This window comes from Lacerta agilis, chromosome 8 (assembly GCF_009819535.1).
Source record: "Lacerta agilis isolate rLacAgi1 chromosome 8, rLacAgi1.pri, whole genome shotgun sequence".
Lineage (NCBI taxonomy): Eukaryota > Metazoa > Chordata > Lepidosauria > Squamata > Lacertidae > Lacerta > Lacerta agilis.
The window spans coordinates 51,855,972-51,928,060 of record NC_046319.1 but is presented as its reverse complement, the minus strand read 5'-3'; the positions used below and the strand labels follow the sequence as shown (position 1 = coordinate 51,928,060).

Here is a 72,089-nt window from a genome sequence, read left to right as displayed (position 1 = left end):
TTCTTCTAGACTGACTTCTCCACAAACCTGTTTCTGACCATCATTATGCTCTTCCTCAGCCACATTGCCTGTCGTTTCAAAATATTTAACTTCCCGGTTTCTTTCAGACAAGCTGAGTCTCTTTACATTTCCCAGCATCCCTTTCCCTAAGGGGGTCTCTGACCCTTCTCAGAGTTCATCCCTAATGTCACTTAATGTGGGTGGTGAGCTTCCTGCACCTCCATTAATTCTCTGTTGTCCATATGAAGTCCTCCTCCAAATCACCACATTCCCATGCTTCTAGTTCCTTTTCCAAGTATCCCTGGTATGAGGCAATCCAGATTGAGGGAGGGGAAAGTGTGGGAAGGCAGTGATTTGGAGGAGAACACCATATTGTTTTGCACCACCCCAATTTCCATGCGATGAGAGACTCCTGGGGTTCCAGGCACTTCAGGTTCCTTGGAATGAAGGTCAGCCGAGACTGTGCTGTCTTTAGGATAGATGTTTTTATTCAGACATATATACAACCTGAACATAAGATAGTGGGGCTCACAGCATTGACACCCCAGCGGATCTTGCTTCCCCATCAGTCACAGCTTTGGATCCAGCACAGATCAAGCATGGCTCTGTGCCTCCAGCTTCCAGCCTGCTTCCAGCTCACACACCACACTGGCTATTGTTCTCCTACCTAGCAGTTAGGTGATGGGGTTGAGGAAAAGCACACCAACTAGCCTAGAGGACACCATAACTTAGCTATAGCTCTTGCACCCTAATTTGTTCTTTTGCAGTTGCTTCTTGTGAGGAAATGCAACCTTTCCCCACCCCTGTAGAGCAAGCCCATCAGATTCATTCAGGGCAGCAGCAAAATAACGTAGGCTACCTCACTGCCGCAGACTCTACACCTTTTTGAACGTTTTCTTTTGCCTTCTGGTGCAAAATCAACCGTCACCCTCACTTCCTTGCTATCCTTCCCTCATAATTCCTACAGACTGTAGTGTGTGTGTGTGTGTGTGTGTGTGTGTGTGTGTAATGGGGTTGTCCCTGGCAGCCCCCTCCCTCCCACAGGCCAGCCTGTGCCCCTCCCTTCCTAGTCAAGGTGCATTGCCCCCAAGGCCAGTCAAGTTATTTTGGCCAGAATAACCTTTCCCTCCCATGGTTTCTTTGGGCAGGATATAAATTCAGTTATTAGCCTTGCACTCAAAGGCCCATTCCCAGTTTTCATTTTAGCAGCCTAATATAGCTGGAAAAAAGGCATTTCACTGTGGCTATGAAACAACTGGGAGTCAGAAACCCTTGCTGATCTACTGCAAATTGGTCCAGGGCCTACCAATAGATCCTGACCCACTTACTGCTCACCCCTCATGCTTAAGGCTGTCTGCAAACCCTCCATCCATTTACTTGGGATGTAAAAGCTGCATTGGACAAAGTGAGACTTGCTTCCCAGTCCATATATGTAAGACTAGGCTGTAGGATTGGCAGCCCCACCCTTGGCCGTGTAGGTTAGCAAACAGCAGATCTGCAAGGCAAAATGAGGAAGACAAGTTCAGATGCGGTGCTGGTGTAAACAGAACCATCAAAGTCAGATGGGTCTGCACGCTACACCATGCTTTGTTTTGGCCCACAGAGATTTCAAGGCTGAATAGGGGAGCTTTTCTCAGCTGGAAGGCTGGACAGCAACCTCATGCCAGCTCATGGTTGCTAGGGACCAGAGACAAAGGAAGGGCACACAAGGCATCTTTGTTGGTTCCCCTATTCTTGAGGCATCCGGGTAGACCCACAGAGCTTGCTCAGAACTGAATGCAGAGCAGCAACACGTCAGACAGAGATTTCCAGAAAAACCTCAGAGCCTAATGCAAAAACACACAAATACCGCTGACAGGCAAAAAAAGGGAAAATGTCTATTTTTGATGCAAAACAGGCTTGCGCTTTTAAAAACAGGTTTTGCTTATGGAGTTTTCAGATATAACAACATACAAGCAGAAGAAACAGTAAAGAAACAAAGAACAGCAACTATTTGGGGCACAATATTGCAGTCGGGATAAAACAGAGGAAAAGGTTTGGTCCACTTTTGCAGACATTGTAATGAAATGAAGTGCATGAAGGGATGTTTCACTTCCCAAATGTCCCTTGATGGACTTTGTTTCATTACGATGTCTGCAGAAGTGTACCAATATCAACATATCAATAAGGCAGCCCCACAATACATAGAGACCTGTGTCATTGGGGGCTTCTGCCGCACTCTGTTTTTATTGATAAGGCATATAATCAGAAACCACACAATATCTGGATCTAGGTTTGATTCTGCTGTCCTTGCATGGATTTTCCCTAATTTCCCCAGGTGGCGTAATTTATTTTTAGATGTCCAGATGGTCAGCTTCCCCCCTGCTTTGTGCCTGTGGTCTGCCAGGGAGCAGTTGTTGATGCCAGGAGACAGGCAGAGAACATGCCACCTGCTAGCATTTGCTGCATGAGTAACATTGCATCTAAGGAGCCCAATGCACTTGTGGCTGTGGTGTTGCTGCTGACACAAGGTGCTGGATGGATGCATCATAACATGCATGACTAACATATACAAGCATACTTAAGGTTAGGTTTCTCTTGAGATATCACTTCCTACCTCGCATTTGCCAAGACTCCAGTTATGAGCAGGTGGGAGGAGACATCAGCTGGGATGGAGTCACAGGGAGGAATCCCTTCACCTGCCTGTGGATTCTATCCTGCACAATAGTGGCTGGTGCCTGCTGGGGCTGGCAGAACAGAAGACAGGGTGTCAGGGTGAGCTACTTGCTGACCACAGGGTTGGCCCAGGATGCTTTGCTACATGAGGGAAACCCCTGCTGTTACCTCGCCTCCTCTGCCGAAGCCCTAGCTTGCTGAAGACAGTGAAGGGGAGAAAAGGAGGCAGGAGAGGTGCAGGCAGCTGTCTTTGTTTGCAGTATCCAATGCTGAATAATTGTTGAAGCTAAGCCAGAGATGAGAGTCTAACTGGGCCATGGTTCAAATTCTTTCATTTATAGCTGTTTGAGTTATGGTTCTCAGGGTCTTTTCAGTGATGACCCCAAAATTATGAAATGCTTGGGGAAACTACAGGTGTCTTGTTTTAAAATATTTTTGTTTGTTTTTTTGTTTTAAAAAAGTTGCTGCTGAATCCTAACCATGTCTGCTCAGAAGTACGTCCTATTAAACTCAATGGTTATTTCTGCTGAATATACTCATCAGACCTGGGTTCTATTTCTGCCTTTCAATTTGGTGTCTCACATGACCTAATGGTGCTAGCCATGATCCTTGTGACATCAATGTGGTTCTGAGGTTGGTAGAGCTATGGTTTCTGTTCCGCTGCTATGGTTTTGGCAATGTCTATTCAGGGAGATGCTTTGTAGCTGTGCTTGAATGTTGGTCTCCATGCTCTGTCTACTATGACAAGAACATGAAAGTATAAGAATAGCTGGCAGGATCAGGCCAATGGCCCATCTAGTCCAGCATTCTGGTCTCACGGTGCCTGTGGGGAACCAGCAAGCAGGACCTGAGCATAACAGCAATCTCGTCTCCTGCAGCTTCCAGCAACTGGTATTCAGAAGCATTGCTGCCTCCAACTGTGAAGGCAGAGCACAGCTGTCATGGTTAGGTAATAGGTTGATGAGTTGACAATGAATGCACATATCCAAGTTGGTTTCCACAAACAACAGGTGTGTCTGAACCAGACTGGATTAGACTCCAGGTAGGGACAAATAAGGCTGAATGTTATTCCATGAAATGAAAAAAAAATCTGGCCTAGCCTTCCCCCACCAACCTAGCTTTGTGCGCATGTGAAGCATTAAATCAGGCACCCCCAAACTCAGCCCACCAGCTGTTTTGGGACTACAACTCCCATCATCCCTAGCTAACAGGACCAGTGGTCAGGGATGATGGGAATTGTAGTCCCAAAACAGCTGGAGGGCCGAGTTTGGGGGGGTGCCTGCATTAAATCATGCAAGGCCCCACCTGCACTCTGAAGTACCCAGATAGAGGACTGGATCCAACTAGCCCCACTGAAATTAATAAACCTAACCAAGGCCACATGCACACCACACATATAAAACACTACAATACTACTTTAAACAGTCATGCTTCCCAAAGAATTCTTGGAGGTAGTTTGTGAAGGGTGCTGAGACCTCTATTGCCCTTGCTGAGCTACCATTCTCAGAGTGGTTCAACAATCAAGCCCTCTTCTTCCCAGGGAACTCTTGGAATTGTGTCTCTGTGAGGGGAATAGGGACAACTCATAGCACCCTTAACAAACTATACTTCCCAAGATTCTCTGGGGGAAACCATGACTGTTCAAAGTGGTCTCATAGCTCTTTAAAGGTATGGTGTGAATGGGGCCTTGGTCATGCTCATTAATTTCAATGGGGCTACTCTAAGTAGGACTAGCATTGGATACAACCCATAGCTTTTGACCTTCAGGGGGAATTAAGCCTGCAAGTCAAGCCAGACATGGCAGTTTCCAGGGTAAGGTCCGAAGGACCATGAAGCCACTGCCTAGCTGATGGGTCTGGTCAACATCTGGAAGTGCATCTGCTTATGCCATTGATAGCCTTCTGCTCCAGGAGTAAGCTGAACTAAATCCCTTTTAAAGCTATCCAAGTTGGTAGCCATCACTACAGCCTGTGGTAGCGAATTACAGGGTTTAATAAGCATAGATAGAAAAGCCACTGTGGGGTCAACATACTGCTCAGTACATTTCCAGTACAGTAACAGCAGAGTTTTGACAAATGTGCAAATTCATGCAAGCAGTTTTCATGCGCGACTTACATCAGTGTATGTACTTGAACCTAACATATACTTTCTCTTTTTGCACACATCATTTGGTTGGAGAACAACATTGCAAAATTCAGGGAAGTGCAGATTTCCAAGGAGAGCTGCATTTAGTTCAACAAGTGCAAATCAGGTAGTTTCACATCCACCATCCGTGCATAGCACCCACAGACATAAGTTACTCAACTGACAACTCTTTTGTCTTCAAACCAGATCTTCCCATTATTTCCTCATTAAGAGTGACAGATGCTCGTTGGAGAAAGTCCGTACTTCAATGGTGCAATGATTTGGTATCTCGTTCTCTTTCTCTTTCTCTCCTCCTTCCTCCTCTCTCATCCTTTCCCATGGAAAAAGAAGAAGCAAATACAGAAGTTTGCACTCATTCAAGCACAGGTCCTTGTGGGGGAAGTGTGATACATTTGGCAGCACGCTTTAAAACAGTTTTTGGAAAGAATGCTTCCTGCACTGGGAAGGGAAAAATAAGCTGCCCCATATTAAACAAGCTGTACCTGCATTGTATGCAGACAGTGAGGGGAGAGCAAAACCTGAGGCTGAGAATGGTGGACAGCAACCCTGTAATGTAGGCCAGGCTTATGTCCGCCACACTGTAGTGGGGCTGAAGACGTGAGATAATGGCTTATGACAACCTTGCAGTGCAGTTCACTGTTATTATCCCATATATTGTGGTGGTGACAGGGGGAGGAGGGAGGGCTGAGAGATGAGGGAGAGTGACTCATAATGACAACCACATAATGTGCTGTAGTATAGACTTCCATTAACAACCCCCATATTGCAGGTTGCAGGTTTGAAGTGTGGGAATGTTTAGGAGTGTGGATGAGTATATATTATTTATATATCTCTATCCCAGCTTGTGTGAGCAAGCTCCAAACTTAGCAGAGTTACATTCCCTTTCAAAACACAGCAGAAAACGGTTGCATAGGCTTGTTAAAGCCTCTATAAGAAATATATATTCCTGGTATATTCCCCTTCTTCCCTCTTAAAAGCAAAGACACAATACAGTACTGATTATTAGATATAAAAGAGTTTACTTACAGACATCCAAGAGTCACAGTACAGGCTCAAAGAGGCAGATAAACTTAGATAAACATATTTACATGTGGTGAAGCTGATTCCATAAGGAAAGAGGCTTCACTTCTGCTTCTCTCAGCTGCAGGCTGAGAGAGAGCATCCTGCTTGTTCAAAAGACGAGGCAAAATGGGGAGTCTTCTTTGGGATCTTGCTCCCAGGTAAGACCACACCTACTTCTGGTTCCTGTAACTCAGTCCAGGTAAACAGGAAGTTAAGCCTGGAGGACTGAGTTACCTTCATGTCCTCTCTAGGAGTGTTGTGTTTGGCTGCTCTGTGTTTACATCCCACATGAAGGATCCTATACAGTACTGAGTTAGACAATGGATCCATCTAGCTCAGGTTTGTCTACACTGACTGTCAGCAGCTCTCTGGGGTTTCAAGCCAGGGTCTCCCCAAGGCTTACCTGGAGATGCCATAGGGGATTAAACCTGGGACCATCAGCATGTATAGCAGCTGCTTGGTGGGATGTGGCAGACAATGAGAGAAAGCGGCTTGTGGTGGTGGCTAGGGTTGGTGGCAAAATTCTTTTTTTTTTTATAAGATTTTATTATTTTCCAATAAAAGAGAAAGAAAACAAAATACAACATCAACACATAACATAAACATCAATAAAAACACAGTCAACATTAAACATAATCAACAATAAACATAATCAACATTCAAAACAATAACAACAATAAAAACATAAAAATAACATATACAAACCTTAACCAATATCTTTCTTTGAATATTTCTTGTTTCTAACTTCTCTGTTTGGGGACTTCCCCCGTTCCCTCCACTGTCTTCAAAAAACATATACTTCTTCAAGGTAGCTTTATATATTGTTCAATTCACTTTTACCCAAATTTTAATATACTTAGCTTTTACTTAGTCAAATATCTCAATAACTATGTATCTTATCTTAACAACCTATCTTAACATATTTTGACACATACATCTTTCACATAACAACAATTCCTCTTACCATTCATATCTAACACATATCTAACAAAGCCGATGTTCTGTTTAATTCTGCTCAAATATTCAGTTTAACTGATTTAACTAAATAGTCTTTAAATTTTTTCCACTCCTGCGACGCCTTCCCCTCCCTCTGGTCCCGGACTCTGACGGTCAGTTCTGCGAGTTCCATGTATTCCATCATCTTCATCTGCCATTCCTCCACCGTTGGTATCTCTTCACCTTTCCATGTTCTCGCCAATAAAATTCTAGCTGCTGTTGTGGCATACATGAAAAACACTCTATCCTGACTGGGTATCTCTTCATTGGTTATGCTCAGGAGAAATGCCTCTGGTTTCTTACAAAAGGTAACTTTCATTACCTTCTTAAGCTCATTGTAAATCTTATCCCAGAAAGCGCTTACCGCTGGGCACAACCACCACATATGAAAAAAGGTACCTTTCGCATGTTTACATTTCCAACATACATCTGACATTTTGGTATTCATCTTAGCAATCTTAACTGGTGTCAAGTACCATCTATAAACCATTTTCATTATGTTTTCTCTTAAACCATGACAAGCAGTAAATTTGATACCTTTTTGCCACAATCTCTCCCAGTCATCCATCATAATATTATGTCCTACATCTTTTGCCCAATCTATCATTGAGGATTTAACCAGTTCATCTTTTGTATGCCACTCTAGCAGAAGGTTATACATTTTGGAAAGGTTTTTGAAGTTCGATTCTATCAGTTCTGTTTCCAGTTTTGATTTTTCTACTTGAAAACCAACTTTTTTGTCCATTTTAAATGTTTCATAAACCTGATAATAGTGCAGCCAGTCGGGGACCTGACTTTTTACTTGATCATAGCTTTTTAGCTTAAAGGAGTCCCCTTCCTGCTGCAATATGTCCATATATCTTAACCAGTTTGCAGACATATTCGGTCTCTTATATGCCTTGGCCTCCACTGGAGAGATCCATCTAGGAGTCTTTCTCTCTAACAAGTCTTTGTATCTAATCCAAACCTGATATAGGGATTTTCTCACAATATGAGACTTAAAAGTTCTGTGGATTTTAACCTTGTCATACCAAAGGTATGCATGCCAACCAAACATATTATCATGTCCCTCCAAGTCCAACACATCAACGTTCTCTAGTTTAAACCAATCCTTTAACCAGCAAAAGGCCGCAGCTTCAAAATAAAGCCTTAAGTCCGGCAGGGCAAAGCCTCCTCTGTCTTTAGAGTCTGTTAAAATCTTGAATTTTATTCTTGGCTTTTTGCCCTGCCATATAAATTTCGATAGGTCCTTTTGCCATTTTTTAAAACAGTCTAGTTTGTCCAAAATTGGTATGGCTTGGAATAAGAACAGCATCCTTGGTAGGACATTCATTTTAACCACTGCTATTCTTCCCATTAACGACAGTTTAAGTCTTGTCCAGATCTCCATATCTTTTTTTATCTCCATCCACAATTTTTCATAATTATCCTTATACAGGTTCAAGTTCTTGTTTGTGAGATTGATACCTAGGTATTTTACAGATTTAACAAAATTGAGGCCTGTGGCTTCTTGAATTCTTTGGATCTGTTCTGCACTCAGATTTTTACCTAAAACTTTGGTTTTCTGCTTATTTAATTTAAAGCCAGCTACAAGTCCGAATTGTTCAATTAATTCCAAGGCTCTGGGGACACTGCCTTCTGGTTCTTGCAGGGATAGCATCAAATCGTCCGCGAAGGCACGTAATTTGTATTCCTTCTCTCCCACTTTAATTCCTTTTGTCTGTTTATCTTTCCGAATCATATTCAGAAGGACTTCCAGGACCGTAATAAAAAGTAAAGGGGAGATAGGGCACCCTTGTCTTGTTCCTTTCTCTACTTCAATCTCCTCCGATATCACACTGTTTACAATAACTTTTGCTCTTTGTTCTGTGTAGATGGCCTTAATGCCATTTAAGAATTTTTCTCCAACTCCCATCTTTTCCAAATTCTTTTTCATAAATGTCCAGGATACTTTGTCAAAAGCTTTCTCTGCATCAACAAACAATAGTGCTGCATCTGTGTTTATGTCTCTCTCCAATTTTTCTAAAATGTCCACAATGATTCTCGTATTATTACTTATTTGCCTTCCTGGCAAGAAACCTGCTTGGTCTCTATGTATATGATCTTTCAACACTCTTTTCAACCTTGTAGCCAAAACATTTGCAAAAATTTTATAATCCACATTCAAAAGGGATATTGGACGATAGTTTTTCATTAGAGTCTTATCAGTATCTGGTTTTAAAATCAGTGTGATAAAGGCTTCTTTCCACGTCTCTGGTGCCCTATCTCCTTCTAGTATTCTATTGCAAATTTCTCTTAACGGCTGTGATAGCCAGTCTTTCAATATCTTGTAATATTTTGCTGTTAATCCATCCGGTCCTGGAGCCTTCCCCAGTTGCATGTTGTTTATTGCATCTTCTATTTCTTGTGTCGTTATTGGGTGGTTGAGAATTGTTAGTTTTTCCTCTGGGACCTTTTGCAATCCGTTCTTCTCCAGAAATCGGTCTATCTCTACTTCATCTATCTTCTCCTCCTTGTACAGTTGTTTATAGAATCTCTGAAAGCACCATCTGATTTCCTCCGGTTTCTCTACATTTTTTCCATTTACTACCAATTTACTGATGACATTTGCCTTTTGTCTTTTCTTTAATTGCCAAGCTAGTAGTTTTCCACATTTATTTGCAGATTCAAATGTTCTTTGTTTCATCATTTTCACTTTCCATTCGATGTCTTGATTCATGATATTCGCATATTGGGATTGCAAGTATTTGATTTCTTTTTGGATTTTAACACATCTGGGATGTCCTCTTAGTTCTTTTTCCTTTTCTTTGATTAATTTCAACAGTCTCTCCATCTCTGCACTTTGTTGTTTCTTCTTTTTTGCCTTTTCACTAATGAGGAATCCTCTCATTACCGCCTTACTTGCATCCCAGGCAATCCTTTTCTCCACATCTGAATTCCAATTAATTTGAAAATATTCTTTCATCTTTTTCGCCGCTCTTTCTACTAGCTTGGTATCTCTCATCAATGCATCATCCATTCTCCACCTGAAAGAATCCTTGGAAATCATTTTTAGGTTTACCTGCACCGGATTATGGTCTGAAAGCGTTTTAGGACCGATTTCTGCTTTTTGTAATTTTGGAGCCAATTCATTCGAGATCCAGATATAATCTATCCTCGACCATGACTGCTGAGATTCACTGAAGTACGTTGCCTCTGTTTCTGTGGGATTTTTTAATCTCCAAGAATCTACCAAATTCAAATTGTCCACCATTTCAAAAAAAGTCTTTGGGAGTTTCCCATCATTTGTTAATTTTGTTCTTTGAGATCTGTCCATTAATGTGGAAACTGCCCCATTAAAGTCTCCAAGGCAAACTACCTTATAGTCCAAATAATCCAACAGCAAATCATGAATTTTTTTGTAAAAAATCGACTTTCCATCATTTGGTGCATAAAGTCCCAGAATCAAAAATTTTTCGCCTTGTACATTAATTTCAATTGCGATGTATCTCCCTTCTTCATCTTTAAATAGCTGTCTTGGGCTATATTTCTCCTTTGCATAAATCACTACTCCTCTCTTCTTGACCTTATCCGATGATATGAACTCTTGGCCTAATTTTTTGTTCTGTAGCAATCTTCTGTGACGCCGAACTATGTGGGTTTCCTGTAGACATATTATATCCAAATTCTTCTTTTCTATGCTGTAAAACACTCTGCGTCTCTTTGGTCTCTGATTTAATCCCCGAACATTCCAAGTCATTAACTTGAGCGCCATTTCTTTGTTTATTCCTCTCCTCCAGTTGCCTGTCCTTTCTTATCTTGTTCTGGATCTTGGCTTGGTCCTGGTGGTCCCGGCGGTGGTGGGAATACTTCTGGAAACTTGTAAAGCTGTGCTGGATCCAATGGAGTTCCTTTGAAATGTTCCAGATGCTTGTCCAAAAACTTTTGCTTATCCGCCAAGGACCTTATTCTTATCTTTTTCCCTTCAAACGTGAATGCCAGGCCTTCTGGAAATTCCCAACTGAAGGAGATTTTTCTTCTTCTTAGCTCCGTCACCAGGTCGTTATAAGGAGCTCTTTTATCTAAAAAGAATCTGGGGATATCCTTGTAAAAAATTACTTTATTCTGCTGTACCACCAGGTTGTTTCTGTAGTGTAAATCCAGAAAGTAGTCTCTGTCGTGTCTATCGTGTAGCACAATCAAACAGTCACTGACTGTTTTAGTGCTTTTCTTTCCTCTGGAACCTCTTGGTCCAAATCTGAAGGCCTTCACTATGCGTGCTGAGACGTTTACCTCTTCTAACTCCCAAAAAGTCGAGAATAGTTCCACAATATAGGCTTTCAGGTCTTCCCCCTCCAATTCTGGAAGACCCCTTATTCTTAGGTTTCCTTCTCTCTGATGTAGTTGCAGAAAAGCAAGAGACTCTTCCACAGTCCTCTGTCGTGTTCCAATATTTTCGATCTGCTCCAAATCCAAATTGTCCAATTTTTCCTCCACCTTTTTTATTTTTTCTCTGACCACTTTAATTTCCTCCGAGTCCTTTTTTAACGTGGTCACCTCCTGCCCAATTTTATTAATTTCGTCTCTGTTCTTTCTTACGTTTTCCTCAATTTGGCCAATCGATTTTTCTAACGTTTGGGTGGAGGCTTTAATATCGGCCTTAATATCCACTTGGAGCTTTTCTATTGCAGAGTTAACTGTTGTATTCACTGATGCACCAATAGCATTCACCGATTCTTGTGTTTGCTTCAACCCTTCGGTGACACTTTTCAAGCCTTCTGCAATTTCTGCCACACTTGCAGCCAATTTCTCCATTTGTTCCTGAAGAGTTAAGGAAACAGAGCCTTTCCTTTTTTCAGAGCCAGTTCCTTTAGATCTAAGTTCCATTCCCTGTGGGCTCTGTAACTGTAATCTCAAGGTCACTCCAGTTGCTATAGTAACAATCTCAGACATTCACAGCAGAAGACCAACAGTCCCAAAAGTAAACACCCGGTGGCCTGCAGCTAGCTTTCTGAGAACAAAGAGGCTGCTGAGCCAGGAGTCCACAATAGTCCATTAATCCAACTTTTAGGCAAAGAGTTCAGATTTTTCAGAATTGTAAATTCCTTAAAGCCAAGAAGAGTCTATTTTAAATAGCCCAAGCCAGTAACTGTTTTCTCACTTGCAGTGTAACCACCAAGTCTTTAAAGTAGCTTGTATCTGGCTGTAAAAGAGTCAAAGTATCTCCACTGGTAAACAGTCACTGTAACACTAGGGTCCCAACAAAGAAAAAATGGCAACAATATATTGCAGCCCGCTACTGACCCGGAATCCTAGTCCAGAGGGGGAGCGGTGTCTTCTTTTGCCATATCAACTGTTTTTAAGTCTTTAAACAGCCTTTAAACAACTTTTAAGTAGCTTTTAAAAAGTTTAGCAGAGTTCGCAAAACTTTCCCGTTAGCCGCGGCTTTGATCCTTTAGCGCTACCAAGCTCGCGCAAACAGTTCAAAGGGAACAGGCTTCCTTTTGGAGTTTCCTCTGCAAGCAGTGCTCTTTAAACTTGTAAAATAGTCCAAATTTTTAACTTACAGAGTTTCTTTGGAAGTTTCTATGTAGGAAGTGCCGGGTGCTCAGGTCTGGCGGGATCGCTGCTTTGATCCTCCGCAGGCAGCCGCTTCTTCAGTCCCGTGCTGGGGCTCCGCTCGCCCGATTCTCCCCCTTACGAGGGTAAATCAGGAGCGGAGACAGCACGTCTGGGACCCACGAAGCCGTCGGTCCACGGGACGCTCTTCCCGTGGCTTTAAGGGACCCGTGGCGCAGGCACGGAGCTCCCTATCGCCTAACGGAGGACGGAGCCGTCGGACTCCCGTCCGCCATTGACTCGGCACCTAACCGGAAGTCGGGTTGGTGGCAAAATTCAAATCAGTTTGCTTTTAAAGGCAAACACGTTGTTGTTTGTTGTTTAGTCGTTTAGTCGTGTCCGACTCTTCATGACCCCATGGAGCAGAGCACACCAGGCACTCCTGTCTTCCACTGCTTCCTGCAGTTTGGTAGCTTGAAGGCAAATATACTGAAACACAACCACAGCAACAGCCTTCCTCCAAACAGCACCTCAGCCCAATAGTGTGTTCAACAGCCTCAGCTTTTGTAGCTGGAGTCGGTCAGGGTCCCACCCTCCCAAGCCAGGTGGGAAAAGACCTGCAAGGCAGGGAACAGATCTTCCAAGACTCACAGTCAAGATTCTCTTGCAGGTCAAGGTTGCCCACTGAGTGTGCCTCATTTGAGCAATGTCAGAGACAGCAGTAGCAATGATGCAGCTATTGGCCCCTCCTTCCTCTGGTCCCTGGCACAGTTGCTCCCCTTGATCTCTCTCCATGTGGACTTGACCCTCAAGCATCGTAATCAGAGGCACAAAGGTCCAATTGTACCCAGAGTGGACATGAAAAGCCATCATGTTGCACTCGTCAGTCTGTTTCCACATTAGGCCATCTGTTCAAAGGAAGATGCATTATCCACGGTCAAGCTCCATTTCTGGGTGGGGGTGTGTGTTCCTTCGGTCATGTTCCTTCAGCCGCCGTGTTCTCCAAATCTGGCCTCAAGAAATCTCAGCAGGGACTGGTTCTTTTTTCCCGTGGGAACAGAAGCATTAAGTTGGCACTAAGCAAGCAGCACTGCCAGACCTCAGCTCGAGAACTCCCCCCCCCCAGACATAGAAGAAATATGGTTTATATACCAGGAATTGGGAACCCAGGATGCCTCAGGTACTGTAGGGCTCCAGATCCCTTCAGCTCTAGCCCCATGAGCCCATTGTCCCTGTCCATAGAGAGGAAGGTCCCTCCCAGCTGCCACTCTGAATGACTCCACCCCCTCAACTCTAGGACTCTAGAACCCTATCAGAGTCTCACGCCTCTTTCCCAAAGCCTAGCGCCTGTGTTATTGGGCTTTGAGACTGTGCCCCCTTGGTTCAGCACCCAGTGCACACAGCCCTAAATCCACCACTGAGGGCAGTATATACAGGATTATATAAGTTTTTTGTGGGGTGACAAGACTCCCCTAAAATATCTGAATTCAATAAAGGGTTAGAATTTAAGCAAACTTCTAAATTCCTGGGTCTAGCAGGGGCTGGAGTTTAAACCAGTTTTTCCATGTCGGGGAATTGACTTGTCAAAGGAGAACTAGCAGGAGGAAATCACCAAAATGGCCAAGTCGTTGACATGACAGTCATGACCCATCACGATTGTCCATGAGCAAAGCAAAGGCTGTAGGCAGCTGCAAATAAGGGATAGTTAGTAAGACGGAATACAGGGGGGGGGCGGGGGCGGGTTGTTGTTTAGGATTACACTTTGCCTGATGAAAGCAAACAGGGGGAAAGTGTCAGTCTGGCAAGCAGTTTGCAAGCCAGAACATGACGTGGGCTGGTTGGGTCAGGCTGTAACAAAAGCACAGAGAGCATGGCTGATTTCCTCTGTTTGCTGACCCTAGTCTGCTGCACCTATGAGAGAAGCAAAGGACCCTCTTGGGGAGTGATGCTGGGATTCTCCCCCATCTAGGCTCAGGTTGTATATATATGTGGGAACAAACCATGTATCATTAAGACACCACAGTCTCTTTTGGACATCATTGTCCAAAAGGAAACACAAGCGCACCAGCAACTGCTGGAATCTTGCACGGCTCATGGAGATTGTGGTGTGTAGTAACATGTACCCCCCCCCAACTGTAAAAAGGGCTTTAAAGATAAGGACCAGCATTGCGAATGTGGCCCAGAAGCAAATGTGTAACCCAGGCAGATCATGCAAAATTAGTGTTACAGCTTTGCTGTGGTAATGCCAGAATTTTTACTAGCTGCTGCTGCATTCTGAACTTTGCAGCTTCTGAACAACTATCAAGGGCAGTCCCACGGAAGGCACATTATAGGAATAAAGATGGGAGGTTATTGAGGCATGCATTGACTGCGAGGGAGGTGTTGTGTATTTCGTGTTTTTATACTGTAAACAACCCTGTGATCTTCAGATGAAGGAGTCTTGCACGGCTCCTTAGTGCTAGAACCCCACATTTTTACTTGCGTTGCTCTGTAAAACGGCTTGTGTATTGATATGGCTATTTCAAAATGCTTTGCAGCTTTCTGGAGTGTTTTTGCCCCATTGAAATGTATCTTTTTAATGCTGATAACGCCTCTGGTTTGCTTTAAAGGAGGGCCAGAGAAGTCTCTCTCTCTCTCTGTTTGTGTGTGTGTTGTAGAAGCTAGCCTGCTGCAAAAAGGTAAAAAGGCACATTTATTGCTTCACCCATTTTTGCCTCTGGCACTGCCACTCACTGGCATGTGGCCCTGGGAGGTTGCTCTTGAGGGAATCTGGCCTTCAGGCTGAAAAAGGTCCCCAGGCCCTGCTATAGAGATGAAAAGGTGAGGTTTGTGGTGTAGAGTTGACATTTGGTGCTTGGCTCCTTGGAGAACCACCTGCTCTGCTGCTGGTGGGAAAACTCACAACAACCTCCAAAGACTGTTGAGGCAAACTGTGTGGCTTCAGGCAACAGGCACTTGCAGGTGTGATATCAAGGGCTGTTCAGTAGACCCATGTGAGCAACTCAAACAACAGGCACCCTGCAAAACAGCTGCACAGGGCAGTGAAGGCCCCAGGCCTCCAACTGTAAAATGATGAAATCCTACACATGTATTTTGGGAAGCGCGTCCCATTGAGTTGAGTGGGTCTTATTCACAGATGGCTTGGCATAGGATTGTAACCTCAGCATATGTCGCTGCATTTGCCTGCTTTCATCTTTGGCGGCAAGAGCTGAAATTTGTAGTGCCAACCTGGTGCCCTCCAGATGTTTTTGACTGTCCCATCAGCATCTGTAGGGCTTCACCAGGTTAGCGAAGGCTGATCTTGCAGAGTCACTATGAGAAGTCCCTCTGTATTAGCTACTGTAAGAATATGGTGTGAAATTGAAAGCAGGATATATGTGGGTCTATTGCCTTTAACTTCCCCATTTTATGTATGGGCCTATGGCCGTAAATAAAATTCTATTCTATTCTATTCCCCATTTTATAATGAATTTCTAAATCTGGAATCAACAATAATGGCAAATTTCCAGTAATGGCAAAATACTGGTTTAGAAAGCATAAAAATGATGCCACTGGGTCAAGTCATGGAAAGGAGGAAACCTCCACTCTTCCAATATTTTCAAAATAGAGGTACAACCTCCTCTGACACAAAAATATGGGGATTGTCAGGAAAGTGAACAAATAGTTAAACTTGGATACATATCTGAGAAAATGGGTTTGTGAGATTTGGATCAAAGAACAACCAGGAAACAATGGAATTGGATTTGGGACAAGTTCCATTCTAATATAATCTCAGCCGACCTAAATGATAACTACTTTATAACCATTTATCAATGGTATTTAATGCCTTATAAACTGAATTGGATAAATGTTGGAGATGTGGTTTAAATAAAGCAGAGCGCATACGTATCTTTGGGAATTGTTCTCCAATAGAGGTATTCTATAAACCCATTCAGGCTTGGATATGTTAGGATGTCATATACCCTTGGAACCTAAAATATTTCTGCTTGGTTATCTAAAAGTCGTTATTCTGGAAAATGATAAATAAATAGTGTTCAACCTTATAACTACTGCTAATATTATAATAGCTAAAAATGGGTGGAGCATATCTCCTACTACATCTCAATGGGCTGAGAAAATTCAGTTCATAATAACTATGATTAAACTAATTTATTATAAAATATACATACATTTACATAATATATATATATATATGCTAGCCTAACAGGTTTATGGGAAAACGGGTATTTTTGTAGTATTTTGGAACAAGAAGATCAGTGATAATGTCCAAAGTTCTGCTGCTTTCAACCAGCTGTAACAGTATTTCTTTATGTTCTTTATGTTTCATTTATTTTGTTTATTAATACAATAAAATTTATTAAAAAGAAAAATGGGGGCAGGGAGAACATGGGAAGCATCCTGCTGAAACAGGCCAATGGCCCATCTAGTCCAGCATCCTGTTCTCATAGTGGCCAGCCAGATTCCTGTGGGAAGCCTGCAAGCAGGATACATGGACCACAGAGAGAGAAATATCCCACTCACGATCCTTCAACAGCTGGTATTCAAAGGCATACCGCCTCCAATATTCTCCTTCCATTAATTTGTCTAATCACCTTTTAAAGTGGTCCAGTTTGGTGGTTACCGCTACATCTGGGTAACTGTTTGAAGAACTACTTAATTCTGTCAGTCTTGATTCTCTCACCATTCAGCTTCTTTGGGGTTTATCCAATGTGCATTGTGCAATTATATCCCTCTGCTTCACCCTTGACTGATCTAAAAAAAACAAAAAAAACCCTCAAACATTGCCACCTTATATTGGTAATTACAGTGGTACCTCCGGTTAAGAACTTAATTCATTCTGGAGGTCCGTTAACCTGAGCTAATGGGGCCTCCCGCTGCCACCGCACGATTTCTGTTCTCATCCTGAAGCAAAGTTCTTAATCCGAGGTACTATTTCTGGGTTAGCGGAGTCTGTAACCTGAAGTGTCTGTAACCCAAGGTACCATTGTATTGAGTCCTCACAACCACAGGACAAAACCAAAACATTCTCACCTTAATCTATTTAGAACAGTTACAGGTAGGTAGCCGTGTTGGTCTGCCATAGTCAAAACAAAATAAAAAACTCTCTAAGGTGCTACTGGAAGGAATTTTTTTGTTTTTTATTTTGTTTTGACTATTCAGAACAGTTTCATCAATTAAGAAGGAGTCTCCAGTCATACAGGCAGCAGGTTGGGTTTTTTTTATATATATACTCAATGTATTGATGTTTCTAATACGAGTACTTGTCAAATCATTTTAGAGGAGGAATCTTCTCTCAGATAATTTTTATGTTGCTAGAGATGGTTGGACAGTATTCTCGAAGCTACTAACATGAGTTTGGCCAAACTGCGGGAGGCAGTGAATGATAGGCGTGCCTGGCGTGCTCTGGTCCATGGGGTCACGAAGAGTCGGACACGACTGAACGACTGAACAACAACAACAACAGTTGTGATGCCCACATGTACTTGAGAAATCATGCTTCCCTCCCCTATCAGAACTGTAGGGGTTTTTTCTATATACAGTTTTATTCATATTAAACCAAGTCATTAGGTTTTTTTAAAAAAAATCCCCCACACAATTCATTAAATACGTGTGTTCTGTGAAAGTGGGTCATTCCCCCGCTTTGCTTAACCTCTTCTCCCTCTGTCTTGTCTTTCTTCACTGTAGAAATTGAAATTGTAAACTCTTTGGGGCAGGGACCTGCCTGTTTGGGGTGAGGTTGTTTATGAAACTTTGCAAAGTGTTTTGTTCACTGATTGCGCAAGCAATGCATTAAACATGCCATCCAACCAAGGATGTTCTCTTGCGCAGATCCAAATGATTTCTGCTTTATGACTCCCTTGCAGAAAGTTCCCCTTGATTGAACCTCATCCCTGTTGTGCGACGGGGAGGGAAATGCACTCTGTTCATGCTTTGGGAGCATGGATCTATTCTCATTAAATGCATAGGGCCGTTGTCAGTCTGCACTGAACATGCCTCGCGTTGGCTGGGCATCGACAATGAATTTATTCCCACTAGATGCGTCAGAGGGAGGACCCGGCGCACCCTGCATTGTTTCAAGAGCAATTCACATCGATTCTTACATTTAAGGAGTCGAAGGGCTGACAGAGCCAGAACCCGGGGGTCATTTTAGATCCTGTAATCTTACGGGGAAAGGGAGTGGGGCTCTTCCCTTCCTCCGGCACTTGAGGGCCTCCTCTTTCAATCTACTTTCGCGAAGCTCTGGCCGTCTTCCGCCCCCAAACCCTGCTGGCCCCACTGCACTCTGCACATGCTCGGCATTCGGCGCTCTCCTTTCGCAAGTCTGAAAAAGCCCGATCAGTGACGAGCCGCGAACAGGCGCGGGGATCGAGTGCCCCCGGAGGGGGAAACACACCCACTCAGACGCCGACGCCGACGACTCATCCTTTCCCCGGCAGCGAGGGACCTTGTTCCACTCCCTGCAGACGAGAAGAAGCGCGTAAAAGGAAAGTCCAGCCCGGGGACGCGCGGAGAAGCAGCAGCAGCAGCTTGAGCGCAAGGAGACTCGCCAGCCAGAGCAGGTGGGCCGCGGCTGCTGGAGACGCCCCTCTCTCTCTCCTCCCCCCCCCCAAGGGGCGGACAGGCGGGCGGCTTCCAACGCCGAAGAACACCGCGCCCAGCGTCTCCTCCTCCTCCTCCGCGCACCCTTTGCGAGGCGCGTCGCCGGCGGGCAGCAGGTGAGCCGGGGAAAAGGGGCGCGCGCTTGCTGTCGGGGACGGGCTGTGTGTGCGCTTACTCGCTGGGGTTCCGCGCTCGCCTTCTGCCAGGCTTAGGATCGGGCTGCCCGGTGCGTCTGTTTCAATGGGGTAAGTGCGCGCGAGCCCCTGTTTACAGGACGCGAATTGAGTGCATTGAAGTTAATTATTCTCAACCCCCCCCCCTCTTTAAATGGAAATGGCAATCACGGAGCAATCCGAGCAGGGGAGGGGGGTTGGCGTGCTTGGTTCGCCCCCACCCCACGCCACGCCACCGCTGCACTTTGTAGCCGAAGAGAAGCCTTCAAATCGCGGTGGAAACGGTCGGAGAAAGGGGTGGGTGGGTGGCGTGTTTAATTTCTCTCCAGGTCACACCCGCCTTGCCCTTGCCAGTGTTTGCATAAGTAAATCTTAATTGCACGCAGCCGTGTAATGATTAAGCTGTGCCCAGACTGTTTTGATCCCAGAGCGCCTTTCGCCACGCGAAACCTGGGGAATTGTTCTCTAGGAGACTGCGCTATGCTTGTTGCCTTGGGTTCCGTCGGATTTGTTCCCCAGGTCAGCGTGGATTAGGATGGCAGCCTCACCACGGCGACCGTAAGTCTGTGGTATTTGGATTGATTTTAATTTACGGTTTACCTCCGGTTAAGGGTGGCAGGCATCTTGGAATGTCGTGGGCAGGATCCAGCCAAAGTAGGGCTTTGAAAGCCCCGTTTGGGGAGTTGAAGAGGTGTGAGTGTTTTAAACGTTGAAGTCCTAGGCATGCTTTAGTTCATAGAATTATAGAGTTGCAAGGGGACACCCCAAAGGACATCTAGTCCAACCTGCTGCAATGCAGGAATCGCAGCTCAAGAAGCCCTGACAGATGGCCAACCAACATTGGAAAACGTCCAGTGAAGGAGAGTCCACTTTCTGACGGAGTCTGTTTCACTGTCAAACAGCTCTTACCACCAGACAGTTCTTCCCAATGTTGGGAGTCAGCCACACTGAATACTCTGGGGGTTATTGTAGAGTGAAAATGCATAGGATTATGGTGCATTTCTTGTCTGTCAAAAAGAAATCATGTTTCAAAATGTTTAAATACTTGGGGTGGACCATGTCCTTATCATTATTCACCAGCCAGACAACTAATGCAAAACGGTTTCCATAGCTACACTAGGGAAGGACCAATCACCTTGTGATGTGGTGGTCAGAATAGGAACTCATTCATGCCTCAGTCTAAAGACTGTTAAGTAGCCTCATGGCCAATTTCATTGTGAAATCTGTAATCTATTTTTATATTTTAGTGGGTATGTTAGGGACTTTTCTTTTCTTCGTTTTATACAGTTGTGGCATCTCCTGTTTTGTACCTTTCTAATCCTTTGTAAACTGCTTTGGGTCTTTTTAACAGCAGCAGCAGCAAATTAATCAGGATTCAAACAAATAGTAATAACTTAAGACAGCCCTCAAGGTGGAGCAGGGTGAGAATCTAAATAGATAAGTAAAATAAATGGGGGCGGGAACCTGAATAGGATTATTCAGTCCTATGGAGGTAGTTACTTCAATTTCAGCTCAGAACTGCTCTTTGTTTGGGTGTGTGAGAAGCCAGCCATGGCATTATGAAGCAGGGAGAAGGAACCCCCCCCCCCCCGAATCCCCTCATTGTACACACTTGCTCTCCTCAGTTTATTAATGCAAAATTCGTGTGTGTGTGTGTGTGTGTGTGTGTCCCCTCCACTCCAATTCTCAGTTCTTAATCACAAGCACGGCATACAATCCCCACTGGGCTCATAACCTGCATTGTGCAGCTGAGGTTCGGGCGTTCTCCACCAAAGCGCCGGCAATTGTTCATACGGTGCCGGGAAATGAGCTAAAGAGAGATATTTGACTGTTTCACTTTAGCACTGGGGAAAGTGACTGATGATATGCGTAATAAAGGGGAGACTAAATGGGGTGTGGCGGGGGGGGGGAGGTAGGAAGAACCCTGAAGCCAGATTGGAGACCCTGGCTAACAAATTGCTACAGTATATGCCTCCCAAAGGACCCCCCCCCCCCAAAAAAATCTGGTGGTCTATCCAACATGTAATATTTGTCATGTTGGGCTATAATAATAATAATAATAATAATAATAAACTTTATTACGGTCATAGACCAGCAAAAGAGAAAATAAAACGATAGTACATAATATAAATATTTCTTAAATATCGTCTTTTAACAATACTATTTCAGATCCCATGTTAGATTAAAATTAAGCTAAAATTTATTGGGAGATAATTCCATTTAAGTATTATCTGCTATGGCTTGGTGGATGGCTTTATCGCTGTTGTCAGTAGATGTCATGACGCGTCTCAGTCTTGCTGCATGATAGCAAAATTTAGCTACAGTCATAGTTCGCTCTGGGTTGGTGTCCTCGATTAAGTATCTAGTCAGCATTTCAATTGAACGGCCTGGTAGATTTTTTAGCAGGGGTTCGATTAACTCCTTCCTCAAATCTCGATACAGTGTGCAGTATAGTAGAACGTGGCTAATAGATTCGATTTCATGTCATGTTGGGCTGTGTTTACTCCTTGTACTCGAAGTATGTATCTTGGGAACTGTAGTTTACCCTTCACACAGTTGCAGTACCCAGTGCCCTTAGCTCCCAAGATTCTTTGGGAGAAAGCATGTGCTTTAAATGTGTGTTGTGCATGCAGCCTTAGATATATAGTACAGTAATTTGCAAAATCAGAATTGCAGAGTTGGGAGGGACCCCAAAGTTCATCTAGTCCAACCCTCTGCAGTGCTAGAATCATAGGTAAGGAATCCCTGGCAGATGGCCATCCAGCGTCTGTTTAAAAGCCTCCAATTCCAACCAGATGTCTTGGCAAGAGGGCCACATCTCAAGTCCAGAGTCTGAGACCATGCTATTCTGGTTAGCTGGTGCAGTGTAGTGTATTGGTTAAAGTCTTTGACTATTGCATCCACACACTTAGGGCTGCATACACACCATACACGTAAAGCCAATTACTTCTCACAAGCAATCCCGTAGTTCACCTCTCACAGAGCTACACTTCCTAGCACCCATAGCAAACTACATTTCCCAGGATTGTTTGGGGGAAATTGAATGTGCTTTAAGTGTTTGCACACGACCTTAGAAACAGGTTATGCTCAGTGACCAGAATGTGGTGAATGTTGACATTTGCGTCTTGTGAATGCTGGCAGTCCTAGATGAACTCTAGAAGTTCTGCAGATAGAGAGGTGGTTCCTTGCTGCTCGATCATAACAGTGATTTTAAGCTGACAATATTTAGGTCAACTGAGTATCTATGAGTTTTAAAACATTTACAAAGATTGTTTTGTGGTTGTCAGCTTTCACCACCATGTGAGAGAGACAAACACACACACAAACAAACAAACAAACAAACACACACACACTAAGTGTGGTGCATTCTAAGGACTGGATTAGATGTGATGAGAGCAGACCCCATAGTCAGAATTTGGTCACTTCTGATTCTTTTTTTTTGGGGGGGGGGGTGGCTTGCAAAGCACAGCTTAGTTGGACACAGGGGCAGCTGAACTCTGTGCCTGCATCACCCTCCCTCCCCCCAAATCTGGTTTCCTCCTGCTTGAGCTCCATAATTGAAAATAATGTTTAGGCGGAGAAAAGTTATTTCAGCTCAACTCCCCTCCCCATCCACTGGAGCTGTGCTTAAAGTCCCTCTTTCTCTTCTACTTTTATAGGTGTTTGCCATAACCGACCTGGGTCATGCTCCCAGCACCTCTAGTTATGCCCTCTTTCATACATTACATTGGGCAAACCATGTTTCCCCAAATGGGTACCTGCCGTTTGATACTTGAGCTCATTTGGCGTCCTCCGTGATGTGTATTGCATGTGTGATGTATACCTCAGTTATGGCACTGTTAGAGTGCACAATTCTGTGTACTAACTAGAGGCTGTGCCCCTGCTCCCTTCCCTCACCAACTCCTCTACCCCCACTTGCCAGCCCCCTTAACCTTTGTTACCCCTTCCCTCTCCCTCTCCCTTCCTCACTGACCTTCCTGTCTCACCTCATGCTGCTGCTGCCACTGCCACCATGGGTTTCAAGGCAGCTGCCTGAGGCAGGGAATGAGAAAGCCACCAAATCAGGTGCCTCTGAGCATTAACAGAGTGTGGGAGGGAATGGCTTGAAAGGCACGATGGATAGATAGAAGCCTTCTTCCTTAGACCTTCTGCAAAGGGATGTGGTGGCAGGAAGTCCAGGTGAGCTGCAGAGAAGCCCCCTCCTCACTCCTTTTAGACCTTTTCCTGTGAGGAGGAGGAATGTGGGTCAGCCCAGGTGAGCTGTGCAGAGCCCCTCCCCTTTAAACCTTCTCCTGTGAGGAAGATTGAAGCAGCCCAGGTGAGCTGCGGAGGAAGAGCAGTGGCAGGTAGGGACAGCTCCTCAGCAGCCATCCTGATCATAGGAGAGGGCTAAAATGGTGGTGTCAGTGAGCTGGGTGGGTTTCTGAAGAACTGCCCTGGCGTGTTGCAACTCTTCCTCTGTGGCTCACCTTGGCTGACTGCCACTGCCCTCCAACAGTGGCCCAGCAACTCATCATGCTGCAATTCACAGCACCACCTACCTGTGGCCAAGCAAACTGCAGCATGATGACACTCTTACATTTTTTATTATATAGTAAGATAAAATAGTCAACTGCCAAGCTTTATAGGAAAGAGACAAGCTTTTAGCCTTTCTGAGTTGGTCAAGCTGGGCCTGGATTGTACCACTTCAGGCTTCAGGTGGAGCAGGTACATGATGACATGCATTTCGGGAGAGAGGAGGAGCATTCCTAGGGCTGGCCACCTCGCTGAGAACTGGAACATAGCTTGACTGCATCACTGAGAGCTATAATTTATGAAATGTGGGCCAGTGTCCCTCTCGTTGCAGAGGGATGAGATCCCCCAGCAGAAGACCTGACTCATGTTGGGCTTTTCCTGTTCTTCAGATAGGTGCCGTGCGGAGTTACCTTCCCTAAGTCAGTACCCTCTAGATGGCACTGGGTCATGCTGGCTGGGGCTTCTAGGAGTTGTAGTCCAAAACAACTGGGAAGTACACCTGGCAACTGGCAGCCCATGAACTCAGCCTGGCCCCTTGAGTGATATTTCATGGATGTGCGTCTTCAAACACAGTGGGTGGAGGAAGAGGTGGACAGGAGTGGACAAGAACAGGGACTTTTTGCCCCATCTTCCTTATCCCAAGTCTGTTTCCTTGCTGACTTGTGCACTGCAAGGTTTCCCTTCTTCACTGCGACCAGTGGGTTGAGTGGCTGACCTTTGCCTTTTCCAAACAGCAGACGTTGACCATAGTGGGTGCCAACCGCATTGTCTGTGTGACACAAGGCATGATGTCAGCCTCATCCTCCCACACAATGTTATGTTACGCTCCTCAGGAATGTCTCATGAAGATCTGGTTTGACAAGTCCAGCGCTGCGCTTGGCTCAGGAGAAGCTCCCCCACAAGTGTGCCCTGAATTGGCTGACATGGAGTGGGAAATGGAGCAGGATCCATCACCCTCCCCTTTCATTGCCTTTAGATAGGACAAGAAATGTGGTCTGTGTTCCTTTTGAAGAAGAATAGTCCCATTCGCTCCCAGAAATTGGACAATGAAGTTGGTCTCCTACTTCAGTTCTGGAGTTGGTTCTTGTGTCTCCCCTGCAGTTTTTAACCCTCTGTTTGTAGTTATTGCCTCTGCTTTTGGTGAGAGCCTGCTTTACTTTTGTTAATTTTGCTAGTCGCAGATAGCATGCTAGCAAGATCATTCTTCACACAGCTGAGATCTGGCTTCCTTCTAATGCAAGATGGTTCAATGCACTTTGTTTCCGACTCCTAGATGCTTTCACGAGAGTGACGTGTTGGGCTTGGTGACACTGCATTTCTGTGATGTTTTTCTGTGACACTAACAGAAAGTGTCACTTCGTTTCCTAGCAGAGCAATTTGTCACCCCAAACAAGGAGTCCATTCACCTCAGCCCTGGGATAATGATTCTTTGGCAAGTCAAAAGGTTGCCAAAATAATAAAGGATTAGCATAATAATTTCCCAGCAGTGTGTTGGACAAGATTTGCTAGTGCATTGTGAGAACCAAATTTAATTAATAGATCATATCCACCCAAATTCCCCACGCTCAGAAGAGGCTGCCGACTGCACCCCTGTATGGTTTGTTGTTCTGGCTTTGCCTCCTCCCATTCAGCACTCACCAAGTATGACTTGGAGCATTCAGTCACGGCCACAAAGAGGCAACAGAATTACGGTACCCGGTAGTCCTAGGAGGCTGCCTCCCGTATCTCTGAGAACTGCTGTTCTGATATTACTCCAGTTGAAGGACATACTTCTTTTGAGTTGCAAATAACACACAGGTCCTTGGCTCTTCCGAAAGCAGGCAGCTATTATATTTTAAAAGTTAAAACTTTTTGGGTGTCTGAGTGAAGCCTGTCTGCAACTGCAATGGAATAGCAGAAGCGTACTCTCTGCTATTTAAAAGTTTGGCAAAGCCTAGGTCACAGCTTGATCAGTCTGGGATGGGAGCCAGTACCATGTCTGAGATGTGCTATATCCACTGTGTGGTGTTACTGGTCTAAGTGGCTTCTTTCAGCATGGACCAGCCCTCCCCCAGCTTTTACCTTCCAGATGTTTTGGACTACAACTCCCATGCTGGGGGCTGATGTGAGTTGTAGTCCAAAACATCTGGAAGGTATCCGCTTGGAGAAGTCTGCTGTTACTGGTAGAAATAATTTCAGCAAGAATTAGCACTTATTAGTATCTAATGAATTGTGTTGCCCCTTGCTGTGAGCCTTCATTGTGGGCTGAATATTATAATTATGTCAGTTGCCTGTGGCAAATAAATAAATAACCATAAACAGATATAATCAGATGCAGCAGAAAGGCCCTGCTGGATAAGGGCAAAGGGACCCCATGAGGTCCGGCATCCTGTTCTCACAGTGTGGACAACCAGACACTCGAAAGGGGAAGCCTGTAAGCAGGACCTGAGGGCAACAGCTTGTGAATCCCAGCTACTGGCGTTCAGAAGCGGAGGGAGAACATTGCCATGGCAGCCAGTAGCTACTGATTGCCTTATCCTCCATGAAGTGAGCTGGCACCCTAGAATTCCTGCATGTTGGGCCAAACGACCCTTTGGGTCCCTTCCAGCTCTACAATTCTATGATTACATGCTGTGCAAGTAACCCCGCTTCTGTCTTTGTGCCTGGCAGGGAGAAAAGGGCAGTGCTCAGCTGGAGATTGCGCCAATAAGTTCCTTTCTCCCAGCTCCAGTGGAGCCCTCCTGTCTGTCGCATCTTCTTCCTTTCTCCCAGTTGTGAGAAAAGGCGGGTGGTGGTTGCAGAGAGAGGGGCTAAGGAGCGGACCACAATGACAGGCCTCCTGTTCATTTGCAGTTATTCCAAAGAGGAAGGGATTTTCCTCTGGGCGTTCAGTAGAGGTGAGGGAAGCAGTTCCTGCTGGGCCGCCACGGCCACTTTTCCTTTGTATCTGGTTTCCCAAGAGGGCATCCTGCCTGAGGCACTTGAGCACTTCCTTGCTGCTGCTTCCTTTCCGAAGGCTGCCAGAGAGGGCAAGTTGAAAGGAGCCCAAGAGCTGCACATGCAGATTTCCTCAACTCGCAGCAGCTGCTGGGCAGCCAGCCGTGCAGCGTGGTTTGGAGTGGGACTGGGAGCAGTGACTGCTGGTCAAGCCAGCTGGGGAATAGGGGAAACAGTTGTTTTCTAAAATAGCTCTTCATCTAGAACCCAAACATCGAAAAACCACTTGTTTTAAAAACAAACACAGCTGCAACTTTGACACGAGAGGAAGGGACATTCTCATATCTGTTTAGCACAGGGTTGAATGTGGCCCTCCAGGAATCTCTGCCTGGCCCTTGGGATTCTCTGTAGGCCAGACTTTGCTTTGCACGCTCCTTGAGTGCTTTTGCAGCCATAAAGGTGTCCCCTTTAGTTTTTGTCTGCATTCAGGTAGTCTCCTCACATGTCTCTCCCTGCCTCCCCCCAGCTCCCCAATTTATTCTTGCTCCCCCCTCTCCACTTGCATGCACACACTAGCACAGGCAGGTCCCACAGCTCTTGCACAGAACAGGCTGTGGCTGCAAAATGTTACATATTTGGTTGTGATCCAGGTTTTCATCGAGCGCTTTGAAGGGAGAGGAGGGGGAGGGGAGATCAGGATGCATCAAGGCTGTAAGCAGCCACGGGGACGGGGGGGGGGGCGGGGAAGGGGGGGTTCCCGCAAGAAGTCTCTCCTCCACACAGTCCTGCTGAACTGAGTGGGGATTTGAACCCGCTTCTCCTCTAAGTCCTAGTCCGACACTTTAACCACCACACCACCACAGGCCTTCTGGTCATTCTGTTCATTCTCTTTTTTATTATTAGTTTTCTTACTAGATGAACAAACACAGACAATAAAACAACCAAAATAGTAAAATGACAACATCAAACAAAAAAGAAGGAAGGAAAGAAGGAAAGAAAGAAAGATTTATGGTTGACCATAAATCCATAAATTCTTATATACTGACTTATGTCACCCTATTCTTTAATGCCAATTCCTTTTCTTCTCTAATAGACTTCTGACCTCCTCAAAGTGGGTCTATTTTTTAAACTGCTCCTTTTATCCCTTCTTCATTTCTACTGTTTTCTGCATACAATACTTGTAATCCATGTTGTGTTTTGCAAAAAATTAATCAAAGCAAATCCAGGTTTTGACTTGGGGACACTTTTTAAAATAATAATCTCTGTAAATTTCCCATTCCTTTTGGAATTTTTGGTTAGACTGTCTCCTAATTGCATCCGTCATTTTTGCCAATTCGAGATATTCAAATAATTTATCCTGCCATTCATTTTTCATTGGTACTGTTTTCCTTTTCCAATTTCTAGCTATTAATATTCTTGCCACTGTTGTAGCATATAAGATAAAATATTCCTTTTTTTTTTCATTTGGGATATCCAAATCTAAGATGCCCAAAAGGAAAGCTTCTGGTTTCTTTATAAAGGTTTGCTTTTTTTCTGTTGTGTTTCAGTTTTCTGCGAATCTCAGGGGTGGGGGGATCCCATGCTCTCCCACATGCCTGGGAGGTAAACCTGGATGCACGTCTTTTGGGGTTGTGTTCCTGGGCAAGTCATGTGAGGGCTGTGTTCTAGAGGGAGCCAAAACAGGACATCCCAGGAGCCAATCGGAAGCCAGGGTGGCTTCTGTAATTTCTGGGGTGTTTCGTTTAAAATGGGCCAGTTGAGGGGTATGAGATCCTCAGGTCCAAATGCTACCTTCCAGGCCTCTCTGTCAGAATTCCACACACCACATCAGCCCTACTTCACTGCCTCCCACCTAGTCTTTGCCTGGCTGGAATATGTCCTTGAACTCTGACAATGCCTCTTGCTTGGCCTGGAAGGAGGAGAGAAAGAGCTGTGTGTGTGTGTGTGTGTGTGTGTTTGTGTGTGTAGGTGGTGTGTAGAAACTAACTACTACACAAGGGTAGAATTAACAATAATTGCTCCACCCACTTCTGTGTCTGCCTCCACCTGCCTCTGGCATGTAGCCCTCGAAATGTTGCCCAGAAGGGAGTGCAGCTCTCTGGCTGAGAAAGGATTCCCAATCCTTGGCTTTATCTCTTGCCCTCTCTCCTAAAAGGGTGCCTGGAGCATTCCCTGGGTGGGTTTTTCCACAGGGAATGGCCACTCAGGGTGCAGTTGCCAGCTTCCCAGCTGCCCCTCAGAGCAGCTGTCATGTGGCAAGAGCCTATGACTATGGCATAGCTGTCAACTTATCCATTTTCTTGCGAGGAATCCTATATTCTGATTAAGGAATTTCAGTTTAAAAAAGGTTAAAAGTTGACAGCTATGGACCATGGTCACCCAGCAAGATGAGCAACATTTGGCAGGGAGGGTGCCCCAAGTCCTGCTTGCCTTGTGGGCAAACCAGTTGTGGCCACTCCTTGGTGTAAATTGTGCACAGGTGTCTTCAAAAGTTCATAGTCTTCTATTACAACACTGTGCATGCGAATCGGTTTATCCTGAAGGAGGAGTGAAGGCCGAAACTGGCAGAAAATCAAGTGAATGGCAGAAGGAAGGGACTCCCCCCCTTTTCTTCAGAAGCAGAATTTCACACTGAATATGGTATGGATTGCAAGGCATGCTGTGGGGTCCTGAGACCTGTGGCTTTCATTTACAGCTGAAAAACTTCTAGAGAAGTTAGGAAGAACAGGCAGAGCATTCATGCCACATTCCATTAATTCTGTGTGCTCTTGTGACCGCCCTGCAGCTGAAGGAGAAGAACGATGGAGATCCAAAAGTATGGTGGGCAGCCTCACTTTTTATCTTGCAACACAGACTCTCCCATTTAAATTGAACCTCTGAATTTTTCATTAGGAGGGAACCTGCCCTGCCCTCGTCCTTCTTACAGCAACATTTCGTCAGTAAGCAAAGTTGTCTGGCTAGGGAGGGGAGTTAAGTTGTCTTCAAGCTGGGTACAGATGTACGGGAGGTTCCTTAGCATACATTTTCTTTTATAAAGGGAGTTTCAAGGTGGGTAAGGGAGAAAATGCAGTTGGAAATGGGATGGTGGGAGTTGCAGTCCAGAATATCTGGCAGGCAGCAGGGTGGGGAAAGGCTGCATTCATGGGCTCCTTCTTCAGGAGTCAGAAATGGGCACTTCGCTTCATTTTGTTGTTGGATTTGTCTTCTGCTCTTCAACCTCAAGGCAGTATATAATATAAATGGACAAAATAGTACCAAAAAAAAATCAACAAATCCTGCAAACAAATAACAGAAAGCAAAATATTATCAAATTGCTCTCTGTTGGGTGAAGGAGAGCGAGGGGAGAGGGGGAATCTAACAGGGACAGAATTGTCATGCTTCAGCACTAAGAGATGAGGAGAAGCTGCATTTCCCCCCAAATTCCTGAGGATTCTGGGTATTGGCATATCTGCGGAAGCTGATCTCCTCTGGTTTTGTAGCAGAGGATTGCTGGGTTGATCCTCCTGTAATGGATGCCATTGATCCTACAGATTTGCCCATCCCTGGTGCCCATCCAGCTCCTCCGTGTGAGGGCCTAACTGCCTGGTATTACACAACAGAGAGCAATTTGATAGTTTGATGCCCCATGCAAGCAGACAGTTCCTCTGACCACCTCTCCACTGGGACAGTTCTATTTTCTCTGGAAATTGCAGCACTTAAACCCCCAAACCCTAGAAGTGAGTCAAAAGAGAATTACGGGGAGGAATGGGTGGGGGACCAGGGATGGGCAAACTTGTCCATTTTGGTTTTCTCCGTTTCCTAATATTAAGCCCAGTTCTCCACATTTCTGCAGCAGTTTGCTTGTTTTTTTAAATCGTGAGAATTCACCACCCTTTTAGTGCTTATTTATCCTAATAAACACATATTTGTAAGCAGTCTTTCCCTAATATAATGCATTTTTGTGTGCTATTTTCACTGATATGTGTGTTTTCATGCACATCTCCCCTAACGCTTGCATTGCAAAATTAGTAGACGTTTGAATTTCCAAGGATAGTTGCATTTCAGTTCTCATCTTGATTCAGAAGTGCAAATTAGGTGGTTCCTAGTTTAAATGCAAACATGGTCGGAGTCTTCCTCCCACCGTCATGGGCATCCTGGCCGGCCCCTGGGGTTTCCTGGGGCTTTACCTGCTGTTTCCAGAGTGTTGCATCATGGGAGGACAGCTCATAGGGACAGGAAGGTGGGGGAGGCAGGGTGCCATTTGCAGCAGCATTCCCCGTTGCTTATCTAATTCCCTTGGGGAGCACTCAGTTCTCTCTCTGACTAAGCAGAGACTTCTTTTTATAATGTCCTATTGTTCTCTTAAGCACAGCCCGTTGAAGTAACAGGCTGGCCAATGTGCCTTCTAAATATACCCCAAGGCCTGCTTGGAACAGCCTGCTTAGGGTGGAGATAAGGCTGTTTGTTCTGCCTCTGTTCCAGGATGTGTGGCTGCAGAAAATAAAGAAATGGCCAGGGAGGAAGCCAAGCCTGACCTTCTGAGATAAGACTGCTCCTGCCACAAGTGTGTGCCTGCGCTTCTGCTGCCAGGGTGAGTTTTGACACATATTGGTCTGGATGCTGTTTGGTTTCTAAGAACAGGAAAGCTTCTAGAAACCACAGCGAACTGGCTGGCACAAGATACGATGTCCTCATATGACAGCTGGCAATGGTCTAGCTTGCACAGTATGGCCCCTGGAGCAAATCTTCTGGGAGCCAGAAGGAGCCTGTTCCAAGAGCTTGGGTATACACAATTTTCATATACATGCACTTGGAACCAAACCCCTGCATAAGATGTGGCCATATTACGCTTCCTCCTGCTGTCCTGCCAGGAGCAGTGAGCATGTTTTGACTCTCTTTCTGTGGCTTTGTCCCATTGATGCAGGAGGTTAACCCCTTCCCTGCCTTGGTGACTCACAAGGATGGAGCCTTCATCTCCCTGCCCATCTCAGGCCAGAGTTCTCTTCCGCACACACCCTGCCCCTTTGGGCTGTTTCTTGTGGTTCTCCCCCATTGCACCTTGGCCACAGGCTCCCTCCTGAGCATGGTTGGCCCAGGACGCTTGGCTATCTGAAGGGGAGCCGCGAGGAGGACCACCCACTCAGCTCAGGCTGGTGCTTTGAATGGCCTTGCTTGGTTCCTCCCCTTGTTTCCTGCTGCATGTCAGGACCAGCTGTGATGGACCCCTGGCTTGGTTTTTGCACCCATCTTGGATACACATTGCCTCCCACAGCCCTCCCCAACTCAGTGCCATTCAGATATTGTTGGACTATGGATTCTATCAGTGCTGGCTGTGGCTGATGGGAGTTTTAGTCCACAACTTCTGGAGGTCATCAGGTTTGGGAAGACAAGCATACTTCAGCAAGGCAAGTGTAAAAGAAAAAAAAGTTTTTACAGGCATGATGGATCCTGCATGAAATTATTACACTTGAAAGAGTCTAATTGAGTTTGGGTGGCAGGCAGTGCCCTGATTGCAGAGATCGACTCAAGTCCTCTTTTATCCCGACCAAACTGCAAGGACTAGTTTGTGCAGAAAAATCACTTTATCTGCCAAACTCCTGCATCTTCTCCCCTCCCACATCTTTTCTCTCTTCATTTGACATTTCTGTTTCCGAATTTATGCTTTTCTGCTGGGTGAGGAGGAGCTGTTTGCTCCAGTTTCAACAGGAGTTGCTGGTTTGGGCCTTATTTGGAAGGGCAGGGATGCAGAAGGGATTAACGCCGAGTCTTTGCACCATGAGCTCAGCTAGGTAACTGTAAGCAGAGTGAATGCAAGGCTGGTTGGAGACAGGCGGAGGCAGAGGGTAGGGAAGGAGAGAAGCTTGTTCAAGGCCTTAGCCAGAACTTTGCTTACCTGCACTAATGAGCGTCATCCACCCCAGCCTGCTTCTCTTTTTCACCATGTTGAAGGAGAAGTAAAACTGGGTACTCCGCACACCACCTGAACTCCTGTAGGATGCACAGCCCAAGAGATTATTTTCCAGCTCTTCTGGGGCTTGAGCTTTTGGGTGTCTCCCCAGATTCTTAACCATTTTCTCTCATTGCTCATACATTCCCTCAGTTCTTCTGGAGAGGACTATCCCGACTTCTGAAACATATTGTGGGATGGGCAACCAGTGGCCTTCCTGGTGTTGCTGGACTCCCAGCACCCTACATGACCAGTGATCAGGGATGACAGGAGTTGGCAAGCCTTCTGGAGGGCCCCAGAGTCCTCATCTCTGCTGAACTTGGTGCAGGGCCAAGATTCAGGGGTGCCAACTTGAACGAAATATTGCGGGGGCCCAGGTTAAACCCCCCCCCCTGCATAATCGATCACATGACACAGGGCACACACCATTTGAATAGGAATGCCCATCAATTTTCCGGGGGCCCAGCCCCCTCAAATATTTTATTGCGGGGGCCGAAGCCCCCACGGCCCCTAGGAGTTGGCTCCTATGTTAGAGTTCAAACTTTGCTGTCTTCAGGAAGCTCTGAGAGACCTTCTCTTTGGTGCTAGCTAGGAATAGTTGCCCCACTTGAATGTAAGAAATCTGATCTTGCTGAGTCAGTCTTTTGGTCCATCTGACTCAATGTTGTCTACACCAGGGGTGGGAAACGTGTGGTTCTCCAAGGACTCTGGGGCTCTCAACTCCCACCTGCCCCATCCAGCATGGCCAATGGTTAACGATGAGTTGTGGGTCCAGGAGCATTAGGAGGACCATAGGTTTCCCATCCCTGGTCCAGAAGAACATTGTGTTTTGGCTTGTTTCTTCAGCCATGCTCCCTTGGTTTCTATCTCAGGTCACTTTCAGAAAAGAGGCCAGAGATAGCTGTCAAGGGGTACATGCCAAAATTCTGTGTCCAGAGTTTGCAGTTCCAGGACTTACCTTAGAACAAGAAGTTGGTAAACATTCTCCTCTGGAGTCGCCCAATCGCCTGCTGATTACAAGATCTCTTCTCCTGAGATAGGAGAAGGGAATCACTTGCAAGGAGAGTGGCAGTGGGGCAGGCACCCGGCCTTCCTCATGTGCTTGCAGTGTTGGCACACATCCTGCAACTGTGAGGGATCACTACTAAGTGGCCTTCTTGTATGTGCATTTTGAGCAATTATGGAGGGGGGGGACATGTAGCAATGTATGTAGCAATTATGCATGGTTGTTTTAAATCATCACTCAATATTTAATTCCACGGATGTGCCTACAGGGTCCCCTGGATTAAATTGTCACAGCTTTGGTTAATTCTTCTTGGTTTGTAGTTATATTATTTTGTTATACCCAGTTAATTAGTTAACTAATTAAACAGAATTTGTGTATGACTGAATGGTGAAAAACCTCTAAGCAGTTTACATAAAATGAAATATACATTAAAATTATCAATAAAAGTTAATGGCAAGTTAATCTCCCCCCAAGAAAGATTGATGATGATGATGATGATATAATATAATTTTATTATTTATACCCGCCACTCTGGGAGGCTTACAGCATATCTAAAAACATAATAAAAACATCAAGCCTTAAAAACTTCCCTGAAGGGCTGCCTTCAGATGTCTTCTAAAAGGCAGACAGTTGTTTCTTTCTTTGACATCTGATGAGAGGGCGTTCCACAACGAGGGCGCCACTACTGAGAAGGCCCTCCACCTGGTTCTCTGTAACTTTGCTTCTCACTGTGAGGGAACCAGCAGAAGACCCTTGGAGGAGGACCTCAGTGTCTGGGCTGAAGAATGGGGGTGGAGATGCTCCTTCAGGTATACTGGACCGAGGCCGTTTAGGGCTTTAAAGGTCAGCACCAAATAAAATCAGAAATAAAAAAATATTCATTATAAAATAATACATGAAAATAGATGCCAACTTTACATATCTCTAGGTGGGCTTGCCTAAACCAAAATTGTTTTTAGTAGGGGTGAAAGCAGCACAGCCTTTTCCACCCTATTTGTCTCCTGCAAAAGTCTCATTTGTTCGCCCCCACTTTAGTACTGATGGGGAAACCCCAGCTTCATTTTGATGTGGTTTTTCACTTGTTGAAATCTGTCTCTTGAGATTATTACATTGCTGGAAAGCCCTGAGAGGGGACTGCAGTTCTTCCTCAGCACCCTTATTCCTTCCAGCCTTTGGGTTTTGTGATCCATCATGGGGCATTTAGCATGTGCCCCAAATGCAAATGGCAAGTGAGCCCATGTGATTGAGCAGGGCTCTAGAAAGCCGTGGGAAAGAAGTGGGGGAAATGGGGAAACCAGCCTCGTGACTGAAGCGTTATCGCCTGCAACCCGGTTGTGGGCAACTTTTTGACAGGGCAGCGCTTGCAACTGAGAAGAAGGATTTCCAAACAACAGCATGAAGGGAGGGCATGTGAGTTCTGACAGTTAAGAAAGGGGTTTCCAAACAGCAGCAAGAAGTGAGGGCGCCTGACTTCTTGCTTGTGGAATCCTATGAACTTGAATGGATCCCCACTTGTTAAAATAAGTCGTTCCTGTTAGCTGATCTTTCCATATATAATTTTGTCAACGTATGCTCAGTATCTTTATTTCTTATTTATGGCACAGTGTTCCTAGAGTAAAACATAATCGAAAGGGCAGTGTCTCTGCCCCACAGGTGCTACAGTCTGAATTTTTGAGTGAGGAAGAGGCTATGGAAGGGAGGTCAACAGACTCTGAGGTTATCAGTGGAAGAACGCAGTTGCATAAGTAGATAGAAATCAAAGATGAACCCAAAAACCTCTAAGGAGGGGAGAAGGGAAGCAGACAGTTGGGTCCAAGCTGTTTATCCTTGCAAGTTTGCTCTTTATGGCTCCGCGAGGAATTGAGGGGCATGTGCCTACAAACTGATACTTAAGCAGACATCAGGATAGACAGGATGCAGTACTGAGGGGGGCAGGGAACAGACTGTGAAATCCTGCTACAGTCAAATCTTGGTTGTTGAACATAATCCGTTCCAGAAGCCCATTCGGCTTTCAAAATGTTTGACAACCGAGTTGTGGCTTCCAGTTGGTTGCAGGAGCTTCCTGCACTCCAGCAGAAGCTGCATCGTACGTTTGGTTTTTGAAAAACATTTAAAAAAAACTGGAGCATTTAGCATTCGGGAGCCGAAATGTTCCAAAACGGAGGTGTTCAGGAGCTGAGGTTTGGCTGTATTTGGGGTTGTTGGGTTCTTAATGTCTTAAGTAAAGAGGAAAGTGGTGTTGAGTCTTTAGAAAGCAACGCGCACACCTAATAACTAGCAACTTGAGGAAACTTCTATCTTGGTCTTGATCAGAGAAAGTGAAGAGCCCAAACAAGAAGCTGGCAAGTGATATGGGCTTGCATTAACCATGGTTTCCATTGGTGCACGTGTGACATGAGATTAATCTTACAAAGGGAGCAGGGTTCACTTTGGGGACAGGAGGGGGAGGGAGCAAGGGCACATACCCAACACTGACTCCCAGTTTGCTGATGTGCTTGGCAAGGTGCCAGCATTGCACCTCCACTGGTCCAGCAAATGAACTGAGGCTTACATCTGAGTGGGAACAGTTCTCCAGGATGATTAGAAGATATACAATGAGCTTCTGATATGTTGCATGAGTGAACAGTTAAAAACCAATTTTTGCTTAGCCAAAAAGTGATGGTGCATTCTGAGTAGCTAATGTCTAAAGTTTCACTGACATGCTTTCGTATCAAATGATTTGCATTCATTGATGGCAGCAGAGGCGTGGGAAATTCCTGCTGCCAACATTGCAGCAGCAAGAAAATTTCCCACACCCACAAATACTCTTATTTTATGTGCCAATCAAAGTGAGAATGTGTTCTGAAATTGATGAAAAATGTGAAGTTTCATTCTGATATTGGGGTAGGGAAAGCAAGGAACAGGCTGCATTCGTTACTAACATCTAGCCAATTTCTGTACAGGCTCTATCACCTTGTCAAACAATGTTATGTATGATCTGCTTTTAGTTTTGCCCACAAACACCATTTTGAATTTAGCTGTATTGAATGATGCCCCTGTTTCTCATCAAGCCAGTATTGCAAGGTGTTCATTATTCTGCCAAAGCTATCTTGCCCTTAATGAATGAGAAATGCAATCCAGCCAGATTGCTTTATGATGTGCAGGGGGTTGGACTTAATGGCCCTTGAGGGACCTTTCAACTCCACAATTCTATGATTCCCTGTCAGGGATCTCAAGAAACCAAAGCTGTTGCAGCCCAGCAGACACAGATATTGCAGAGAGGGATTCTTGTGGCTCCGTCCTCCATCTCTAAAGCATCCTTCTTCTGAATATCTGTCAAAAAATTCTGAAAGCTTTTCTCCCAGTTGTTGACAATTACATGCAGAATAATCCTTACGGAATGGTTTCATCAACTCCTTAGTGAGCATGTTTGCACATGATGTACTTCTTGATGCACGGACGCAATGTGAGATGATCACACATCGGAGATATGTGGTGAATAAATAGAAAGAATCAGGTGGATCCAAACTCCTGCACCAATTTAAATTCCCATGCCAGCACCAGGGGGGCCAAAGACTGGGTGAAAGGAAGGTTAGAGAACAGAGGACATCACACACCTCATGCAAACATTTGTCCGCACTGTTGACCAAGTCTGGTACTACTGAATGCAGTTGTTTGTTTGTTTCAGGGAATGTGTGTTTTCCCCAAGTGTCAAATTGAAACATTGCGTTTCCCATCAAACTGAGTACACATTTTGCTTTAGTTATCTGCTGTGAAATAATCTGTAAACCTTGAGATGGCTCGACTGTTGGTTACATGATATTTCCCACACCTGCAAAACCCCTCTGGTTGATTCCTACAGGAAAATGGAAGCTTTCCAGCAAGGAGCTGAATCTTAATCTCATATGGGGGGGTGGATTTGGTTTGGATTTGCATTTTAATGTGAATCTACCTATTTCGCACTTCCTGAAACAATTCAGATACTAAAACACAGCAATGTTTCCATATTTGCACTTCTCTGATTTTTGTGGCGCAGGCCTCCAGCCAAAAGTGTGTACGAGAATGCATATATTGATGCATATATTAGGCGAAACTGTATATAAAAATCAATTTTAGGAGAAATGTGCTGTAAAATGCTGACAAACTTTTGTGAAGACTTACCTTTATAACAACCAACAACAACAACAACAACAACAACAACATTTATACCCCATCCATCTGGCTGGGTTTCCCCAGCCACTCTGGGTGGCTCCCAATAGATATTAAAAACAAGATAAATACATCAAACATTAAAAACTTCCCTAACAGGGCTGCCTTCAGATGTTTTCTAAAAGTCAGATAGTTGTTTATTTCATTGACATCTGACGGGAGGGCGTTCCACAGGGCGGGTGCCACTACCGAGAAGGCCCTCTGCCTGGTTTCCTGTAACCTCACTTTTACCAGGAGGCCCTTGGCGCTGGACCTCAGTGTCCTGGCTGAATGATGGGGGTGGAGACACTTCTTCAGGTATACTGAGCCAAGGCCGTTTAGGGCTTTAAAAAGCACAAGCTGCTGCAGAAATGTAGAGTGCTGAATTTGAGGTTGGAAACATAAACACTGCATGAAAGCTGGTTTGACAGATCTGTCCAGCTTAACTCTCAGCATGTTAACCCCAGGAAGCCATGCAGTCTTTGATCACACCTGTCTGCAATGCAAACGGGGTCAGGGCGGAGATTGTGGGGCCAGATGGGAGGTGGAGGCAGCCCAAGGTACAGTGTACAAATCTTGTTCCCATTGCGCTGATGTGTATGGTTGACTCAGACTGGAACCAGACAGATTTCTATTTTTTTGTAAAAGCTGCCTACAGCTTCCGTAACTTACTAATGGGCTAATGGAAGGATGCCCTTGACAGTGGGTGGGGAGTTGAAACATGGGCTCATGGTCCAAGTTGTTCCAAGACTGGGCGTGGTTAACGTGTTATGAAAGAAGCTGAAGTGTGTTTTTGGAAGGAAATACTCACTCTTGGATGCATCCCTCAACCTGAGGTTCTCAGCATGAGAATGACTGCCCTGATGGAGCAGAGTTGAGGGAGCTCCTGGAAGCAGAATGGGACTGTGACAGCTTTTCCAACCTGGTGATTTCCAGATGTTTTGAACCACAGCTCCCAGTAACCCCCCACCCAGCACAGCTGTGCTAGCTGAGGCTGATGGGAGTTGTAGTCCAAAACATCTGGAGGGAACCGGGTTGGGGAAGGCTAAACTATACTGACAGCGTAATTCTTTATATGCCTCCTCAGAAGCAAAGTTGTGTTGAAGTTCAGTGAGAGCTACCTGCAGGAAACTTGGTGTACGTGAGGAAAAGCCCCATGGAACTCAGTGGACCCCATTTCTGTGGTGACGTGTTTAGGATTTCAGGGTCAGTTCATAAAATTAACCCTCTGCATGCATTAAACATGCATCTATATTATGCCACACCCCTGCTTCCATGGAAAGCTTAAGCACCCAATGTCGGTGGGGATTAAAAGCACTTAACTGCCGATTGTGCCAAAGCATCATTTTAAAAGGGTGTAGGTAATTCCAGGACCCAGAACTCTTTACAACATTCCCTCCCTTTTGCAGAAACAGGACAGTTGGTTTTTAACTTCCACGATTGCTGGCACTTCCAACTGGGCTGAGGAAGACAAGAGCGTTCATGGGTGAAGCTTGAGGGGAGCCCTCTGTCGTTGTAAGACCTTGACTGTGAATCTCTTCCGAATCCCTCAGAATGCTGTTCTTCTTGTTTCCTCTCCTCTTCCAGCCCCAAGGTAATGTACACATCTTGTTACCACCATTCATGGAACAATCAGGCCGCACCCCCCTGTCTTCACAGTAAAACGCTTCCCTGCTTTTACCACCTTGTGTCGGGGTTCCTCCTGGGACTCTGTGGCCTCTTCCAGTGCTGCTGCTTTGGAGGTGGGGGGTTCACTCGCATCCCAGCAAATTCAGGTTGTGTCAGTTAAAATAGATATCGGGACTCTGGTGCAATGAACTTGCTCCCTCTATCCAAATCCGGTGTGGTTTTTTTGTGATCAGGAAAGTAATGGGAACATGCACTGGAAAGTGGCTTAATGCAACATCATATAACCTCTGCTTAAGAAATCAGAAGGAATGCTTGGGGGGGGAATCTGACATTTTCTAACCTCCCCACAAACATGCTGCAAAAGAAAGCAGGACAAAGCTCATAAACAGATCACCCGGAAGTGTCCTAAATTGCTAATGCAAAAAAGTCCTCTCCAGAGTGCTGCTGGTTGACTGTAACTGTGTAATTGAGGGCTCATCCAGACTTCTTTTTGTGCTGTGTTTCTAGGCACAGGTCTGTGCTTTAAAGTGCCATGTCCAAGTGTCCCCCCCACCCCACCCTTGGCGCTTTCCCCATAAAAACCCACGCTTTACTGATGAATCTGAGCAAACAGCATTCCATGGAAAACCCGAATGCCGTTTGTTCCAATTCAGCGGTCAAAGAGTGGCTTTTGTGGAACAACAACAAAAAAGCACTTGGGACTTTAAATCATGGATCTATACCTAGAAAGTGCTGGGGAGAAACTAAGTGTGGATGAGGCCTAAGAAACCCTTGTAGGGCTGGTCGATATCTGGCTTTCAACATCGTCATATGTCACTGGCTAAACATCTCAATTACCGATATATCTTGATGTCTGGAATAAGGATGTCGAAGCATAACTGGCTTCACAGTCTTCCCACATTGTGATTTTTGCATAGCATACACACACATCATGATTCACGATAAGCTGCCAGGTCAAAAATTATGAAACTGTACACGATACAGACTTCTAACTGGTTTTGGATGATATATATTGATGTATTGTCCAGCCCTAATCCTTCCACATTCCTGATAACCTAGGACTTCTGTTTTATAATACAATCAGTGCAAATACTTCTGGTGTTTCTCTCATGTCCTGATACAATGTCTTCTGTTGTTTTGGGGTGTCTGTGATGCAGGTATTTGTGGGATCAGCAGAGATGAAGGAGACTTCCGGTTTTGTGCAACCAGGAATCAAACAAAGAAAAGCAATATCAGCTATGAAATCCAGAGTGACGGCATCAGCATTGTAAACAGTGCAAACAAACTGATCCTAAGGGCACCTTTCACTCCAGAAATTCAGTGTGGACGTATTGCAGAATCTAAGGAGTGTCCTCTGCCAGAACAATTGGGGCCTTATCGCATCTGTTTAAACTTGTTTCGGCATGACAGTCGTTTGATGATCACCTATGGGAAGTCCAAAACGAATTTCAGCCTGACTAGCCAGGCATACCCTGTACTGTCCCATTACAACTGAAAATTCTTCTCAAAATGGCCCCAATGTGCTTTATAGGGTCTCCTATGCCTTTAATAGGGGTGTCCACAACACATCTCTTCCAGACATGTCTGCATTTCATTTCTACTTCACAGGTAAGTTTGCTTCTTCTTAGAAGATGTAATTGTGGAACCCAAAGGCCCAGCAGGCCCAGGCCCATTCTTACATGGCAGCACCCCCTCTCCAGAAAACCAACTTTGCAGCCCAGAGCACAGTGGGCCACAAGCTGGTGTGCAGCTGAAAATTTCCTGGTGTCTCCGGACTGTCAATATTTTCTGGGAGGGATTGCAAGTATTGGAACTTCAGGTTTGCACAGTTAAAGTGGATTATTCCTAGTGTAACAAGCCACTTAAAAAAAACATTTTTTGTTGTTGTTGGGAAAGTAATTCATTGACAAGTGAGGAATGAAGGAGTGATTAACTGGGAAACTTCTAAACAGCCTTACAAGCAAATTGGGATGAATTCAGGATGAATGCTCATCATCGTATAACTGCATCATGAACAAATGAGAATGCTCAGTGAAGACCAGATATAGTCTCACCGTCACATAAGCTTTGTATAAGCAACTTGGGATGAATGCTTAATAAACAGGCCATCTGGAGGAACCCACCAATAAGCAAACTGGGTTATAGAGCCATATGTCATAGAGCCACCTGTTCACCAATTCCTATCTTTGCTATAAGCTAGCCCATCCAGGTCTGGAGGGCAAGAGGGCACGGAGGCCTGAAAGGTCATGTATGGGGAATCATAGGTGGGAGAACTCATTTCCCCTAATTCTAATTCCTTCCCCCCCTTCCCTCTATCATCTCATGGTCCAGTGGCTTCTCCTCTGGGTATACCAGGCCTGTGCGTGGAACGAACGCTGAGGGCAGGTGGTGGGCTGTTGTGTGTACCTAGAGGGGAGAGAGTGGAGGAAAGAGGGGGAGCATGTGCAGGGAGGTACATCGAGCAGTCCTATGGCAGGAAGTGGAAGGGGAAGAAGGCAAACCAAATAGGACAAAATGATGAGTTTGTTAACCAAGGAGAAGTAGCGGCGGAGGTTTGTCTTAAGACACACAATGATCAAAGCTGTCTAACGAGCTACTATAACCAGGACTGTATGCACTGCAAAAAGAAAATTCGCACGCCCTTCCCCCAAAGAAAATAACCATTCCCAATTATCCAGAGAAACCTAGCTAAAGTATGCAAATATCCATATATTTGCATCTTGTATAATTTATTCAGAGAGCTGTGCAGGACATTGAGGCCCTGCCTCCCTTGACCACTGGAAACCTTCCTGGACCCCCTCGCCAGCTCCTGAGAGTTTGTCAGGCACTGGTTATGTTTCTGGACATATGTTTACAATCATGAAAGCTAGGACCTTATTTTTATTTTATTTTTAAACTAAACCTGAGTTTCTCTGGATGCTGAGTCTCTGCCTTTTCTGCTGCTTTCACAGTGTGAGTAAGGAGTCCTGTTGCCTGGAATATAATCCCTAACGGGGCTGTTCCCTTTTTGTGTTTGATTATGGGAAAGGTGATCAAGGAAAGACGCCTGTTCGAGTATGCGATATGGAAGGAGAAGTTAGGAGCGTAGAAGAAAAGCTGAAGACCCTGGAAAAAGGCGTGAAGCTTGGCAAGAGTGGCAGGAACGGCCTTCGGCCAAACCCATTTGAGTAAGTATTCATGGGCCAGTCAACACTCTTTGCTGGTGTTTAAGAAATCTTTATGCCATCCTTTGTCAAAAAGCTCCAGGGCAGTTTACAGTGTCGCAGCATAATAAACAACGTAACGTACGTACACCACACAATAGCTGTACAATACAAAATAATATAAAACAACAGTGTCAGATTATTCGCAGTGTCAACCCAGCAATAAACTTCACAGCTCAGCCCCTGGGAAATGCAAAAGTCTAGAAACCTGTTCTCATCTACTCCTGTCAGGTGCAACTATTAAAAAATTCTGTGTGACTCCGTGAAGCTCCGCTACCGCTTCTCTGCGGCAAAGTGGGGTGGTGGGGGAACAATGTGTACAAGCCACAGGAAGCGTACGTGTGTGTCTGTGTCACTCTTCCCACACTTGAGGAGGCTTTGTATTGTCTGCATTTTTAAGCAAGCAGACCCTGATTCACACTACCGGAGTACACAGAGCAAAATGCCATTCTCCAAATGTTGTGATACCAATGCTCATTTCTGAAATTCACAAAATTTGTATTTTTAGGTTAAAATGCCTACACAAATACACATGTAGAAAAATGCAGTTCCAATACTTTCAAAAAATAATGTATTTATTCATGATTTTTCAAAAAATATAAATCTGGGTTGATGCAGAAATGGAGACTAACACACCAAGCTCCAAACTAAGGCATCCAAAACTGACCTGGGCAGGGCAGGAAATATCCATAGAATATGTAAACTTGACATGAGTCAACAGTGTGATGCAGCAGCTAAAAAAGCCAATGCAATTCTGGGCTGCATCAATAGGAGTATAGCATCTAGATCAAGGGAAGTAATGGTACCACTGTATTCCGCCTGGTCAGACCTCACTGTGTCCAGTTCTGGGCACCACAGTTCAAGAAGGATACTGACAAGCTGGAACGTGTCCAGAGGAGGGCAACCAAAATGGTCAAAGGCCTGGAAACAATGCCTTATGAGGAACGGCTTAGGGAGCTGGGTATGTTTAGCCTGGAGAAGAGAAGGTTAAGGGGTGATGTGATAGCCATGTTCAAATATATAAAAGGATGTCATATAGAGGAGGGAGAAAGGTTTTTCTGCTGCTCCAGAGAAGCGGACACGGGGCAATGGATTCAAACTACAAGAAAGAAGATTCCACCTAAACATTAGGAAGAACTTCCTGACAGTAAGAGCTGTTTGACAGTGGAATTTGCTGCCAAGGAGTGTGGTGGAGTCTCCTTCTTTGGAGGTCTTTAAGCGGAGGCTTGACAGCCATCTGTCAGGAATGCTTTGATGGTGTTTCCTGCTTGGCAGGGGGTTGGACTGGATGGCCCTTGTGGTCTCTTCCAACTCTATGATTCTATGTACACTGGGAATTCCAGCTGATGGGAGATCAATGGTGCAGGGAAAGCTAAGCAATCTCCACCTGCTGCTCGTCTTCAGGAATGGTCCCTCTTCTCCTTACGCCCAGCTGCTTCTCAGGGAGAATTGGTGAAGACTGGATTCCAAGCTATGTGTTTGCCACCAAAAGCAGAGATCCACCTTGAGCGAATCCCACTTCCTCAGCTCAGCACACTTTCCCAGCAGGTCATTGTAGCTGTGTCCCACCCTCCCCATGATCTTCATCAGATGCCCCTCACCCACTGTTTACACTGGAAGCACAGTTTTACCTTGGAGCTTTTCATCTGATACACATAGCAAGTGCAAGGCCCCAGACTGCTATTTCTGCAGTATGGGAAAGGGTTACTGCCCCTCCCCGGCAGGGTCTGATCTGGCATGGGCTCCCTGCACCTGCAGGCTCAGTGAGCAACAGGTGTGATGCAGCAATATTACAACCAGACCTCAAATTAGCACCTGCAAATATTGGAAACGTGCCAGCATTGCATAGGCAGTCTGCTCTCTATTGCTGGGTCATCTAGTTCAATATGCTTGTGTTTATGTTCACCTTCACTAACCTGGTACTGTCCAGATGTTTCGGACTACAGTCCCATCATTCCCAACCAGCTTGGTGATGGCTGGGTTTCCTATGGGTTTTTCACCTACCTAAAGGAGCCAAAGACGAACCTGGGGGCCTTCTGCATGCGCTGCCCTTCAGTTCCTGACTATGTTCAGATAGTCTGAATATTGTGGCTTGCCAATATCAGTGACTCAATACAGTTCCATGCTGCCTATCGGGTACAGTCAATTCTGAAACAGTGTCGCATGCCATATGCAAATATCGAAACCATACCTTACCAGCTCTCATTCACTGACACCAAATATTAGCTGAATATTAATCAAAATGCAAACATTCAGAAAAATCGCCTGTGATTATTTGACATCAGCCTTTGACAAGGCTTCTTGGGAGCAAATTTGTTTTCAACTCTAAAAGCAAAAGTCCACAATACCAAACACACTTGAAGGCTAATAAATGACCAAGTTGTTTCAGCCTCTTTCCTTGGCACATCTAGTTACCAGTAAGCAGCTGTGTGGACCTGCTATCTCCAGCCACACTCAGTTAACCTTTTCCCGACAGGATGCTCCAGCGTTTGGAGTCAGAGTTGGGAGAAGCAGAATTCCAAGGGAAGAACAAGACTTTTGGGAAGGGAGCACTGCTGCATGCAAGCGTCTGGAATTTCCAGTCCTTGAGTCATCAGAATATAACTTTGGGACCCAAGCTGGAGGTGAGTAAAGGGAGGAAGGGCCATTTTAAATTACCTGCTATACAGATTGTTGCTCCATCCTTACTTCCCCATTGCAAGAAGTTTCCTTCTTTGTAGGGAATAAATTCTTTTTTTTTCTTTTTTTTTTTTTTCTTTTTTTTTAAATTTTAATAAACTTTATATATAGATTCAAAACAAACAATCTTTAAATATGTACATCCTTTCAACCTAAACAAACAAAGAAAATAAAATTTAACAAAACAAGTTTTTGGTGTCATATATAAAATAATATAGTTCACATTACATCTGCATGTAATAAATGTAGTATTACATATAGACTTTAAAGGAAACATAACCTTTACATTATTTTCTATTACCCTTTAGCGATACATATCTTTATCTTATTCCTTCAATCTAATTATATCTCTTCTTTTCTACTACCTCCTTACTCAAGGCTTCCACTTGTCTGAGTCCTGGTAATCATTCTAACTCTCCTTTTACCACTCTGAAATCTTCTATGAGATCCTATACTCCTATTTCTACCTCATTTTCCTTTCCTTTGCTTCCTTTATTCTTTCCTTTGTTCAAGATACAGGATATCTAGAAATGGAGCCAGCATTTCACCATGGGCACTGCTTTTTAAAGTATTCTCCAAACTTTCCCCAGTCTTGTTGAAAATTTTGGTCATTGCGTCCTCTTATATGTCCGTTAATTTTGGCTAAATCAATATAATTGAATAATTTTTCTTGCCATTCTTTAATTTCTGGTGTTTCTTCCTTTTTCCAATATTGGGCTATTAAAGTTCTGGCCGCAGCGGTAGCATAGTGGAGTAATTTTCATCTTGTTTTTTATTTCTCCGTCTATAATTCCCAATAAGAATAATTCCTGGTTCTTTTTAATATTATATTCATCATTTTTTTATTTCTTCCAATACCTGGGTCCAGAATTTTGGATCTTCTCGCAGTGCCACCACATGTGTGAAAAGGTCCCCTCTTCTTTATGACATCTCCAACAAGAGCTGCTCTTAGCTTATACATTTTGTGAATCTTACTTGGTGTCATATACCACCTGTAGAACATCTTGATCAAATTTTCTCTAATCCCCTCCGCCGCCGTGAACTTCCACACCTTTCCCCACAATCTCTCCCACTTTTCAAATTCTATTGTTTTCCCCAAGTCTTTCGCCCATTTGATCATAGTTTCCTTAATCATCTCGTCTTTTACCTCCCACTCCAATAAGATATTATACATTGATATTAGTTTGCTTCTATTATGTAAGAGGTGTTTTTCTAGCAGAGAAGAGTCCTCTAAAAACCCTTTTTGTGCTCTATCTTGGTTGAATTTACTATTTATTTGGTGATATTGGATCCAACCTGTTAGGAAATGTTTAATATCATTATAGTCTTTTAATTTTAATTTCCCATCTTTTCCCTCTATCAGATTTATATTTGCCCCAATTTCCGTTTGAATTTTTTTTTTGACTGTGATTATTTCAATCGGAGAGACCCATTTGGGGGTTTTGGGTTCCAATAGTCTCTTATGCTTTTCCCAAATTTTTAATAAAGATTTTTTAATGATATGGTTATTAAACCCCTTATGGGCTTTAATTTTGTCCTCCACCAGGTATGCGTGCCAGCCGAATTTATTTTCAAAACCCTCCAGATCTAACAACTTATGATTTTCTAGTACAATCCATTCCTTTAGCCACATAAAGCCTGCCGCTGTATGGTAAAGTTCTAGATCTGGCAATGCCAGACCACCTCTACTTTTTGTGTCAATCAATAGTTTGTATTTAATTCTCGGAGGCTTATGGTTCCATATAAATCTTGTCAGGTCTTTTTTCCATTGTTTAAAGATGTTGTACACGATCCCAAAATTGGGATCATTTGGAATAGGAATAGCATTTTGGGGAGGGTGTTCATTTTAATCGCTGCGATTTTACCAAGGAGGGATAATTTCAGTCTACTCCAAACCTCAAGATCTTTCTTTATCTCTTTCCAAACTCTGATGTAGTTATCCTTAAATAAATTATTGGTGTTGTTCGTAATCCATATCCCCAAGTATTTGGTTCTGTCCACCACTTCAATCCTATCTCATTTTGCAATCTCAGTACTCTTCTTTAGACATATTTTTAGTCAAGATGTTAGTTTTACTCATGTTTAGGCTAAACCCAGCCAGTTGTCCGTATTCCTCCATCTACTATACTTTGTTTTTTTTTTTTTATAAGATTTTATTATTTCCAATAAAGAAAAAAAGAGAACAAAATACAACATCAACACATAACATAAACATCAATAAAAAACATGAACATTAAACATAATCAACAATAAACATAGTCAACATTCAAAACAATAACAACAATAAAACATAAAAATAACATATACAAACCTTAACCAATATCTTTCTTTGAATATTCTTGTTTCTAACTTCTCTGTTTGGGGACTTCCCCCGTTCCCTCCACTGTCTTCAAAAACATATACTTCTTCAAGGTAGCTTTATATATTGTTCAATTCACTTTTACCCAAATTTTAATATACTTAGCTTTTACTTAGTCAAATATCTCAATAACTATGTATCTTATCTTAACAACCTATCTTAAATTTTGACACATACATCTTTCACATGACAACAATTCCTCTTACCATTCATATCTAACACATATCTACCAAAGCCGATGTTCTGTTTAATTCTGCTCAAATATTCAGTTTAACTGATTTAACTAAATAGTCTTTAAATTTTTCCACTCCTGCGACGCCTTCCCCTCCCTCTGGTCCCGGACTCTGACGGTCAGTTCTGCGAGTTCCATGTATTCCATCATCTTCATCTGCATTCCTCCACCGTTGGTATCTCTTCACCTTTCCATGTTCTCGCCAATAAAATCTAGCTGCTGTTGTGGCATACATAAAAAACACTCTATCCTGACTGGGTATCTCTTCATTGGTTATGCTCAGGAGAAATGCCTCTGGTTTCTTACAAAAGGTAACTTCATTACCTTCTTAAGCTCATTATAAATCTTATCCCAGAAAGCGCTTACCGCTGGGCACAACCACCACATATGAAAAAATGGTACCTTTCGCATGTTTACATTTCCAACATACATCTGACATTTTGGTATTCATCTTAGCAATCTTAACTGGTGTCAAGTACCATCTATAAACCATTTTCATTATGTTTTCTCTTAAACCATGACAAGCAGTAAATTTGATACCTTTTTGCCACAATCTCTCCCAGTCATCCATCATAATATTATGTCCTACATCTTTTGCCCAATCTATCATTGAGGATTTAACCATTCATCTTTTGTATGCCACTCTAGCAGAAGGTTATACATTTTGGAAAGGTTTTTAAAGTTCGATTCTATCAGTTCTGTTTCCAGTTTTGATTTTTCTACTTGAAAACCAACTTTTTTGTCCATTTTAAATGTTTCATAAACCTGATAATAGTGCAGCCAGTCGGGGACCTGACTTTTACTTGATCATAACTTTTTAGCTTAAAGGAGTCCCCTTCCTGCTGCAATATGTCCATATATCTTAACAGTTTGCAGACATATTCGGTCTCTTATATGCCTTGGCCTCCACTGGAGAGATCCATCTAGGAGTCTTTCTCTCTAACAAGTCTTTGTATCTAGTCCAAACCTGATATAGGGATTTTCTCACAATATGAGACTTAAAAGTTCTGTGGATTTTAACCTTGTCATACCAAAGGTATGCATGCCAACCAAACATGTTATCATGTCCCTCCAAGTCCAACACATCAACGTTCTCTAGTTTAAACCAATCCTTTAACCAGCAAAAGGCCGCAGCTTCAAAATAAAGCCTTAAGTCCGGCAGGGCAAAGCCTCCTCTGTCTTTAGAGTCTGTTAAATCTTGAATTTTATTCTTGGCTTTTTGCCCTGCCATATAAATTTCGATAGGTCCTTTTGCCATTTTTTAAAACAGTCTAGTTTGTCCAAAATTGGTATGGCTTGGAATAAAAACAGCATCCTTGGTAGGACATTCATTTTAACCACTGCTATTCTTCCATTAACGACAGTTTAAGTCTTGTCCAGATCTCCATATCTTTTTTATCTCCATCCACAATTTTTCATAATTATCCTTATACAGGTTCAAGTTCTTGTTTGTGAGATTGACACCTAGGTATTTTACAGATTTGACAAAATTGAGGCCTGTGGCTTCTTGAATTCTTTGGATCTGTTCTGCACTCAGATTTTTACCTAAAACTTTGGTTTTCTGCTTATTTAATTTAAAGCCAGCTACAAGTCCAAATTGTTCAATTAATTCCAAGGCTCTGGGGACACTGCCTTCTGGTTCTTGCAGGGATAGCATCAAATCGTCCGCGAAGGCACGTAATTTGTATTCCTTCTCTCCCACTTTAATTCCTTTTGTCTGTTTATCTTTCCGAATCATATTCAGAAGGACTTCCAGGACCGTAATAAAAAGTAAAGGGGAGATAGGGCACCCTTGTCTTGTTCCTTTCTCTACTTCAATCTCCTCCGATATCACACTGTTTACAATAACTTTTGCTCTTTGTTCTGTGTAAATGGCCTTAATGCCATTTAAGAATTTTTCTCCAACTCCCATCTTTTCCAAATTCTTTTCATAAATGTCCAGGATACTTTGTCAAAAGCTTTCTCTGCGTCCACAAACAATAGTGCTGCATCTGTGTTTATGTCTCTCTCCAGTTTTTCTAAATATCCACAATAATTCTCGTGTTATTGCTTATTTGTCTTCCTGGTAAGAAACCTGCTTGGTCTCTATGTATATGATCTTTCAACACTCTTTTCAACCTTGTAGCCAAAACATTTGCAAAGATTTTATAATCCACATTCAAAAGGGATATTGGACGATAGTTTTTCATTAGAGTCTTATCAGTATCTGGTTTTAAGATCAGTGTGATAAAGGCTTCTTTCCACGTCTCTGGTGCCCTATCTCCTTCTAGTATTCTATTGCAAATTTCTCTTAACGGCTGTGATAGCCAGTCTTTCAATATCTTGTAATATTTTGCTGTTAATCCATCCGGTCCTGGAGCCTTCCCCAGTTGCATGTTGTTTATTGCATCTTCTATTTCTTGTGTCGTTATTGGGTGGTTGAGAATTGTTAGTTTTTCCTCTGGGACCTTTTGCAATCCGTTCTTCTCCAGAAATCGGTCTATCTCTACTTCATCTATCTTCTCCTCCTTGTACAGTTGTTTATAGAATCTCTGAAAACACCATCTGATTTCCTCCGGTTTCTCTACATTTTTTCCATTTACTACCAATTTACTGATGACATTTGCCTTTTGTCTTTTCTTTAATTGCCAAGCTAGTAGTTTTCCACATTTATTTGCAGATTCAAATGTTCTTTGTTTCATCATTTTCACTTTCCATTCGATGTCTTGATTCATGATATTCGCATATTGGGATTGCAAGTATTTGATTTCTTTTTGGATTTTAACACATCTGGGATGTCCTCTTAGTTCTTTTTCCTTTTCTTTGATTAATTTCAACAGTCTCTCCATCTCTACACTTTGTTGTTTCTTCTTTTTTGCCTTTTCACTAATGAGGAATCCTCTCATTACCGCCTTACTTGCATCCCAGGCAATCCTTTTCTCCACATCTAAATTCCAATTAATTTGAAAATATTCTTTCATCTTTTTCGCCGCTCTTTCTACTAGCTTGGTGTCTCTCATCAATGCATCATCCATTCTCCACCTGAAAGAATCCTTGGAAATCATTTTTAGGTTTACCTGTACCGGATTATGGTCTGAAAGCGTTTTAGGACCGATTTCTGCTTTTTGTAATTTTGGAGCCAATTCATTCGAGATCCAGATATAATCTATCCTCGACCATGACTTCTGAGATTCGCTGAAGTACGTTGCCTCTGTTTCTGTGGGATTTTTTAATCTCCAAGAATCTACCAAATTCAAATTGTCCACCATTTCAAAAAAAGTCTTTGGGAGTTTCCCATCATTTGTTAATTTTGTTCTTTGAGATCTGTCCATTAATGTGGAAACTGCCCCATTAAAGTCTCCAAGGCAAACTACCTTATAGTCCAAATAATCCAACAGCAAATCATGGATTTTTTTGTAAAAAATCGACTTTCCATCATTTGGTGCATAAAGTCCCAGAATCAAAAATTTTTCGCCTTGTACATTAATTTCAATTGCGATGTATCTCCCTTCTTCATCTTTAAATAGCTGTCTTGGGCTATATTTCTCCTTTGCATAAATCACTACTCCTCTCTTCTTGACCTTATCCGATGATATGAACTCTTGGCCTAATTTTTTGTTCTGTAGCAATCTTCTGTGACGCCGAACTATGTGGGTTTCCTGTAAACATATTATATCCAAATTCTTCTTTTCTATGCTGTAAAACACTCTGCGTCTCTTTGGTCTCTGATTTAATCCCCGAACGTTCCAAGTCATTAACTTGAGCGCCATTTCTTTGTTTATTCCTCTCCTCCAGTTGCCTGTCCTTTCTTATCTTGTTCTGGATCTTGGCTTGGTCCTGGTGGTCCCGGCGGTGGTGGAAATACTTCTGGAAACTTGTAAAGCTGTGCTGGATCCAATGGAGTTCCTTTGAAATGTTCCAGATGCTTGTCCAAAAACTTTTGCTTATCCGCCAAGGACCTTATTCTTATCTTTTTCCCTTCAAACGTGAATGCCAGGCCTTCTGGAAATTCCCAACTGAAGGAGATTTTTCTTCTTCTTAGCTCCGTCACCAGGTCGTTATAGGGAGCTCTTTTATCTAAAAAGAATCTGGGGATATCCTTGTAAAAAATTACTTTATTCTGCTGTACCACCAGGTTGTTTCTGTAGTGTAAATCCAGAAAATAGTCTCTGTCGTGTCTATCGTGTAGCACAATCAAACAGTCACTGACTGTTTTAGTGCTTTTCTTTCCTCTGGAACCTCTTGGTCCAAATCTGAAGGCCTTCACTATGCGTGCTGAGACGTTTACCTCTTCTAACTCCCAAAAAGTCGAGAATAGTTCCACAATATAGGCTTTCAGGTCTTCCCCCTCCAATTCTGGAAGACCCCTTATTCTTAGGTTTCCTTCTCTCTGATGTAGTTGCAGAAAAGCAAGAGACTCTTCCACAGTCCTCTGTCGTGTTCCAATATTTTCGATCTGCTCCAAATCCAAATTGTCCAATTTTTCCTCCACCTTTTTTATTTTTTTCTCTGACCACTTTAATTTCCTCCGAGTCCTTTTTTAACGTGGTCACCTCCTGCCCAATTTTATTAATTTCGTCTCTGTTCTTTCTTACGTTTTCCTCAATTTGGCCAATCGATTTTTCTAACGTTTGGGTGGAGGCTTTAATATCGGCCTTAATATCCACTTGGAGCTTTTCTATTGCAGAGTTAACTGTTGTATTCACTGATGCACCAATAGCATTCACCGATTCTTGTGTTTGCTTCAACCCTTCGGTGACACTTTTCAAGCCTTCTGCAATTTCTGCCACACTTGCAGCCAATTTCTCCATTTGTTCCTGAAGAGTTAAGGAAACAGAGCCTTTCCTTTTTTCAGAGCCAGTTCCTTTAGATCTAAGTTCCATTCCTTGTGGGCTCTGTAACTGTAATCTCAAGGTCACTCCAGTTGCTATAGTAACAATCTCAGACATTCACAGCAGAAGACCAACAGTCCCAAAAGTAAACACCAGGTGGCCTGCAGCTAGCTTTCTGAGAACAAAGAGGCTGCTGAGCCAGGAGTCCACAATAGTCCATTAATCCAACTTTTAGGCAAAGAGTTCAGATTTTTCAGAATTATAAATTCCTTAAAGCCAAGAAGAGTCTATTTTAAATAGCCCAAGCCAGTAACTGTTTTCTCACTTGCAGTGTAACCACCAAGTCTTTAAAGTAGCTTGTATCTGGCTGTAAAAGAGTCAAAGTATCTCCACTGGTAAACAGTCACTGTAACACTGGAACACCAACAAAGAAAAAATGGCAACAATATATCCCAGCCCGCTACTGACCCGGAATCCTAATCCAGAGGGTGAGGGGCTTCTTCTTTTGCCATATCAACTGTTTTTGGATCTTTAAACAAACTTTAAACAACTTTTAAATCACTTTTAAAAAGTTTGGCAGAGTTCGCAAAACTTTCCCGTTAGCCGCGGCTTTGATCCTTTAGCGCTACCAAGCTCGCGCAAACAGTTCAAAGGGAACAGGCTTCCTTTTGGAGTTTCCTCTGCAAGCAGTGCTCTTTAAACTTGTAAAATAATCCAAATTTTTGACTTACAGAGTTTCTTTGGAAGTTTCTATGTAGGAAGTGCCGGGTGCTCGGGTCTGGCGGGATCGCTGCTTTGATCCTCCGCAGGCAGCCGCTTCTTCAGTCCCGTGCTGGGGCTCCGCTCGCCCGATTCTCCCCCTTACGAGGGTAAATCAGGAGCGGAGACAGCACGTCTGGGACCCACGAAGCCGTCGGTCCACGGGACGCTCTTCCCGTGGCTTTAAGGGACCCGTGGCGCAGGCACGGAGCTCCCTATCGCCTAACGGAGGACGGAGCCGTCGGACTCCCGTCCGCCATTGACTCGGCACCTAACCGGAAGTCACTCTTACTATACTTTGTTTAATGCTTTCCGTTGGGTCCTCTACCATGATAATTACATCATCTGCGAATGCTTTAATTTTATGGACATCTCCTCCGTTTTTGATACCTTTAATTCCTTCATCGTTCCGTATGTTCTCCAACAAAAACTCCAAACTCAGTATGAAAAGTAAAGGAGATAAAGGACAACCCTGTCTTGTGCCTCTTTGTATCCTTATTTCTCCTGATATTGCGTTGTTTATTATAAGTTTAGCTCTTTGGGTCTTATAAATTGCTTCGACTGCATTTGAAATTTTTTGACCAAATCCTAGTAAACCTACTGCCCCTTTGAGGAATGGCCATGATACTCTATCGAAGGCTTTCTCGGCATCTAGGAGTAGAAGTGCTGCCTTTTTCTCTTTCTTTACACTCAAATATTCCAAAACACCAATTACATTCCTTACATTACTGTGCATTTGTCTACTTGGCAAAAAGCCCGTCTGATCTTTGTTCATCTTCTCTCCCAATATTTTCTTTAACCGATTTGCTATAATTCCAGTGAACAGTTTATAATCATTGTTTAAAAGAGAAATTGGTCTGAAATTTTTAACCTGATTATTATCTACTCCTTGCTTGGGGATCACAGAAATGAGTGCTTCTTCCCAAGATTTAGGGATAATCACTTTGTCGCAAATTCTATTCATGACCATCCTCAAAGGCTCATTCAAAAATTTTTCAAATTTTTTGTAGAATAACGCTGGTAGACCATCCACACCTGGGGATTTACCTGTCTTAGATTTTTTAATTGCTTCTTTTAATTCTGTTGCTGTAATTGGTTCGTTTATAATTTGTCTCTCGTTTCCATCAATTTCCCATAGGTTGGTTTTCTTTATATACTTCTCTATCTCCGCCTGATCTGATTTCTCTTCTTTGTATAAATCTGTATAAAATTCTACAAATAGGTTTGTTATTTTTTTCGGATCTGTGATCGGTTCTCCCTGATCCATTATTTTCTCTATTAGTCTTTCTTTTTCTTTTTTCTTTAGTTGCCATGCTAGGTATTTGCCAGTCTTATTTGAGAATTCAAAGCTCCTTTGTTTAAGATATCTTATTTTATTTTCTATCTCTTTATCTAATATAGTAGAGACCTGAGTCTGCAGTAGTTTGATATTCCTTTCTATCTCCCCTTTATTCCCTTTCTTAGGTTTCATTAATGCTAGTTCATTCTGTCTTATTTCCTTTAATAACTCGTCTAGTTTTTTATTTTTCTGTCTTCTTTTCCAAATACTTTGGCTTATAAAGAAACCCCTAATTACAGATTTCCCCGCATCCCAGACCGTGTTTATATCGACTTCTTTATTATAATTCATTTCAAAATAATCAGCTAGGACCTTTTCGGCCTTTCTGATTACCGTCTCGTCATTCAACAGAAGCTCATTTAGTCTCCATCTCCTTACTCCTTCTGCTCTTCCTGATAGCTCCATATATACTGGGTTATGATCGGAGAGGGTTCTGGGCAATATCTCTACCTTTTCGCATCTCAGTAGTAAGCCTTTTGAGACCCAGATTGAGTCAATTCTACTTTCTGAATCGTTTGGGTGGGAGAGGAAAGTAAATTGTCTTTGTGTGGGATGTCTACACCTCCACGCATCTTGTAGGTCCAAATTGTCTATCATTCCGAAAAAGGTCTTCGGTAATTTCCCTTGTCTTAAACAATTATCTTCCTTTCGTTTATCTATTTGTGGTGATACAACCCCATTCAGATCTCCCATTAGTATAATCTTTTGGTCCATGTAGTCCAATAATATATTTTCGACCTTTTTATAAAATTCTGCTCTTTTTTCATTTGGGGCATAGATTCCCATTACAATGATCTTTTCCTGCTTCTCTTGAAGTTTAACTACTATGATCCTACCTTCGTTATCTTTGGTTATTTGTTCTGGCCTTAACCTCGGATTGATATACATCACTACTCCTCTCTTTTTTTTTATGTCAGATGAAATAAATTCGTCCCCTAATTTCCTATTTACAAGTAACTGGCGGTGGGCTTTTTTGATATGCGTTTCTTGTAAGCATATTACATCTAATTTTTTCTTCTTTAACAGATGTTCTACCCGGTTTCTTTTTACCTTATTATTTAGTCCATTTACGTTCCAAGTAATCACTTTTAGATCCATATCTCTTAGTCAAAAGTTTATTAAAGCATAAATTTTGAATCAGCTCTTTGGAGTTCAAGGTCTATTGCTAAGGGCTTTTTTTTTTAAAAAAAGAACCAACAAAGACAAGAAGACACAAACAAAAAGAAAAATAAAACAAAAGAAAAAAACAAAGGCAGAACTATCGCATATATTCCTCTTACATGTGGCGTAGATAGCACCCACGTTAAAATGTAGCAGATTAAAATTCTTATCTCTCTGCAATATTAATACTCTATCAGTTCAGTTTAACAGCAATTTGTCTATTCTAGCTGCTCCTCTTCCCCCTCTAGCTCTTCCTCGTCTTCGTTATCTCCTTCCCTCCTTTTATTTCCTTCTATTTCCCCCTCTCCCATTGATTTTTCAAGTTTTCTCCAAAACCTTTCTGCTTCCAGTTCCGTGGTTACTTTCACCCTTGTCTGATTATACATAAATGAGAGCCCTTCCGGGAACTCCCATTTAAAGTAAATATTATTCCTCATCAGCACCTCAGTCAGAGCTTTATATTTCGATCTCTTCTGTAGGGAATAAATTCAGTTCAGTTCGCAATTAACACCAAACTTGCCTCATTCATATTTTCTGACGCAGCATGAAAACAGAAATGCAGCCAATCTTCACAGCCCACACTTTTCCAATTTTTGCCAAGTAACGTGTACAAAAGTGCATATACCAGGGCAAAGTGTTCATAAAAAGGCCTATCTTAGTGAAAATAGCACATGCCAACATATTGCGGAAATTGCTTTGCAATAAGTGGCGGTGGTGCTGTGGGTGGCGCTGTGGTCTAAACCACAGAGCCTAGGGCTTGCTGATCAGAAGGTCGGCGGTTCGAATCCCCACCACGGGGTGAGCACCCGTTGCTCGGTCCCAGCTCCTGCCCACCTAGCCGTCCAAAAGCACGTCAAAAGTGCAAGTAGGTAGTGCCCTGGTGGGAAGGTAAACGGCATTTCCATGCGCTGCTCTGGTTCGCCAGAAGCGGCTTAGTCATACTGACCACATGACCCGGAAGCTGTACGCTGGCTCCCTCAGCCAGTAACGTGAGATGAGCGCCACAACCCCAGAGTTGGACACGACTGGACGTAATGGTTAGGAGTCCCTTTGCGCGGCCAGGCGGAGTCCCCCGGACCCCGGGGCAGCCCCTGAGGCAAATAACGATGTGTGACAACATTCTATGGGATTAAATTGGCCAAAACTTTATTAATATTCAGATTAGGAAGACCTTGGCTCAGGCATTGGCCGTTTATCCTTCCCAGCCCCCCAGCCGGGGTTCAGGGTAACTTCAGGGTTATCCAGCATGATTGGGAAGTGGGCTAGTCTGGAGAACATATGTTCAAGCAGATAGCCCGCCCCCCTATGTTCGCTGCCACTGGAAGAGGAGGGCAGTGACGACCCTGGGCGTATGGTCAATGCCTCCCCATGAGACCCCTTTAACTGGAACCCTGTTATCGCCACCGCAATGGGGGCGGGGGTCACCACCCCATGCCCCCCCAATCTTGTAGATGACTAAAGGATTCTGCCCAAGGCCTGCAACTGCCAAAGTTGTGACGAATTGCTACGGGAAAGGCGAAATCTGCCAATGCAGGGAAAGTCCTTTCTGGCCCTTTAACAGCGACCTTGTCATAGCAACGCCTGCGTGCCTGTGTGGCTGTGGAAAAAGGTGGTTAAACCTGCAAAGTAAGCATCAATAGAGGGAGTGGAGGGTGGGGAAGCTCTGAATCCAATGGTCGCTTCCCAGGTATGACTCAAGTTCTATTGTGTGTACTGTATAATCCCTCCTTCTACCTGGCCAATCCCCCTGGCAACACCTCCCCAGCCGGGATTGGGCGGCTGCTAGAGTAGGTGGAGTCCACAGGTATCCCAACCTGGGGAAGGCGATGCCAAGACCAACAACCAGGAGCTGCACCTGTGACCCAATGGGGCTACTCGCGACCGCGCAAAAAGGCGCACCCCATTTGATGTGGGGGAACGCTCATTACCTTTAAGTTCACATTAAGCAAAAATGCATACAAACGTGTACATCGGGATAAATTAGCACTAAAATTCTAATTAGTTTTCATTATGTTTTGTTTTTTTTAATTGCAAATTGAAAGGCAAAGAACAGAACTTAAGGCTGGGAAAATGAGAAGCTGAGAGAAACCAAAACGTACCTGGCCAGTGCCCACCCCCTTTTCTTCTTCCTTCTTCTCAGCTTACGAAGCCTTTTATTCTCTTTTTGCAGGGGGACAAAGAGGTTCGTGGCTTTGAAGTGATGCTGCCCAAAGCGTTCCTGGACAAAGTCACCCTCGCAAAACCCAAACTCGGGCGCAGGCCTGCTACACCGAGGGCAGTGCTGCTGGTGGTTTCAAGCTCCACCCTCTTTCAGGTAAGGATGTGCAGAGAGGCCATGGGTACGTTCACCAAGGAAACCCACCTATCAGGCACAGAGATGTGAAGCTCCTTCAGGGATGAGTTTCTGCAGAAAGAGCACCAGGTGCTTCAGCACCATTTGGCAAAGCAATCCCTGCCCAACTTATTGAGATCTTTCTTGAACTAGATGGTGGCATCTTTAAGCTATAGCGTTTCTTTTTTGGAGGGGAATAAGTCTGTATGATGCCCTGAGTGCCTTCCAATTTTGAGGTTTCTGTATCTGTGAGGGTAGACAGTATGGGAACAAGCCTGCTAAACCAGCCCCTTTCTCTAGGCAACTGTAAGACAATGGCCGTAGCTGACTGCTTAAGCACCATGATTAGCATAACCGATGAAGTCGCCTTGTGCCAAAGGGCAAATGGATGGACCTTTCCTCTCAGCTGCCTGGTACTTAGAAACCAGGGTAGTTGTGTGAGAGCTGAGCAGCAAGAAAGACGGTTGAGAAGCTGGACACAGACCCATGTTTGATTTGTGCTTGAATCCAAGGCAGTAACGAAGGGAGAAGCAAGTTCTGTTAGGGTGTAAATACCCTTCCATCTTAAGCTCAGGTTGTTGTTGTTGTTCAGTCATTCAGTCATGTCCAACTCTTCGTGACCCCATGGACCAGAGCACGCCAGGCACGCCTATCCTCCACTGCCTCCCGCAGTTTGGCCAAACTCATACCAGTTGCTTTGAGAACACTTTCCAACCATCTCATCCTCTGTCATCCCCTTCTCCTTGTGCCCTCCATCTTTCCCAACATCAGGGTCTTTTCCAGGGAGTTTTCTCTTCTCATGAGGTGGCCAAAGTACTCAGGTTGTATATATTTGTAAATAAACCATATTGTTGTTGTTCAGTCGTTCAGTCGTGTCCGACTCTTCGTGACCCCATGGACCAGAGTACGCCAGGCACGCCTATCCTTCACTGCCTCTCGCAGTTTGGCCAAACTCATGTTAGTAGCTTCAAGAACACTGTCCAACCATCTCATCCTCTGTCGTCCCCTTCTCCTTGTGCCCTCCATCTTTCCCAACATCAGGGTCTTTTCTAGGGATTCTTCTCTTCTCATGAGGTGGCCAAAGTACTGGAGCCTCAACTTCAGGATCTGTCCTTCTAGTGAGTACTCAGGGCTGATTTCTTTGAGAATGGATAGGTTTGATCTTCTTGCAGTCCACGGGACTCTCAAGAGTCTCCTCCAGCACCATAATTCAAAAGCATCAATTCTACGGCGATCAGCCTTCTTTATGGTCCAGCTCTCACTTCCGTACATTACTACTGGGAAAACCATAGCTTTAACTATACGGACTTTGGTCGGCAAGGTGATGTCTTTGCTTTTTAAGATGCTTAAAATAAACATCTTAAAATAAACCATATATCCAGTGCTTTTTTTTCCAGAGGGTACTCAACGGTACACAGTACCGGCACCTCTCTTCTTCCTTTTGTTAAAAAGTGTGGCACTTACTGTAACAACTTCATGGCAAGTACCGGCATCTATTTTTCTAGAAAAAAAGCACTTCATATATCCTAAAGGTACCACAAATCTCAACCAACCCTCATTCAAAGGAAACCAAAGCTGGGTAAGTGCCTAGAACCCCAGGAGTCTCTCACTGCCCAGAGATGGGGGTGGCGTGGAACACAATGAAATTTCATCCCCTTCTTGTTCTGTTATATCTCATCCTGGTCCTCCAGATTGCTTTTGCAAATTATCTGCTGGTGAGACAAGGAGAGCAGTTGCTGCTTTGAGATTCTGCATGATGCCCATATGGTCGCTTTGGGTTGTCTTGGGCTTAATAAAAGGACTAACAAATTTAATAAAGAATAACAAATAATAATAATATGTTGAGAGGGAGGATACGCTGGAGTACTTTTAAATGGCTGTTTATGCACTTGTGGCCAGGGAGAGGCAGAGAGTGACTTTTTTCACCAGGTACTATGTTATTCACTGTATAATTCCCCTAGGGATAAAGTGGGGTTTTTTTCTTTTGCTTTTTCTTCTGGTTTTGTTTTTTAAAAGACATTCTCTAGACCAGGGATCAGCAACCTTTTTCAGCCGTGGGCAGGTCCACCGTCCCTCAGACCATGTGGTGGGCCAGACTATATTTTTTGGGGGGGGGGGGAATGAACGAATTCCTATGCCCCACACATAACCCAGAGATACATTTTAAATAAAAGCACACATTCTACTCATGTAAAAACACGCTGATTCCAGGACCGCCCGCAGGCCGGATTGAGAAGGTGATTTGGCCGCATCCGGCCCACGGGCCTTAGGTTGCCTACCCCTGCTCTAGACAGTTTCTCTTTTTTGAACAGTAGGCCCAAAATCTGTTGCCTAATGGTTGATAGGGCTAAATGTGTTGCATATAAGGTTTCTGTGACCTGATTTGGGCAACACAGTAAGCAATCTATGGCTTAGCAAGACCACACAAACCTGCAAGCTATCAGGGACAAGTTCACAGCCACTTTGTTGCTTTCTAGTCTTTTTTTTTTTTACTGTTGCACTGAACTAATAGCATGTTGTCTGATTTGGGATTCTCCTTGCTTGCCAGGAGCTGTAGCCAGAAACATGTCCTGCTTGCCTTGAAGTCTCTAGGCCCCAACCCCGGCTGATTTCCCTTGGGTCTAGCTTGTATGCTCCTGGATGAAATATGGAGCACAGGAAGCTCCAAACTAGAAGGGAACAATTAAGCATCACTTAACTGAAAACTGAGCAAATTAGCTCCCTGCTTTAGGGCATCAACTGAAACGTCTTCCAAGCCAGGGATAAATTCCATACTTGCAGAAACTTCAGCTGCATTTGAACAACTTCAGGTCGTGGCATGAAGTCCTTGGGTTCTGCAACTGTTGGAAGAAAGAGACTCAAATTCTGTGATGGTGGTGACTGTGTACAGGCAGGATCAGGTCCGCATGGAGGGAAGGTTGGGCAGAGCCAGGTTTCATGAAGCAATACTGCCCCAAGAGGACAGACATGCAGGTGGACTTTGGAATGCCTTGGTATGCACACACTAACTGCAAAGGCATATTATGGCACAAATGGGCTCTATAAAAAGATGTGACTTGGGTGGTCTCAAATGCTCCGATCTTTATTTCCTGCAGGATCAAAGTTCTTCTGACCAGATCCTGGGTGGGAAAGTGGTTGGCCTCTCCATCTGGAACACTTTAGTCCATGGCCTGCTCAGAGAGGAGCGGGTGGCACTCACCTTCTGGCACAACAGTCTTCCGGTAGGCCCTGAAAACCTTCATTGTACTCAGAAGATCACGGGATCTGCTGGTGTTCCTTCTGATGTGGCTAAATTCTCCCTAAAGCTGGGCTGTTTTCCAGTATGAACTTACAACTCAAGTTTTAGCATTGCATGTGGAACCTTCCAAGAATTTTTGCCTGGTCACTTTTTCAAAGAGAAAAACACCACCAAGTGACAACTCCCTGTGCTGAAATTATTCTGTGGCTGCTTGTTCTTGGAACCGAACCCCTATTTTCCAATCTCTTCTCTACAGTCAGGATTCTGCCCCCCACTAAGCATGCCCAGTCCTCACAGAGCTATTTTTACTCCTCACCCTAAACATGTTTTTTTGCACTCTTGCAAAAACTGTGCTTCCTGCAATGTAAGGAGTTGGACTAGATTGGTCCCTTCCAACTCTTTGATTCTGTGAAATCCTTCTGCACTTCTGTAACCTGCCAATTCCTCCCTCCTGTGCAGATTTTGCCATTTGCTTCCACTAGGATATAAGGGGCTGCCTTATACGGAGTTGGATCATTGATCTATTTAGCTCAGTATTTCCTACACTGACTGGCAGCAGCTGTCTATATTTTCAGACAGGTGTTTCTCCCAACCCTACCTGGAGATGATGATGATATATTATTTATACCCTGCCCATCTGGTTGGGTTTCCCCAGCTGCTCTGGGCTGCTCCCAACAGAATATTAAAAACACGATAAAATACCAAACATTAAAAACTTCCCATGGGGGATTGAAACTAAGTCTTTCTGCATGCAAAGCAGATGCTTTTACTGCCTGTTTCCCAAAGTATATTGCTCCTGTCTTTCTATCTCTGTTTCACTGGGTGGAAGTATACTTAAGAGAATGTGTAGTTGTGAAGAAGCTGTAGGGACACCTCACTGAACAGCAACATTTCCCTGTTTTTGGCTTCTAAATCACCTGTGTTAAATTCACCCTCTCCTATTGTTCTTTCAGTCGAACGTGACTCCCCAGTGTGTGTTCTGGGACATTGGCTCTGAAGGTAAGTTCCTACAGTATCTGGGGTGGGTGAGATGTTTGGAAGGAATTCCCCTGAGCCCTCCTTCCACATTCCCTGCATCTGGTTGCTCCTTGAGAGCATGCGAAACCAGGTGTGCAGATCACACCCTCCCCCTGCAGTAGCCCACAATAAGGACAGACTATTTGGGCCAGAGCCTTCCAAATTTCTGAGAGCTGAAGCAGACTTTTCTCTGTGTTAAAAAATGGAGGGGCCCTTTTTCCACCTGAAATGATGTACCTTGGCAGCATGTATGAATTATCACCGTCTGGAGTTTCTGCATGAATCACAGTTCTGGACATGCCTCTTGGTTGGAAACTGGTTGGGACAAAAGCAGTTCAAGTTTCAGAGGCCTTCCTGAATAACAACCTCTTTTGTGAGACATCTAGGTGCAGGCAGGGACGATTCCTGAGAAGCCTCCATTGGCACGAGTTCCACAGGACAGGGGTCCTGCCATACAAAACTCTCGGTCCCTAGTAAAGGCCGACTGAATCTTATGGGTGCAGGGAACTTTCTGTCTGGATTAGTAGAACCCAGCAGACCTCTCCCACATTGTATATGTTGTAGAACAGGAGTCAGCAACCTTTTTCAATCGTGGGCCAGTCCACCATCCCTTAGACCATGTGGTGGACCAGACTATATATATATATATCTCCATAGAATTGTAGAGTTGTAAAGGACCCAGAGGGTCATCTAGCTCAGTCCCTTGCAATGTATGGCTTTGCTCACTTCCTCTACCTGGGGGCACCTGCCTGCAGTGAGGCTTCTCCTTTTCACCCCTAGCTGGCCATCCAGGCAAGTGGAATTCATCTGGCTGTGAAGCAGAACGAGGAGCGGACCGAACCATCTGCCGCTGTGACCATCTCACCTTTTTTGCTGTGCTAATGGTGAGTACTGGTGGCTCCCATGCCAGGTAGACCTGTGCAAAGATCTTCCTGTAACCCCCCCCCCCATTCTTTGCCCCTTTTAAACTGTTTCCTTCCACCTTCAGGTGTCCTCCCCAGAAATCGACCGCAGCCACCAGGTCTACCTGACCTTGATCAGTTACATAGGGTGTATCATTTCAGCCGTGGCATCGTTCTTCACCATCTTCTTCTTCCTCTGCACAAAGTAAGGCAGATCAAAAATGTTGCTCCAAATAGGGCAGAAGTCCTGGGGGATTGGGGAGACAGCCCAGGAGAAAGACTTGCTGGATCCTAGGAGGAGATCCAACAGGGAATCATGGACTGAGAGGGGCAAGAATAATCAACAGAGGATGGAGGAGAGATGCAGAAAAGGTGAAAAGTCAGAGCAGGCTTCCACAACCTGGTTCCCTCCAGATGTTTTGCACTACAACTCCCAACAGCCCCATAGTTCAAGGAACCATGGCTTTGTGTTATGTGCGAGCCAGGCCGTTGTCTCACAAGCGAGCTCGGTTGCGTTTTTTTCTGCACTGACCTCAAGCCACCAAAGTAGAAGCATGGAAGAGGAGTATCCCAGGAAAAAGCAAGTGGGTCTTTCCTTGGGAATACATAGTTTAGGGCAGTCTTATTCTGGCCACCAGCTGCCGCAGCTCTGAAGAGGAACGCCATGGAGAAAAGCCTATGGACTGCTGGAGCCAGGTGTGCATGTGACAGACATGTGTGGCTTGTATTGAGAAAGAGTAAGGCACTGATTATATCAAAACATTGATTGAAGCCATATCCCGGGAGACTTAGTGTATGGTTTGACTGAAGCTTGGGGTGGGGAATCCCACACACAATTGGGAAAGAAATATCACACTCTCTCTCCTCCCCAGGAGGAAGCAAGGGGACAACATTGTCTACGTTCACATGAACCTCCTCTGGGCCATCTTCCTCCTCGACATGAGCTTCCTCATCGCAGTGCCTCTGGCCCCTACTGGTGGTGATGTAGCTTGCAAATCTGGCGCCATGTTTCTGCATTTCGGGGTGCTGGCCTGCCTGACCTGGATGGGTATCGAGGGCTACAGCCTGTACCTCCTTGTGATCAGAGTCTTCAATTCCGACATCAAGCACCTGCTCCTTAAGCTTTGCCTGGTGGGCTGGGGTGAGTGGCCAGGGGTCGCTGGGGGTGGTGCAGGTCTCTTGTGGACAAAGCTAAAGAAGGTTGCGACCAGGTCCATTAGGAAGCTGTGCTGCAAGAGAAGAAGACCCATATGTGGAGAGAAAGCATCTGATGCAGTGGAGTGGCTCAGAGTGTGGACAGATTGCTGGGAAGCCCCCAGTTCGAATCTGGCCTCTATCACAAAAGTAGGCTACTTTATGCCAACTCAAACAGGTGGTCCATTGGGCTCAGCATTGTCTATGCTGACTGGGTGTGGGCCTCCAGGGGCTGGTATTCAGCTGAGTCCTACCCAGAGTAAACCCACTGAAATTAATGAGCTGAAGGTAATGCTGGCCATTAACTTCAGTGGGGTCTATTCTGAGCAGGACTAATGTTGAATACCACTCAGGGTCTTCCCTATCTCTACCTGGGGATGCCTTTGGGTGTTGAACCTGGGACCTGATCCAGCCATTGGCCTAATCCTGCAGGATTAGGTCAATTGACAGGAAGTAGCTTTTTTTTACATAGGGAAATATTCAGAAGTGGTACCCTCTCCCTCTGCTTTGAACTGGAAACTTTTATCTGTGGTAAAAAATACATAAATTCAGGTTTAGTGCCTGAAGTTGGGGTGGGAGTGACCTCATAGAGCTGGGATTGGGAGCCATTTTCAGCCCCAGGCAACCCTTCCAGGGAACCCATGCCAGTGGCAGGTGGGGCTAGTGGCAAAAGTGGGCAGAGCCAGAAATGTGCATTTTGCCTTTCTGCAATCTGCTGGCTTCCACGCACAGCCCTCCCTTTCCTCCTTCAGTCTAGCAGAGTTGAAGGACACATCCCAGCCAGGCCAAGCCACTCAGGAAGGGTGTGGCCTGGGGAGAGTCCTGAGGGCCAGTTAAGAGAGGCTTAGGGGGCAACATTTGGCCCCTGAGAAGACTGAGGCTTCCCATACCTCTTCTCAAGCTTGGGGAGCAGCTGCTGCCCCCTTTCCTTGCCCATACCCCAAGATACATTTCTGAGTTGTGGGACAAGGGAGGGCATTCTGTCTTTCTGGCTCTGTTCCTGTCGACCACTCACAAAAAGCCTTTGAGAACATTTGACCCCCTTCAGAACCCCTTGGGTCCAACAGGAGGGCAGAATCCATCCTCATTTTGGATCCACTGTCTGCTGTTCAGAGCAATTTCATTCTTTGTGGTTGTGTTTCTTTTTTTACTTTCTTACTGGTTTGAATTTTTTATCTAGCATAGTTCACTTTTGCTTGCTTTGGAGATTTTTGTATGTGACTTGCAAATACTTAGAAATAAAATGCATGTATGCAGGGGGGGCAGGGGGGTGGATGCAGGTGCCAAGGACCACCCAGGGAAGTGGGGTAGAAACATTAATGCATATTGTCCTCTGCCTTGCAGGTCTTCCCATATTCATTGTTCTGCTGATCTCTGTGATCAACCAGTCGCATTACGGACATCTCACCATTAAAGTGTATGAATCCTCTGGGGAATATACCAATACAACAATGTAAGTGGTTTGGGGGGGGGGTTGCATGTCCTCTCATAGCCAAGTTGACTCAGCTAGCTGCATTCACAGTTTAGCCATAAACCAGAAGTATAGAAGCCTTTTCCTGGTAGTGGGCAGGGCAGAGACAGGAGTGGGCTTTCTCTCTCTCTCTCTCTGCTACCCTATTTCTCCACATTTCCAACCCCTGCATGCACTGCTCCTGATGGTTCCTCTGCAAGCACAATGTGCATTCAGCCCATTTAAATTTAGTGCTGCTTGGGCCTGGGGTGGGATCCACTTATCAGATGTGGCCTGTGGAGGGTTGGCCACCATTTAATCTGGCCCCAGGTGGTTTTCTTACTCCTTTCGTCCATGTTCCTGCTCCATACGGGTTCCACACTAGCAAGGTTCCAGAAAGCACCAGACAGCTTTGCCCCTAAGGGATGCCAGGTAGTTGGGTTGCAGTTCCCGGTGGCAGCAGGCGGAGAGGGTGTAAAATGGGCTTTCTTCTGCCCTCAGATGTTCAATGAACTTTGAAAGTCCCACAATGGATTGACAAAAGGACATCCTTGGTTGTGTCCCTCACCCAAATGGATGTCTCCAGAGCGCTACAGTCTGTCCCCAAAATGTTCTGACAAACACACCTCACTCAAACTTTTGATTAGCAATCTTCCAAGATGCAAACATGGGTGCCCCTATTTCAGTCATTTCTGATCTTGAAAGAAGGGGGAAAGAAATTCTAAAGTTCCTAAGCTTGTTTGTCTGGGCTTGATTCTCCTGGTCGGCCACTGTGAGGTCCGGATGCTGGACTAGATGGGCCATTGGCCTGATCCAACGGGGATCTTTTAAAGTTCTTATGAACATGCTTTGGGACACTGTGCCACATCCCTCATGCCTGCTCCCTCCCTCTTCTTTTCCAGCTGCTGGATCACCAAAAAAGAGATCAACAACTTCCTGAATCTGGGCTTTCTAAGCCTGGTGCTCTTCTTCAACACCATCATGCTGGGCGCGATGGTGCAAGCGATCCTCAAGCTGCGATTTCAGTGGGGATATGCCGTGATGCTCCTGGGGCTGAGCTGTGTGCTAGGCATCCCTTGGGGGCTGGCCTTCTTCTCCTTCAGCTCTGGAACCTTCAAGCTGGTGTCCGTGTACCTTTTCACCATCATCAACTCACTCCAAGGTCAGTGGGTGGCAGCTGTTTCCTCCCTTCACTTATTTGGGTTGCCATTTTGTCACCGTTTCTTCTCTCCACTGGAAGTTGGTCTATTAGGGGTGAACAGGGCACTGTCCCACCAACCTTAGTCTCTACCTGGCTGCCGCCTTCATTACAGCCAGTCCAAGGGGTGGCTCTGCTTGTCGTTGGCTCTAGCGCCACCTACTGTTGACCTCCTCGCCTATTGCCCTACCAGTCCCAAAGGGGAACCAGCTGCCATCAGTGCTGGATTTACATACAGTGGTACCTCGACTTACGAATTACTCGACATACGAATTTTTCGACTTACGAATGAAAAAAGTTCCCACACGCCTACGAATTTTCAACATCCGAAGGACATCCATTGGCAGTTTTAGATGGGGTTTACTCGACTTATGAATTTTTCCGAATTTTCCGTTTCCAATGCATTCCTATGGGGAAATCGCTTTTTTTTACTTACGAATTTTTCGAGGTACCACTGTATAAGCTAAACAAGCTATAGCTTAGGGCCCCACTCTCTTGGCTCCCACCACTATTAATATATATACTACTTCTTAATTGTATTTCAGTTCAACAATTACTTTGATAAATACATATTTTGTTATGTGCAAATGGCTTTAGATACCTATTAGATCCATAATTACCGTATAGCATATATTCAACACGAAAAACAGCGACAATTTGTTGTTGACAAAGGATAGCTGGACATATAAAGGGCCCCATTACTTTCAGTAGCTTAGGGCCTCATCAAACCTAAATCCGGCCCTGGCCACCATTTGAGTCACATTCTTCGGCTTGCAGTTTATTACCAGGACAGCATCTTCAGGATCAGCCCAAGAGCCAAACTACATGTGACATTAGTCAATAGGGTTGTGGGTTTTGTGTTTTTTGACATGGGGCAGGGAGACAGATCCTAATATGGAAGCTTGGGGTTCTTAGCCTTTTCCTCCCTTGCGACAATACTGGTGCGGATTGGGGCCTCCACGCTTGCAGTTTGCACTGCAAAAAAGAAAAGAAAAAAGCCCCCTTCATTTCAGTGGGATCTTGTTTGACCACAAAATTGCAGGAGAGTGAGTGAGTGTACATAATCCAAAGCAACTCCACCAAAAGAAGCAGAGGGCTTCTTAAAGTCCCATCTACCCTCCATGTTAGGGTTCACATTAGTAGGAGCAGAGGCTGCCCAGGTTTTCAGGCAGGGACTTATTCTCAGCACTACCTGAAGATGCCAACAGCAATTGAACCTGGGACATTTTGCATGCAAAGCGGCCCTTTAGCCCACCTCTGCTCCACACTGACTGGCAGTGGCTCTTGGGGGCTCTCCAACACGGAGTCTTTCTCAGCCCTACCTGGACCTTGCATCTGGGACCTTTTTGCCCTCTGGTGGCTGGTCCACTGTGGTGCATGAGGCTACCTTGAAGGTGGTAGACGATCCTTCCTTTGAGGTTTTTAAGCAGAGGTTGGGTGTTGCTGAAGTTGTGATTGCAGGGGGTTGGGCTAGATGCCTCTTGGGGTCCCTCCCAACTTTATTATTCTGTTTCTAACCTTAGTGTTCCCCTCACTTGTCTGCGCCGGGAAACGGGGACGTCTGGTAACCATAGCACAGGAGGACAAGTCTTGGCATGCTCTCCAACTCCTCCTTTCATGTTTCCTTCTGCTCCTCCTCTCCCCACAGGGTTCCTCATCTTCCTTTGGTACTTGGCAAAAACCCTCCAGTCCCGCAGGTCTTCCTCCTACTTCTACAGCACAACTTCCAGCAGCATCAAGCTACAGCCGAGCAGCACCAGCATATGACCCAGTGAGGGGTCACATTCTGCTTGGATGTCCTGCCTTGCCTCCTGTGGAACCGAAGGCCTCATCCCTACCTGCTTCGGAAATCCAGACTTTCAGGAATCACTTTGTCCTTGCACTGCTCATAGCTGAGTGGTTGGCGTACAGGCTGTTATAAAACCTGGGACCTTCCATGCCTGTCTCTGCCCTATTTATCAGGGATATCCTCACCTCTAACCCCCCGTCTCCGTGGAAAGCGCTCACACCTGTTGAGTACGTGCGAGGGAACTGTTGCAAAGAGGAAACCACATCCACAAATTGTTTAAATACAGTATTTCTTTATATACTGGTATATATTTGTGTATTTTTTTTAAAAAGGGGAACTCTTTTGTGACTCCTTTTCCTAACAAAAAAGGACTGCTCTCCTGCTCCGCCATCGGTTATGAGGCATGTCGGGGTATGTGATGGCAAAAAATAAAAAAAAAAATGGATAGGTATTGAGAGCATGGATAACAAAACACCCTGAAGAATACAATGGAAACGAGTTAGAAATTATTCTGTTGCATGCCACCCCAATCTCCGAGCGGTGCGAGGTTCCAGGCACTTACCCAGGATTCGTGTTGCCTTCACAATGGGCCACAGCGGAGACTGTGGTGTCTTTGTGATATACGGCTTATTTACACACATCTATACAATCTGAGCCCATGATGGAGGTGCTCACAGCATTAACATCCCAAAAGGATCTTGTTTCTCCCACAGGCACAGCCTTAGATTCAAACAGACATCAAACATCGCTCTCTGTCCATCTTCTAGTTTACATCACAGCCCTCAAACTCTACTCCAGACTCTGGCATTTGTCCTTCTCACTATCTGCAAGCTGAAGGAGAAGCCCCGCCTGCTTGTTGTTTCACACAGAGCTTCAGTATCTTAATCTGGAAGCCTCATCTAGAGACTAGCCTGGCATATATTTTAACATTCGCTGGATCAAGGCATTAGAGGGGTCTGGTACCTCCGAACTCAAAACAATACTATAATTTGCAGAAAAAACAAAGTTGTTTCAAATGATTTTTTTTTTTTAACTCTCACTAACAAAGCAGAAGTGGCCAAGTTCACTGCCGGACTTGCAAATAGGATCAAAGGACCTAGCAGGAGGTGTGGAAAACTGGAAGGTGTGAAAACAACCACTTTGGAAAAACAAATGCAAGAAGGCCACAGGACTGCTGAGCGGGCTGACTCTCTTCGGATTTTCCTGAGCATAGAGAAAGTCTAGATTTATGGAGGAGAAAGTGTGGACAGACCCCCGAACAGTCCTTTCTGTGTGTATAAGAACAGTAGCCCTGTGGTGTACCCAACCATACTGGCATTCTCGTCCTAAAACAATAGCTGCAATAGCTCTTTCTCTCTTTTTAAACTGTAGTGTGGAAAGCTGATAAAACCCTTTTTGTAATTCAAAATGCACTTGTTAGAAATCCTTTGCGGCAGATGCTTTGCTTGGCTTTGCTTGACTTCACCTGGATTAAGTAACTCCTTCAAGGGTGGGGTCCCTCCGGTGCATTCCTCCCTGGGGGCTGCTCTTTGAAAACACCAGCTGCTGCAGAACTAGCCCAGCAACAACCCCCCCCCTCTGCCGTTCCCTTGCTGGCTGTGCCCCACCCAGAGCAAGTCCCAGCAGCACTCTCTCGCCAGCTTGCAGGCTTCTTGTTCCCTTCTGGGCACAATTCAGAGAACAATAAAGCCATTTTCTTCGGGATCAGAAAGTACTGACCAAAAATAATCTTCGTTCCGTGCCATTTGGCAGGATAAAGGAGGAGAGGTGGGGAAAACAGACAACAACTTACGTCACAGGACTCCAGAACGATCACACTTGTTTTTAGTACCAACATCACACAATATATTGGGGGGGGGCACGCTTCATTTTTTGCTTTCTCCCAGCCTGCCCCAGCTATGGATGCTTGGTGGTTTAAAAAGAAAACAAGTATGTAATAACGTTTTGATTGTTTTGTGTGTGGGAAAAAATCAGTAAACAAACCAAATTGGTAAAGGCACTGCGTATCCGAAAGGGGATCATTAGGGCCAGCAAACCCTACAGGTCCATACGGTTTCATAAGGGGTATTCAAGGTGTGTACAATGAATGACTCCAGCATGTTGTACGTCAGTGCAGAAGGCGAGAGGAGCTGTCGCCCCTGTTAGCACCTTGTACGAGAGGCTGCCGAGACTCAATAAAGCTAGCCACCTGGACGATTCCTTGACAAAATACTATTTTGTTGTGTCAGTTTCTCCGAAAGAACCAAAGACCATGATCACTAAAGCCACCTAGTGTGAAAAGCGAGTTGTGTTTCCCGTGGTGTAAAGAAGGAGTAGAAGTGATTTGTGAGTTAATCGTGGCAGGTGTTATGGGGAAAATAGATAATGTAGCTAATTGAGGAGAGCGGGGAAAAACCTGGTCCAAAATGATGGTACAACTGGACAAAGCCACCAGCACATACTGTATGGTAGACGGTCCCAACCAAACAGCACCCCCACCAGCAGTCTTTGGATTGGGAAGGCTCCCTATGTCTTAGTTAAGAAGCATCAAGTGCCATCCTTCAGCAGTGGCAGAGTTTCATGCTCCGGCACCGGGGGGTGGAGAGCAGGCAGGGGCATGGCTGGCGTGCAACCTGCGGGGGTGTGGCGCCCGGCACGGCCGGGGGGGGCAGCCACGATGGCACCCCACTGGGATCGCGCTGCCGGGGGCGGTGCGCTCCCCCCGCCCCCCCTCTTCCTCCACCAGTGCCCTTTGGCCTCTTTCAGCACAGATTCCAGCAGCGGATGAGCTCAAGCTCAATTCTCGGGCTGCCATGTTGCTCCAGGAGTCACACCTGTGCTCTAACCTTGCGTTGCTGCAGCACTGCACATGATGGGGAGAAAATGGGCAACCTGATGGCTTCTCCCACTACCTGTATTTGCCCCGCTCCCCTTTCAGATATAATGGAGCAACGTGCCAGGATCAAAGGACAGGCTCCAATGCCGCTGTTACAGCGCATAAGCCTGGCTGCAATGTGCAAAGGTTGGGTGGGTGGGTGAGATCTGCTTCCACTTGCAGAGGCAGAACATTACAATACAACAATGCAGGGCCTATGCAGCCCTTACATGTTGGATTACAA

At 44.6% G+C, this 72,089-nt stretch overlaps 1 protein-coding gene across 1 annotated transcript; it reads left to right on the top strand.

Moving 5' to 3' along the window:
- The first annotated feature begins 30,966 nt into the window (after window positions 1-30,966).
- LOC117051950 (adhesion G-protein coupled receptor G1-like) lies at window positions 30,967-70,695 on the top strand. The gene is given in 15 exon segments (XM_033158678.1): window positions 30,967-31,170; window positions 39,109-39,293; window positions 40,486-40,793; window positions 40,795-40,936; window positions 42,357-42,495; window positions 45,008-45,155; window positions 58,042-58,251; window positions 61,212-61,424; window positions 62,395-62,440; window positions 63,239-63,342; window positions 63,447-63,565; window positions 64,233-64,501; window positions 65,899-66,007; window positions 66,907-67,166; window positions 68,851-70,695. Coding segments are annotated over 14 exon segments (2,226 nt in total). The 5' UTR covers window positions 30,967-31,170; window positions 39,109-39,253; the 3' UTR covers window positions 68,970-70,695.
- The last annotated feature ends 1,394 nt before the right edge of the window (window positions 70,696-72,089 follow it).